Below are 72089 nucleotides of genomic sequence, written 5' to 3' on the forward strand. Positions count from 1 at the left end.
GGGGAAATTTTCAGATCTCAACAGAGAGCACTAAGGGCCTGAATTCATCCCATCCAGCTGTAGGCATTTTAATAGGCTGCCTAGACAGAGTCTCACTGCTCTGGGGTTTCTTTATAGCCTGTGAAGACAGGCAGACCCCTCCAGAAGGCGGTTCAGATTCTAGGTCTAGTGCAGCTTGTCCCTCTCTCCATTGGCTTCAGAGGGAACTTAGGCCAGCTGCACTTTAAAGTTAGGCACCTCAGTTATTTAGGTGAAGCTAGGCCAAAACCTTTAGTATATCACCAAAGTGAACACAGCAGGACGTGCTCCTACACACACATGCCTGTAACACGTTCAGGCTGATGTTTGCCAACACAGGCCTGCAGGAAACCCCTCTAGAGCCGACAAGCACGGAGTCTTTACAGCCAACTGGCTGCTGGGCCTCTCTGCTGAAATTAGTAGTGATAACCGAAAACTACTGCCGTGGAGGGGGTGAATTCTTGATTTTGAGAGCTCTCCACCAGCAGCTTGATTGAAAACACTCAGAGATGAGCAAGATGTGGATAGATGTTAGCTTGCAAGCCAACAAGTTGGCTCTGAACTTTCTTTGGGGAATGGAGCAGCCCCCTCCAAGTCAGTTAAGAACTGCATGTTCAGTAATGCAAATGTGTATTTATTTCCCTGCCTTTTTGCCCCACTAAAGGCACCAAAGACACAGTGCTCAGACAGCATTTCAGCTGTCCTCATCCTCACCACAGTCCCTTCAAAACCTGCCATGAATACAGGGCTATTCTCTCCCTCTTCAGCTTTTCAAAGGCATATATCCTTTGATGGTCTGTGTTCACCAAAGGTATTTGGCACCTAAGAGACACATAACAGGCATTTTCAGTGCTCAAAACCCACATCCCTAAAATTCACTCGGCTGCTGCTTACTCCTGGAGATACCTGACATTTGTAGGGACCATGCTAGCAAGGTGCCTCGCTGCTTATTTGTGGGCTCCCCCTGTCTCTGTAGCACTGGGTTTTCCTACTGTTTTGAGGCTGTTCTTTACGAGAAAATGTTTAAACACCAGATCTAAAAATAAACATGGTTCTTACTATGAAATAAGCTAAAGAATAGCATGAGCAGAGTGAGAGGCACACTAAAAGTGTCACTGTCCATAGCCACGCTCCTCACAAAAGCTTCAAAGCACATTTTGGTTCCAGGCATTTCTCACGCCACACACAGACAGAGACAGCGCTGTTCAACACTTGGGTTTTGCTCTGGAAATCTATCCCTCATTAGCGCCAAGCGCGGAGGTCTTGACAACTCGTGTCACGGAAGACACTGAACACCTGTCAAGTGGCTGCAGCTTGCAGCAGCTATTGATGGGGCCACGCACGGAGAGGCGACCTTGGGGTAAAAAATGCTGCCTGCTGCTCCACCGACCCGCAGCCATCTCGCACTCACATCTGATGAGCTGACTATGTGACTAACGGATGTGTAAGCATGACATTTTATGCCTAAAGAGCCTCTCCCACTCGTTTGCTGCAGAACCTCCTTCCCATTTGTTCGTCAGGGTACAGCAATGAGGACAGCTAAGCTTTCAAAACTGACAGATGCTCTGCGGCTTTTTGGCAGCAGTGCGTCCCTCCTGCCTCTGCAACACTGCTTCCTGACATGCCCAACCTCCAGCCGAAAGCAACACTCGGCCCCGGGCACCATCCAAGGTTCACAAAGTAACAGCCAGACAACTCACTGCCTCACCACCCCGCGTGCAGATGTACTGCTTTGCAAAATCTGGAAGCACGTCCCTTGACCCATCAGATAAGCCTGCTGTGGGAGCCAATTTCTCAGCAACACTCCTGGCCTGCAGCTGAAGCAATTCCTGCAGTAGCCCAGCCTGATAAAACTGCTGCTAGATTCCTCCCTTTTTGGCTGAAGATTTAATTTGAGATCTCTTATCCCACTGTGCACTCCCTCGGCCTTCCAACATGTTCTCCTCTGAACAGCCTTCCCATCTTGCACTGCCAGTCTTCGCACATCTGGAGTCCAGACTTCATTGTCACTGACCCAGGACTCACCATAGTTCTTCTCCAGCTCAGAATTAAACACACATAGTCATCCTGACTGGAGCATAACCCTTCAGCCAGGTGTTGTCAGCATCCCCCAAAGCCAGGTCCAACAGCTCATGCTCTCTTTTAAAACAAAAAAAACAGCTCAAGGCGCCCACGCAGAATTTGTCAGACCCTGAAAAACCTCCACTGAGCACCCTCAGGAATCACTACTGCCCCTGCCTCTCTCTCCACCCACAGCAGTCTGGGATGGAACAAGGGAAAATCTATTATCCTGTTCCTTGTTTCTCCCTAAGGTGGAAAAAAACCAAAAAGGGACTATGGAAATGGACTGTAACGATACCCCTGCAGAATCCCTGGCGGTCACGGGCTACCTCCCCACTGACGGGAAGCCTCTGGAGGCTAACATGCCTCTGCGCGTAATTTCTCTTCCCAGCCGCTTAAGCCCAGGCACCACCCGGAGTCACTGAGCGATGAGGATCAGGACATGCAGGCCAGCTGTCTCTAGCCCTGTAGGAAAGTGCAAGCATCACCCTTTTCTGCTTTATTCAGAAACTGAGAAAGAGGAACTTTATCTGGCTCCGCTCCTGGCTTATACAGGTTCTCTCCTGTCTGAACGACACCCTCCCCAGAGCCATCGCACGGACCTCTTGCACCGGTAGTCCCTTATGAGGGCACAGGATCCACAGAAAAATAAAAAGGATCCACATTGCACAGGCTCTTTGCTCTAACATGGAAACCTCCTCCCACTCCCTATTCTACTGCACAACTAGTTTGGAATTTATCTGCCGCTTCTGGTAGTTTTCCAAGTGTCATTGGAAAAATTAAAGACAGTGAAATTCTGTCAGATAAAGTGCTTTCTGTTGCCTCACCAAGATGAGGGTTTTTTTTTTTTTTTTTTCTGTAGAGCCTGTTCCCATCCAGACATATAGCTTGCTCAAGTTAAGAAACGCTCCAGTTGCAGTTTTTCCTAATTGAAGAGTACAGACTCCTCCATCTTGTGCTCTGAATGATCAGGGCATAAATTAGCAATAATATGTCCCACAAGGAGAGGTCTGGAGGAAATATGGACTGGACAGATATTTCCCTTTCAGAAGAGAACAAGTGATATGCAAGAGCAACTGGTGCTTTAAGAAAAATCAGGCTGCTATCTAGCAACCCTTGCAACAACTGGCTAGGACCAGCTGCTGTCAGCTCGGTGCTATTGAGGAAGGAAGAGCACAGAGAGATCTGAATCCCTCCTTCAAAAGTGCCTTCCTTCCTCTAGCATTTCCTAACCTGACTGTTGCTATATTAAAAAAAAAAACAAAAACAAAACCAAAAAAAGTAGCCATTTTTGCTCTAAGCTCAAATACAATGGTCACATCAATCCCTCTGGGCACTGTCACAAGTGACAGGACCATGTCCTGTCTGCGTGCTGCTCCTCTTCAGTGGGCTCACAGTGTGTTTCAGGGCATCAGATGTGGACAAGATGGGCTTTAAGTTTTAAAGAGTTTCTGGGTGCCAGAATGACAGCACTAAAGAATGACATCTTCTGTTGCTGGAATGGGCATTTGTTCAACACTGACTCAAGAGAGGAAAATGCCACTTACTGAACCTCCAATACTTGTTTCTCAACAACCCGGAGCTCTTGGAGGTCTCCCATCTAAATGCTAAACAGGCCTGTTCTTGTGAGGTCTCAAAAGCTACCAGCAATAGTCTCCATATAAGAAGGATGCCACAATATTCAGGGCAAAGTGGGAGACAGTCAATTTATAGAAAGACCCTCCCGGATTTTTAATAGGCTAATACTGAATGTTTTATTTGACCCCTCCTGCTTCATATTTCACTGAGCAGCTGGCCTCTTTCCTCTTGAGTACATCCAGGTTTTGGTTAAGTGCCTTCATTTTTGAGTGTGAAGCTGTGAGTGACAGAGTCTGTGACCTGCAGGGAAATGAAAGGGAGGACAAGGTGTCCAGTAAAAGAAAAAAGAAATTATTACCTTCATGCACATTTTAGGCCAGCAATTTTATGCTGGCATCACCTCCTAAGGTCTCTGTTTGCAAGCAGACTTTGGTGTACTTGTTCATGTAAATATCTATGGTCAGAACAAGCCTTTGGGATTTCATCTAGGGTGGTTTTGTTTTGGGGTTTTTTTTCCCTCCACAGAAACATTCACTCAAAATAAATTATGTCAAAGACAAATTCTCCCTAAGAATTGTGCAAGAATTAGCATCCTGCAGGGACTTCTTTAACCCACCCCCATCCTACTAAAGACCCACACAGAGCTCAGATTTTATGGGCCGGAGCCGCAGGCAGTCTGCTCATCAGCTGGGGAAATGAGAAACCGAGCCTTGATCCTGCCAGCTTCTGAGCAGCCTGGCCTGATCAAGCAAAGCATTTAAGTATGCGGCTTATGCTACAGCTTAACCGGCTTGCGATCTCCGGCTAACAGGCCCTAGAGAAGAGCAAAACAGCCTTTGGAGCACGGTGCGGGTGTGCGAGCACGCGTGTGTGTCTGGGTGTCACTGCCCTCTGCCGGGCAGGACGCTGCCGTCGTGGTCCCGCGCCTCCGACGCAGCCGCGCAGGTCTAGGGCATCCCGTCGTCGCGAGCTCTTGGCTGAGGATGGAGACAGCCGTCAAGTAGGGAAGGGCGCAAACCAGGCACTGTTTTCATGGAAATTTTCCTGCAGGAGCTTTAGACCCCATGCGGAAAAGACAAAATCCAAACCGGACCAGTAGAGGGGGATGCCACGATGCCAGTGCATCCACGGACAAGGGCAGGCACAGCTAATACAGAGGCTTGTGACACCTATGAATTATAAATGTACAGATTAGGGTAAATTAATATTAACTTGCCTTGAACCCCAGTTCATGCATACTAAATTAGAGCAACGAGCAACAGCATGCAAGTGTTTTGTAACACCGCGATGGCACAGCCAGACACAATTTTACATGATGTGAGCAAATGGGATCACCAAAAAGGCAAACAAAGACAGTGTAGCTGCACTTAGGAGGCATCCAGGTAACAAAAGTTGCCAGCCAGAGGACAAGATAAACACAAGAGGCTGCAAACAGGCAGGATATCCTCCTGAATACACATGAAGAACAACCAGCAAGACAAAGAAAACAAGATAAGCAGTATCAGGAGCAGAGGAGTCCCCCTTCCCTTCAGGGGTGGTGGTGGTAGAGCAATAGCATAATAACATCAGGCATAAATTAAGAAAATCAGAGAAGGAAGAGGATAAATCCGCTTCGGTTCCAAATTCTCTCCTCACAAGCTCTCCAGCCTGATCACCTTGACCTTGGTGACTAAGAGGCACCAAGGCCCACAGCAATCAGTGCGAACTACACAGCATCAGCTGATATCATGTCCTCATCAGTAATTTTGAAAATGATTACTAAAGGCTAAGAGCTTTGTGTGTGCAGTGATGATGATTAACATCGTGTAAGAATTGCCCATTAGGAAGAACTGTGCTGCTAATGAACAAATTTAGTAAAGCTTAGTTTTACAGTTTAAAAGTGGCCCGAGGTGCTGGTCTTCTAAACACTCCCATCACAACAATCTCTAATTCTGTGACTGCTAGATAGATTTACTGCTAGATTTACTTGCAGGCCAGGGCTCTGCTGGCTTGAGAACTAGAGGCTCAGTAGCGTTTAACTACATGCCAGCTTGGTGTTTAAGTATCTGGAGCCTCCCCCCCTCCCCAGGGCAAGGAGACCATCACAGGACCCCGGCAGGGCATGGCAGCTGTGGGTTTTACTCCTCACATCATTCATCTGTGTAGTCTGCACAGCTCTGTCCCCTTCCATGGTTTTATTTGTACCAGGGAGCGCAACTATTGATACAAAGCCAAAATAACACAGTGGACATCAGAAGTACTTGTCTCTTCCTCACCCCTCGGGGTGAGGAACCTTGAGCCCCATGAGGATGCCTTATTCTGCTCCTTGCAGTACTGTCTGGGAGGGTTTTGGACTTCCCCACCCCTTTCTTAGCCCAATTCAACAGGTTAGGAAGAGAACTGCCACCCCAGTGAAACTAGAAAACGCCCCATGAAATGCTGGTATCTGGCATGGGGCTAGAGGCCAGGTTTCTAACCCAACCCTCCCCAAGAGGGCCCATCTCTGCAGCAGTGCCTGTCTGTGCTCATCCAGAAGTGCCTCTCTGAGAACATCTCCCTTTATTCCCTTGACCACCCCATCGTAATCTTGCCTCCACAAATTTTCCACAGGAGAAAATTGGTAGGGAAGGTCTATACGCACCAGAACTGAAGCCTTGTTCTCCAGTGACATCCTCAGAGCCATGCTGCCCTCTTCCCCTCGGAGAGCTAGGACAAGTACTACATTTGTCAGGAGCATCCTGCTTACAACACTTCGTCTATCACCTACACACACTGCAAGTGGATAGCCACAGCAAAGGAAATACAGGAACATGTTGGATCAGACCCCTGTCTACTCCAGCATACAGCAATGGGAAGAAGACAAAGAGGAGGAAGATATGGGGGAATTATCTCCCATGAGGGTCTCCTCCTAATCTCTAAGCATTAGGAAATGTTTAAAGGCCTGAAAGCAGGAGGTTTCAGATCCATTCCAAAACCTGTTAGTGTAATCCCTTACAGGTCTGGACTAGTGTTATTATCCATATAAATATTCGACCTCCTTTTGAATGTGGTTTAGTGCCTGGCTTCAGCAATATCCCGCAGCAACAAGTTCCAAAGAACAACTGCACTTTTCCATGAGAAAACCATGTTCAGATGCCCACTGAATGAGGTATGCAACATAAAAAAAAAAATACAATACAATCACATAAAACAGTGGGAGATCCTTACTTTGGATAGTGCAACAACTGTTAGCTCATCTTGGAAAGGAAATCCTTGATGGTGAGGCCAGGTTCTCATCCTGGATTTTTCCTGAGCTCTGCAATTCTCTAAGCAGAGAACCAAGGAAACACTATCATTGATAAAGAAGAGAAACCCACAGTTTTGTAGCTTCTCAACCCTTTCATACGGAAGGCGGCTATTTCAGCTTCCAGATCCAGGATCTAAAGCTCAGAGTTGGGTGCCAATCAATGGAAAGTATATCTGAGAGTGTGAAGGGAAAGAAACATATTCACACAGGGAAATCTGGCATCAGTGGAAGCGGTAAATGAGACAGAAGAGAATGGTTTCCTCTCACTCAGGGGGAAATAAAAGCACCAGAGCTATCCCAGCAACTTTTATGGGACACAGTCTCTCAGCCAAACTTAGAATCTCCTGGCTGCTAGTAAGGACTTTATGAGGATCTCCCCAACATGCTCTCTAAAGTAGTCTGCTTCAAACACTTCCCTTGTCACTTTTGATTTATATCCCTTAAGCTTTGTCTGCTGGAAGAAAAATGGAGCCAACTGCAAGCGAGGCACTTCAAGGAGAGTGCGGCTGTGAGCAGGACTGCCTTTTTCATGTTCTTTTCAAAACGCTTTGAAAGACCGGCAGCACAAGCTATATAATCACAGCAGCGAGAGCACAGACGAGCAACCTATGGCTTCTGCTACGAAGCAAACGCAGCATGAGAGACAACGGAAGGCGAGCAGGCTCCTTCCATACCCTTCCAGCCCAACCTACTGATTAGGCCTGGTTAAGTTCATCAATGCCAACACAAGGTTGCTTGCTCACTGCTAGAAAGGAAGCTATGAAATCCACCAGGTCTCTCCTACCTACAAAGATTCCCTGTAGTAATTTCAAGCATAATCTTTTCAAGCAAAATGAAGACTGCCATGAATCATGCTCTGCATCCTTTAACTGAAGCTCTTCCAAAAGCAGTAGCTCATGTTGCCCTTTAAACTCGAGGCATAAGAAACACTGAACTAACTTTCCTTAGCACCAAAGACTCAGAAATTAATTAAACAGCTTAAGGCCAGAAAGGATATTAAACTATTATGCCTGACCTCCTGTATTTCACAGGCTGTTAAAGTTCTCCTGGGTATTCCACTGAGGTTTCATCATTCAACACACTCATAAGGTACCAAAAGGCACCCATCTCCGAAGCTTGCTCCATCGATGCTGAAATAGCTCCAGTAGCTTAAAACTGTCCTTCAGCTCTGCAAGACGTTCTGGTCTCCAGAACCGAACCAGCAAGCAGACCGCACGCACGTTCCTCACGTGATCTAGCACAGGCAATGCGTTAAGCTTGACTTGCCTGTCCTCCAGCAGCAGCTCAGCAAGCTGACTGTGCGCTGAAGCAGATGAGGAGCAATCACGCAATGCATCATCCCCCAAGGTCTGCTGGAGAAGCCATCATCTCAGGTGACAAACAGCTGCAGGACAGAGACTCTAAAACACCACAGCTGTTCTGACAGCAAACATCCAGCATTCCCAGAGTTCACAAGTGAAACCTGCACTGGTAGCTTAAAAAGCAAGTTTCCTCTCTATTTCACATGTTCCCTGTAACCCAAACTTGTTACTATATAAAATAGTTCAGTGGCGTCCATCCACTCCTTTGCAGAGACGTTTCCATGTTACAAAACCAAGGATTAATTGCCAGCCTTAACGGTAGGCTCAGAAAAGGTAACAGGCTAAATATTCCATATCTATAAAACATCTCCAGAGCTGGAAACTAAGATCTACTTTTGGGGGCTTTTTCCAGGAGTGACTACTGCTCTAACACTTGTTCTGTGTGCAGTGGATCTCACTGTGCAGAACAAGAAGGCTACCTCACTTCTTTGACACAAAAGTGACTCCTAAAGTTTGTTACCCCCCCCCCCAAAAAAAAAGTTTGATCTGCAAGCAGCAGAATTAAGCAACCCTCAATTCCCCAACCGTATTTCAGCCAGAGAGAGCCAGCCAAAAGAGAGGGGAAATGACTGAGACCTCCCTACCTTTTTTCCTCCCCTACCCAAGCACATATTTTCATGTTGCTTATGGACTTGTAGTACCTTTGACAACTTTCCCCATTTGTAAAGCATATTTGAGAATGGCCAGGGGTTTCAGGAGCTACTTGGGGAGTCAATGGGCAGAGGTCACACTGCATAGACTTTGTTCCTTCAAGAAACATACTGAAAAAGGAAAGGGGTGGGGGGGAAATGCAGAACCAAAAAATTCAGTCATTAAAAATAGCAATCACTTGTACAAGAACAAACTGAAAGATGCAGGCTAGACAGTTAAGGTAACACACTGAAAAGCTGCAGCATCCCCTCTTGACTGCCCACTATGAGTATGCCTGCCTGAAGGAAAATCAGTAAAAAGCAAACTGCTTTCATACTGAAGTTGGGCCACAACCTAACAGGCTCACGGAGGTTAGGCAAAACCAAAATTCTACCTGCTAAAAAAAAAAATCTATCAATACAAAATTTCCTCAAGTGCTCTTCGAAGGCATTCAGGGTCAGCTCATCATTCCCCCTTGTCCCCCTGGCTGCCTATGGGAACCAGCTGCAGTCACCTGCAAACCCTTGTGGGGTGATGTCCTTGTAGATGGGGGCACTGACACCTGGTTGCCTCCCTCTCTCGCTCTTTCCATGTAACATAACACCTGCATGTCCTCTCTTTCAAGAACAGCTGGTACTAGAAGGGATGCTTGCAGACTTCAGGAGATACCTCTGGCTGGGGGTTTCCGCTTCTATTAGCAGCAAGGCCAAGAGTCCCAACAGATGGCATGTTACACTTCCGACAGTGTTCCTATTTCTTCCTTTGATGCGGCCCATTAATGGGATAATGAACTGAGCAACCATTAATTCTTGTCTAAATAGCTACTGTAGCCACATGAGAGGAAGAAAAGTCAGAACCAAAATAAAACCATTCAAGGTGTATTTATTTCATTCCTGCATTTTGCAGCAGTATTCCTAGGATTGCTAGCTAAGAAACGTTATGTTCTTGGCTTACACTTTTCATGGCAGTGTTACACTGGGAAACAGCTTTGTCAAAGGATCGAAAGCCTTACAGGAATGTATTTTATTTGGAGCTCTGCACGTTGATGACTGCCAGCAGCTGGGTCAAACATCAGGATCTCTTCATGGGTATATCAGAAGGTTTCTATACTATCAGGTGTGATCATTTTATGGCAACTCTGTCTTTTGTGGACCACAAGAGAAACAACAGTAAAATGCTGGTCTTGGAAGCCCTGATTGAAAGGAGAGGGGTGGGAATCCAGACTGCAGAAGTGAACTTTTCACATGGAGTTAAATATCTGCATTAATCTGGAGACTTTATCCCTGTCTGGCTCACAGAGGCTCAGAAATCAACTTGGGGTAATAAAGGTGAGACCTCCGAACAATGTCAGTTGCAGCAATGGCCCAAAAGATGTCTTCAGCATAGCCATAACCCACCACAACCTTCACCAGCAGCAAGCAAACGAGTCCAGAACACAGGAGGAGAGAGACTCGACAGATACATGTGCTAGATCAAGGGACAGGCTAGTTCCCCACAATAACAATCACAAAAAGCTTGTGAGACTAGTGAAGGGCAAGCACATATGTCAAGAACAAACACGAGACAAGTGCTGTAAAGGTCCCTACTAATGGGAATAGGGGCAGACATATTCAAGCAAAGATGACATGCTCCAGTCACTGGACATGACAGGGTCCCACATGCAAGAGTATCGCAAAACAAAACCAGAAGTGGTATGCATGCAATCCCTTTATAGCCAGGGACTGGGCTGAGGGTCAGAGATGAGCTGCCAGGGAAAAATGTTGGTTTTCTAGTCCAGTGTTTTAACGAATTAAGTTTTTCTTCTCTTCTCCTCCCCCAAAATAAATGTGGAAGTAATACAGCAACCAGAAAACTTGGAGTGGGGGAAAAGCTTTGAAGAGAAAAGCAGAGGTACTTCAAACACAAGAATCACTCTTCAGGGACATCAGATGTGGCAGAAGTAGCTGCAATAGATATCGATGGGCGAGTTTACACCCTACTGTGGTGTCAACCAATGCTGCTCCCCACCTCATCTGTGTCACAGCTTTCACAGTATTAGCTCTTCCAGTTGCCATCACTGCTGCAAGCGCAAGGAGCAGCTGAAGCAAAATGCCATCTGAGAGGGCAATGAGCCATACAGCAAATTCCTCCTGAGCAGGCTACAGGCAGGATTTAGCGGGGAAATGTTTTACAATGTCAGGGTCCATTTCATCCCTTAGCTCCAGCTGGCTGCTCCAGGTTTCACACATTATTTTCACAGGAGGAGAGAGAAAATATAGGGAAGTGCGGAGAGCAGGTTTCCATCTGTCTGCAGCATAAATCCCAACTCCAGTTTTTGAGCCCCTCTATTTCTGTTGAGCTTGCACAGTACAGAACCTCACGTTGTCCCCAGATTTCCTCTCCTGAGCCAACATTCCAGCTCCCCCCCCAAGAACAGAGAGAGGTCCAAGGCTTGGTGCTCATGAGAATGCATCTCCAGCTACAGCCTCTACAAGCTAATAAGGCACTTCTTCCAGGATTGTAAATTTTAGAGCAGTCCCAGAGATGCTCTAATTTTGGCCAGAGTTCAACACGCAGCTCTTGAACCAAGGACTCGCAATTCCCTCCTCCCCCCACAACATGAAGTGTAGCTACAGGGGAGAACCCATTCCCGGTTTTATGGTTATGCTTCGCTTTTTCACAGCATGTTCTATGACTAGAGCTGAAAATGCTTTAGGAGGAACGCTGAATAACTGCAACCCTAGCATCAGTGTCTAATGTCACATGCTGAGCCAAAAGGGCAGAAAAAGAGGCTGGAAAGAACACTCCCTTCTTCCCTACAGCAACATCTAAATCCATCCCCTGCCCCACAGCTGAAACAGTCCTGACAGAAGCTTGCTCAGCTCAGTCTTACAGCTTTCCAATACTGAAAGATCTCGCAGCATCCCTGCACAATCTATGCTAGCGCTTCTCTAATCTCACATTAGAAAAATCTTGTGCTGAACCCAAACCTCCCAGGATGCTATTTGAGTCTGTTACTTCTTGTTCTTTCCCCAAGATGATGCAAAGGGAACAAGCGAATCACTAACGCTTTGCATGGTGTTCTCTAGACTACCTGGTCTGTGTTCATTCATGCATCCTGGCCAGCCATGTTTTTGGACATCTCAGCATTTTGCTGCCCTCCAACTCTCTCCAGTGGGTTAGAGAACACTGAGTCAGGCTGGACAGAGCCCCATGCATTAGTCCAACTCCCTGGGAAATCAGTGCAGGTAGTCCCCTCTACGTGCTCCTTTTGCCAAAAATGTGTTGGTGTCTTAGCTCCCTGAAGACCAAGTGCTTTAGGTCTAACTGTAACAACTCAGGGATTTAGCTGTAGAGATTTATAGTACCAAATCTGATACTATCAGTCAAGTTTACGAAAAGTAGAAGCAAAAGAAAAGTGCTCTAAGCTCAGACGGGTTAGGAATTTATTTGACTTGAATCCTCATGTCAGCACAAGCTCTAACAGCCTCTGCTCTGCTTGCAAGACCAATGGAGCAGATGCCACTTCAAGGCTGAGTGGCCTGGAAAGGATGCAGAGCAATCATACTACGCAAGCCATGGCACCATGACAAAGGGTGTCAGAATTCCGTAAATGAACTAATCAGTCTCCTCCTCCCATGAATCACCAGCAGAGTAACGACTAAGACACCTCAAACGTTCTTCAAGTCCAACTTTGCAAAGTTCACCTTCTCCTTTGAAATCGGAGAAAGGAAGGTTCCCTCGAGAGAAACCCCTTGCCTCTACCCTAATTGTGGGATGTTCCCCAGGCTTGGTCAGGCCAAGTACAGCACCCTGCAAGCAAAGGATATAGACGTAACCATCACAGCTCCTGAACACAAAAGTGCCTATGAACCTAGAGATGCCTCAAAGCCACTAAAAGACTTCAGAAAGAAAATTACAGGTGAGAGACATGACCATTATTCTGTAAAACCCCCAACTAGAAAAGCAGCATATACAGATGGGGAATGGGACCATGTAAATCATGACACTATTACTGTAGCAAAAGAGGGTTGCCAGTGGCAAGAATATATTTATTGCTAGACAGCTGTGGGAGTCTAGGCAGCCCTGCTCCAACTCCTTGGTGCCAACCACGCACTTCTATGAGGCCTTTGGGTAGATAGTGCTTTCATCAGCACTGCAAATACCCCAGAAATGTTTGCAAAGTAAAAGGAGTGAGACTCCCCCAGGTGACATAGGTTAAGGACTGTTTCTGAAAACAAGCAAGGCCACTGACCTAAAATTAAACAGAAGAAACATGTTTGCTGCAGCCTGGCAGTGATTCTTTGGGTGGAGGAAGAGGGGAAGGAAAGGAGGCAAGGTCAACAATAGACAAAATAGGTCATGGCAGTGCAAGGTCTCAGAACAACAAAGTCTTGGCTGTGCCTGCCCTCCACACACCAAGCTCTTTTCAGAGCTGGTTTAATAAGCCCAGGACAGATCTGAACACTAAGTGCATTTCTGAGAATCCCAAAAGCATGCTGACCCCAAACCCAGTGCTGGCATTTCACGTTTCCAAGCGTACAGCTGCTCCGCCTGATGCCAGCAGATGCTCTCCACATGGGGGGCTGCTCTGGTTACAGAAGACCGCATGGAAGCTGATAACAGGCTGTTCCAGACAAGTCCTCAGACACACCAAGTGGAGGGGGAATGCTTGGGGAGGGATGAGAGGGAGCAGGACAAGTCCAAAAGGGGCTCATGATGGGAGCTGCAAGTCTCCATTGCTTTACATTAGCAACAGCCAACTGGTTCTAGTCCTTAATGAGCATGGAAGAGCTACACAAGGAGTCTAGGAGACTCGGAAGATGCTTCCATGCGTTTGACCGAAGTAGCATCATACACTCACCAGAGAGATTCCCAGTGACAGCTGAAACTTTATCAAGCAGCCCCACTGATCACAGCTTTGGGAGGTGAAGCAGAAACACTTGTAGGCACACTTCATAGAGCCTATCCATCTCTCTCCTGCCTTCTACAGAACCACTATCCTCCTCAAACAACAGGCATCCATGGAAGAGAAGAGCAACCCACAATGTATGTGGCTCTCTCTAGAGCTAGAACTTGCTCCCCTCAACAAAATCTTTTACAACAAGGAGGAAGATTTCTAGACTGTAGTATACATCATGATATTCAAGCTTGGCAAGTCCTGCCTTTCCTCACACATGCTCCATTTTCCTTAAATTTGTGCTCTATGTTTCTGAGCACAAAAAGCTAGGATGGACAAATAAGAGGGAAAGTAATGGCATTTTTCCTCAACTTTGTGCAGCTCCTGTCTGTATGTTCAGCAGCCTGAAAAAAAAAAAATCTAGAGTCTCACTCTGCAGCCATGTAAAAAAAAGTTTGAGTGAATTAAGAAAGCAACCACCCAGCACACTGCACCTTTACTGCAGTGTTAATAAATCTCTAAGAAGCGAGAAGGTACACACACAAGAAGTCACTTAAGTCATTTGGTTTCAGCATGACACCTTCACTCCTGTGGCACGAAGCCTGCTACCATGTGTTGGAGTATTTTACTGCTCCGTAAAATTGGATCCTTGCAGACTTGATCCAAATCCTGTTGAAGTCAATGAGCCTTTGCTGAAGGCAAAAGATGAAGTCCTAAATGACCTTTGTAGCAACTTTACAGTAGAGAACTAGGCAACACTTATTTTAAGTCTTGTCTTTAACATCACTTAGTGCGAGTACCCACACAGGACAGGCATCCATGACTGGTCAGGACTGACTCACTGCTATAAACTCATGGGTTCACACTGTTCCCAGGACCCAGTCCTGATCTTCTCCCCATTCGCCTCCAGCATAATCAATCTGCTGCAATCAGTCATCTCACACACCTCAGAGAGGCATCAGCACTGGGATGAGCTGCAACATTAGCCTCCACCAAACTGCCTCTGGCTCATCAATTACCTGCTTCAGTGAGGAACAGACTTGAACATGATTTCTGGTGTCCTGGGTTAAAGCCACGGCTGCTCAGGATTTTTTGAGTATCACTGTTCTCTTGTGCTTTATGACTTCCTATGTAGATAAAACTCAGCTTTTCTCAGATCCAGAAGCAGATTCTTTCTGCTTACAAACGTCTGGGAATCATGAACAACAGTCTGTATGTCCACTGAGACTGCATCAGAAGGCATCAGCAAACCTGCATGTGTGCTCCCATAGTTGCCATAGATGAGTTTCTTCCACTTCCAGTGGAATGAAGATGCATTATAAAATCTGTGTGAAATGCCTTCTTCCACTTCACATGCTGGAAGGGAATAAAATACAGGGGACATTTCTTTGGATGACATAAAACCACAATGCTCCGTGAATCCCAGGAAAACAGATCTGCTGTGCATCCATGGTGCTGCCCCCAGCTGAAGCCAGAGCTTCAGCTTGGCAGTCAAAGGATGCAAGAAACCCTGCTATGCTGAGACCACCTTTGAGTGCATCTCTGCAGGGCTGCAGAAGCAGCCACTGAGTCAAGAGCCAGTTACACTGCATTCAAAGGAAAGCTCATTCCTGAACCCAGAGTGCTCTCCAATCTCACATGGGAGGGGAAGGGCCCCATGTTAGGCTGCACCTTGAGCATCTGCCTTCCAAGAAAGGCCCTGCAAGATTGCACAGAGGCAACTCTGTGCCACAGCATCTCTCCTGCTCTATGACTAAGTGCCTAACGCTAAGGTTCACAGAGCTGGGGAGAAACATGAGCTTACAGGTGGAAACAAGGGGAATCCTCACAAGTGCCATGAAGCACCACCAGATCTGGACAATCAAGATCATGAGTTTCCTCTCCAGAAGCTGCATGAAGCAAGACCAGGGCAGAAGGTGGCAGAGACCCTGACTCTTTCACCTCCAAAGTTCTGTGCCAGACCCTCAGAGATTTAAGGCTTCTGGTAAGGACAACGGTGGTTTTTGGCCTTAACGCTAACAGGGCTGTTGAAGCGGTCTGATGAGTCTCTGCCTTGGCATGCAAGTTCCACGCTGCTCCCCTTCCAGGTCCTAGGCTGGGCTGAGTGAACAGGAGAAATTCCCTTTGCCCACATGCACTTAAACAGTAAATCAGAGAGAAAAAACACAAACACTCCAAATCATTAAATGGTCTCTTCTGACTGTGCTCCCCGCAACCGGCAGCAGGGTAGGAAGAGGGACAAACCTAAACACTTCTACAGGGAGTGTAAAGACAGACATTTTTTCTCTGGATGCAGTACATCTAAGATTAGCACTGTATTCTGTGGAGGTGAAGGCCACCACCATTAAAGGCAAGTATGATGTTCTGCTCAGTCGACACATACTTGTGTCTGTGTTTGTACACTCACCGGGTGCAGACTGACTGGGAAGAGGGAAAGAATACAGCAGCTCTCCTCCTTCCATCCCATATAACACGCACAGTCCTGTCTCTTTGCTTGTGCATGCCACTGTGCATATACAAGCACTTTAAGAAGCACCCTCAGATTAGCACAAAAAAATTTTTAATAAAAGGTTTTCAGATTCTGCCAATACAACAGTGTAGCTTATGGCAAACTCCTTATTTAAGACTACTGGGAAGTCCTGACTGGAATCACAGTCCTATGTGCCTGGAGCTGTACAAACACACTCAGAGATGGTGCTCCTCTCCCCAGAAAAGCTAAACTTGGAGTGATCAGTAATAGCATTCAAATTGGTCTGGATGAAGTGTGAGTCTAACTGTGTATGAAAGCACCTGAAGCAGCAATGGAGAAAGGATTAAACAAGTGGCCTGTATCAACCAAGAACAAAACTGGCAGCAATAAAACACTAAGGAGTGTGTTGTTTGCATCAAGCCCAGAAAGTCTGTGCTCTAAAAAAAAAAAAAAACCAAAAAAACCCAGATGATGTGCCAGCAGAAGACCTGCACTCTGATAGCAGGAGAAATGCAACAATGTTACACCACACTGAATGTGCCATTCTGGTTGGGATAAGATGAAGTGGATGAGGGACTATAGCCCAAAAAATATCCAAAATGAAGCACCAAAGGGAAACGCTTAAGACTCATGAAGGATGAAGGAAGCAAGATTCTAAGGCAAAAGGACCACACCATAGTAACTGTTTGACTCCCACACGATACAAAAGACCTGTCCAAAAATCATTTTGTGGTTACCAGCCAAGAATTCAAGCAATACGATGAAGACTTGACAGTTAGCATCCTTTGCCCTTTGCATTTAAAACAGGCCATTCTGGACAGGCTGCTTGGACACATATATCTTGGTGCTTGTGAGTATGTTGAAGTGAGAGCAGGACTGAAATCAATTTTATATAAAATAATTATCACCTTCCCCTTTCGCAAAGTCTTACACTGGGTTTTCTTACATTAATTTCCTACATGTGCTACAGCACAGTAATAAATACACAGGTCAGAAAGGACAACTGAAGGGACAGGGCAGGTGGCAGGAACCCAAGTGTGGGGACACTCAACAGCTCTCGAGTAAAATCTTTTCCAATATAAACAAAGTAGAGGCATTAATAACTTCTACTGGCCCCCTGCCCCACTGTTACAGTCTGGCAGTTCATTAGCAGCCCTGAGCTCAGAACAGTCATTGCAGCATCTTTACATAGTAACTCAGGCAGCACGTTCTGGGGACAGGTCCAAGTGCCAACGTGGTTCCAGGGGACACAGAAAAGCAACAGACTGTGGTATCCCACGGGATCTACATGCAATCTTCTCCCTACTCTGTTCTCAGGGAGATGAGGGAAAACTATCTCCAGCAAATCCCATCTTCAACTGTTGTGCTTCCTAGAGATGGAAAAAGAAGAGTTAATCCCCCCACCTTTCCTTCTCTCTCCAGTGATTCCTCATCAGTTCCCCACTGCAGAGTACTGCAGCTCCAGTCTAAAGGCTACAGAAGCCTTCAGGTTGGAATAACGTACCTAGTCCACCCACCCCTGGCCAGATCTGCAAATCCAGCACCATTCCTGATAGACATGCTGTCTAACCTGTCCTCCACCCCTGGCAGGTCCATACCTTCCCTGTTTAACTCCAGCTCTTACCTAGGCCCAAAAGTGCTTATAGTGTCTAATCTAAACTACTACAAGCCTAAACCTACACTACTATAAAATTAGGTGCAGTAATTCCTGTTTTCAGCCTCAAAGGACAAAGAGGCATTTATTACCTCCCGCTCTTCAGGATGGTTGCGTATTTACAGACCATTGTCATGCTTTCCTTCAGCTCTCCTTACTCTATACTGAATAAACCCAATTTTTAACCTTTCTCTATAAGTAACGTTTGCTAACCTGCTCATCATTCTGCTCACCATCCTCCTGATTCTTTCTCTTGGATCCTCCTCATTCTGATCCACCAGGGCTGTGGTCCTGCTAAGCCTTCATGAACACCACATAGAGCATGAAGAGTATTTCAAGCCCTCTGTACAACACTCCAGCTGCTTTATTTTAATTTGTGATCCAGTAACACCCCCAAGTTTTTCCTCCCCAGTCTCATCATCCCTGCCTCATGATCATGCAGGTGATGCCCCACTTGCCATTCTTGAATGACATTCAGTTTAAAATCACTTCTGCACTTTAAGAGATTCTGAATTCTAAACTTGACCCGTTTCAGCTTGGCATTATCCACTCTTCTGAGAATCCTTATTCTGTTACTACTCCTTCTGTTACACTCCTTATTCTGTTACTAAATCATTGATACAAAACCCTGAATAGACAAAAGGCAGAGCCCTGTTCCATGAATCTTCCTGGTTCTCCGGCAAATAGGAAGAAAAAGTCAATAACTGATCTAAGCACACTTTTCCAAACCAGTTGTGCACCCACATTAGAGAAGTTTCATCTAAATCAGGTTTCCTTCAGCTGCTTAAGATAACGTCCCGTGAAACACTGGCAAAAGCCGTATTAAGGGCATAATCTTACTATCTCTGAAACCTCCAGGGCCTCCAACAGAAGAACACTAGTTTCTGTTCTTGACAGTTGCAAGTTGGCTGTTACTTGTCTCCAAGAACAAGACCCATGTCTGAAGTTCCAGCTCAAACACGTCAGTTTTACCTGGGTCACAACTTCCACAACACGCTGCCTCCAGACTCTGGATGCAGCTATAGACACCGCCCAGCCTAACAATAAGCCAACCCTTCTATTTGCTACGTGAGAAAATATCCTAAACCATCTTACCAGCAAGACTGCATTATTCCTCAAACAAAAGAGCTTGTCTAGGTCTCTGATATGACCTGGACTCTCTCACAGATTTCCACTAGAAATTCAATAAGCACCATATCTCCATCAAACCACATCTAAAATACACCTAGCATCACCAGTACCTTTGTTGACATGCCATAAGGAAGAATTTAATTGCCACAGGTGTCTACTTCCCATTTGAGATGCCTCAGGGTATCTGAATGGGCTAGCGGATACAGACATAAGGCATAGAGGGAAGACCTATGTCCTTAAGGAATAGCATTTGGGGAGAGGCAGGATAACCAGCATCTCCGGTGGGCACTAGATATTAATGTTTAGGACAAACTGTTCAAAGTCACACATATCCCCGGAAAAGAACAAGTCTGTGAAACAGTTTTAAAAGGCTATGATACAGCCATGCCCTCAGTCTCCACCTCATGTGCTCTGAGAACATGTGCCCCACAGACAACCATCACCCCCAAACACATACATTTAGAGAAGTGGACTCATCTCTGCTTGAGCTACTGAAATATCACATACAAAGCTGCTACAACACAGAAAGAAACCCCCATTACTGCATGTCCCGATTCTCACTTTATACCTCCTTTATCTAAACCCCGTAAGACCCATCTGCCACCTAGCCTATATTCTCAGCTCTTTTTTGGTTGCCTGATTTAGGCTGATTTGTCATAAGCAAGGGACAAGTGGGTATCAAGCAGGGCACCCAGGATCTTTAACAGTTTTCAGAAAACTCTGCCCCAGCCCAACTCTCAGACAGCTGATGAAGGCTGTGAGTCGGAGGAAGGGGGACACAGAAACATTATTAGAGACAAATTTCACTATTAATAAAAACATCTGGGAAATTTAAGTTGCTATGTGGAGTCAGTGCTATTGTACAAAAGGGGGAGGGAGTTTAATAATAGAGTTTTGAGAAGGCCTTAGCCATTTTTCCCAATTTGATAATAAAGTGTATTTTAAATCTAAGTTTGGTCCCTGGTGGATAACCTCAGAGTGGTTCACATGAGCTACATTCACTCATACGCAGATGAAGGAAACTGGATTTAAAAGCCAAGAAAATGTTATCAGATAAAAAATCACTTCGGCTCCTCTTGGAGCTTGCCAGGCCTAGGCATAGTGATAGTTACCAGCTGGGGTTGCATCCCTTTTAACACTTGACTGCTGAACAGTGGCTGGGCCAACAGCTAACTGTATTTGGCACTCAGCATAGAGAGAGTCGTTATTTTGAGCTCCAGTTGCATGTTGAGCAAGGAAAGCAGTTCATTCTTATGGCCTTCACTTCAGGCTTACCTTCTAGTGGCCAACACAGATGTACTGTGCTAGTGGGTTAAGGACTTTTTCTCACCTGGACCCTCAGAAATGTTGTTTTTCAGATCTAGGAAGAACTAGCCCGAAGCCTGTCCTCATCATAGGTTAGTAGCAATATTCGCACCGAAGCACTAGATGGGGCTACGCACCTGCTTCTCATTTGCTTTCTCTTCTGCAAACGCAGGAATTTCTTCACTCTGAAATGAGGCCCAGTTGCAAGAAAAGCACAATCTTCACTTATTGACTACATCAAGAGCTCGCCTTCGCACTGCTTTTACAGACCACGTCACTGGATTTGCCTTGACACAATGGCATAAAATTCAACAGACCCATCTGTGTTTATGAACTCTCCTGTCAGGGACAGACACATCTCCTTCGGTACGCGCGTATCTAAAATCAGCTGAAATTTCAAATCCAGCCCGAGTGTAAGCCATTACAGAAAAGTTCTCAGGACTCTGCTGCAGACAATTCCGGTGATATCCTATAGGCATTTCCATGCACAAAAGGGTCAAATTAACAACACACAGTTGCAAAGAGATTGCAATTTTGTAATCCATTTTTGAGCAGCAGCCAGATCCAGGGACAAGTCAGCATGGATTATGCTGGCTGGTAATATGAGACAAGGGACAGCTCACTTGGAGTGAAAAAAAGGCTTACAAATCAAACAGGATAAAACAAGACACTGTTTTTGAGATAAGCCACACCGTATCACAATCTTTCCTCCTTATACAGGCAGCTGAAGTTGCTTAAAAACAACCCGAGAACTCACTCAGCCACAAAGCCAGAATTAGTCACAGTAATCTTGATACTCACAGTAATCTTGATACTCAACCGTTAAGATAAACCAATCCTTATTACTTCTTGAACATTTTGTGCAACAAAACCATTACGCTTGATTTAATACTGTAACCCGCAACTTCTTCCCTGGACAGTGCAGCACAGAGGGGTCCTAGTCCTTCTCTAGACCCAGAAACTGTTCCTTCTAGTGTAGCAACGTCAACCACCAGCAGTTACACCAGCTGCTTTTCACAAGCATCCACTCTCCTCTTCCGTAAGGAAATGCCATCCAAAAATTTCTGCTGAGAGATTTCATGATCATTCATGTTGCAACAGCGTGAAAGACCCATGACACACTGTACTAGAAAATCCCAAGAGCTGTTGTCCTACTAAGAGACATTGCTAACATTGCATTTAGATGTTTAAACAAGATATTTATATTTCCTGCTTTAAGCTGGTAACTAAGAATGTCTTCTGCTCCCACCCTCTAAGCCAACCTTTAAAGTTTTAGTCTCCAGGCCTTCTGGAGTTCATTCCTGTTCATCTCCAACCTCCTCACAGTCATATTACCCCAGGCAGATGGGGGCAGTGGGAATATTTCCAGTTTGTACAAAATATTGCTTTGTGTTTGTCTAAGCTGAGATCAGGCAGAAAAAGACTGGAAAAAGGCACAGATCTGCAAGGAGACTAGTTACCGCTCCCCTCTCCCCACCAATTTCATAGGACGAGCTTATATATGCTGGGCCCAAGCCGGGTACGCAAGACTTCCTTGAGCTATAGAATAAATTCTTTAGCTACAGTGGGAGAGGAAATCAAAGACTGCTAATACTGCATGCAATGCTTATCACTGCAGTGCTTTCTAGCATTTCTAGCTTTAAGTCGTCAAAGTCAAAAAAATTCAGTTTGTCTTTCCGCAATTTGCCCATTATGCTCCTAAGCATCTTGTTCTTGTTGACCCTTGGCAGCCCCTTTCGATGAGCAGCTCAAGCTCCTCAGACTGCTTTCAAACCACACCTGCACACAAAGCTGGTGCACCTGAGAATGTCTCTTTTCAAACCCACAGTTCATTGCTGCTGGAGAAAGGAACCATAAGAAGGGTGTAGGAGTGGCTGCACTGAACAGAAATGCTTTGTTCTCACAAAAGGCATACGTTGGAGTTTGGAAACAAGTTGGTTTTGGCCTGAGCACAAGACAGGCAGGCAGCAAAAATGAAAGACTGGGCAGCTGACACTGGAGAAGGGTAAATGATGGATGTTTAACTTCTCCTTCCTTTCTAAGCTTGATTAGTTGTTCTAATTTCAAGTTGCAGGTTGGAAAAAACAACTGTCACAAGTATGAGAAATTTGATTAACATGCAATCACAGGTTTTTTTTGTTAAACTGTGAAGGGTTGAATCACAAGTGCTTTGACAGGGAGGTAATTGTAAATCAACTGGAACAGGCAGGTATCTTAAGAGATTAACAAAGTCTGGGGTGAAAACTCAGTCACAGCCTTGCATATCAGTGTAAGCCACAGAAGTTGAAAAGGTCAAGGAGGGAATGAAGCATCAGATCTGTCACTGATAGTGGGGTGATCTTGAGAGAGCCAGTTACATGCAACACAAGTTTGAACTCCAGCTTGATGTATAATACATACAGTGTTCTCACCAAAAGATCCACTGTCTTGCTTGAAGGCATCCTACGGTAATTTTTTAATTAAAAAAAAGTTTTGGTGCTTTTTATCGCATTGGTGCAATATGCTTTATACAGGAAAGCGCAAGAAATAATGCTAGAGTTTAAGTGAATTCCCACACTGTAGTGTATAGGACCCTTACGATACATGGACCAGCAGAGAGCTGTGAGCTGTCACTGATTCTTCCCAGAAATGGGGAGGGGAGGAGGAGATGTATGTAATTTGGGAAATTTTGGTCAGGCAGTAAGAGCGCTTCCCTTGCGACACATCTGCCCTCCTGCTGCAGACATGCTGAAATGAAGACAAGCATTCCAACCTAAGTTTGTGATCCATGGCACTGGGGGGGCTCATGCAGGTGAGTGCTTCAGTCTCTGCTTGTTGGATTCTTTTAGGGAAAATAAAGACAGAAGCCAGGCAGCCAAAGAACGGAGGATTCCCTGCTGATAGCCGAGGGCAGTTAGGCCTAACACCCCTAACAAAAGCACTTTGTCTGCCACTGAATTTTCATGAATAAGACATACAGGTTGTTTTAGATGTGGTCTGATCAAGCACCTCAGAGACTCAAGGGGAGATGAGCCTAGTTTCCAGTAACCGATGAGACAAGGGGCAAGGCTGATGCCAGACTGCTCAAACCTGTTGCAACTGAGACGTTACTACCCTTGTCTACAAACATTACTCCTCGATGCCTCGGGAACTTTCAGCTCAAGACCTCTGATGCTTCAGAAACTCACACACATCCAGAGTTACGAGCCTGCCGAGCAAAAAGGGGGGCTTAGACGTCCCTCTTCACACACCTCTGTCCTTTAATTCGTATTTGGATCTGGCCATATATTATTTCAGGCAATGGCCTCTTTCACTTCAACAGTGCCTAGCTTTCTGTCATTTGCCTTTTTTAAATAGCACCATATTCTCCAGTTTTGCTGGACTTGATAACTATCTCAACTCCAACAGCCAGGATTTTGCTGGGCTTTTCATTTTAAACAAGGACAGGTTGTTCCTTCCCAGGAAATGCAGAGCTTTCATTTTAAATCACAGCAATAAATGTTAGTTCTGTCAGTGTGTATATCCCGGATTTATTTAATAATAAAAGAGCTATGTGACACATCATTTTAAGTGCATTTGAAATGAGGAAAGGCAAGAGCCTTCCCAGGCAGCAGAAAACAAAGGGTTTCAGAGGCCAACATCCAGGTGGATTATTGGTAAAACTCAAATATTTGCATAAATCCTCGCTGCTGGCAGGCTGCAGGAAGTCAGTCACAGCACCACATCCATGTCAAAGCCTTAAAAGAGGCAACGAGTGAGCTCTTCCTTCATGTGCCCTTGGCAACAGGCACAAGAAAGCACGCTCATACTATGCAATTGCGTTCTGTTTCCCTCCCATCTCCTTGTGGAGTCCTAACTGCAGCACTAGAGCTGACACTAACAGCAAGCACCCACTGAAGAGGCCCCCGAAGTGCTGCTGCTCAGTTTCTTATCAGACTCGCAGGTGGCAATACGCGCTCAGTCTCTAGTTTTGATGTCAACTGGACATCGACCAGATGCCGCCATCGTGCTTTGTGGTATATTCCCACTCTGCAGTGAAGCTACTCGAGATGCCTGTTTGTGAAACTTTGGCACACGTTCGTGGTATCGTAACAAATGATTTGTACATTAGCTTACCATGGTACTCTTCCAAGGCAACATCCGTTTGTCTCCAGCTGAAGATAAACTGGCTGGGTGCAGGACTCCCAGGTACATCTTGCAAGACAGCACCATAAATTCACGCTTGGCAATTCAAAGTTCCCAATATTTGTTTGAACAAACGGGACCTAGCCAAAGTAAGCAAGCTGTTCATCTCTTTTGCCATTCTCTAAATAATCCTCCAAATCTGAAGGAATTAAAAGGAAAAAGCTTCACATACTATATAAATCGTAAAAAAACAAAACAAAACAAAACAAAACAAAAAAACCACAAACACACACACATCCACACAGGATTGTTCAGTCCTAACAGAGGATTTCATTTATATCACTTGAAAGACTGAAGTATGGCAAATAATGCAAGTAGTTACAATCATTTTAAATTAAAGGAAGAGGAGAGAGTTAAAGATATGCCAAAAAAACCAAAAAACAAAAAACACACCCAAAACTGAAATCCATGAGGAAAAATGCATTTCAACCATGAAAGGAAAAAAAAAGAAAAAAAAATCAGCATCAGTACAAGTCAGACAATCACGTACCTGCGATGCCTCCTATGCAGAGAGGAATCCTAATGTACAGTGTAATTGCTTTATCGCAACAAATTCTTTGTGGAAGGCTGTAAACAAACACCATCAGGGCATATCTGTGAGGGATGATGAAGGTTGTTTGCAAAGCACAGAATCTGGGACATTGCAGCGCCCACACACACGCCCACACACAGAGCTGTTTTTGTTCACTCACCTGCAGCAAGACTGAAGCATGGACCAGAAGCTGGGGTCTTCTCCACCTCCTTAAGGAGACCCACCACTGAACTTAACAGCCAGTGCTATAACCCAGTCTGAAATATTTTCATCCACATTAGCCTCAGGAACCTGGAAACCTACTGTATGGTCAGTGTTGAGATGGATTCTCCCTTCCAGGCACCAGGGAGATTCAAATCTAGCTCCACTGAAAGGTATTCAACAGGCATAAATGAAAGGAGCAAGAGCCATCCATCAGCCCTTAACCTCTCTCTTCTTGACTGCCTGGGATTTCATCGAAACTGTTCAACTGGACCAATGAAACATACAACTTCCTTAGTAAAGAAGGCAGAACAAATGCAAACTGCGAGACAAATATGTAAGTACAAAGTGGTTTCATCAGTTTATTGCTTTTTGCAACCTGAACGTTGATGCCATTTCACAGATGGTCGAGTCTGTGCAGGACTATTCTAAGCAGTATATACTACCATGGAGAACAACGTTTTATCACAAGCCATAAAACTGGCAGGAAAACAATCTAACCCCACATCAACATAACTTGAGAATTTGACAATAAATACAACACCTCCAAAAAGCTATTGGCATTTACATCAATCAAATATTTTTTAGTTAGAGTAAACTAAGAAGTTCTGGTGAGGGATCAGATGCTCTGATACACATACTTTGGGTGCACTCAGGATTTCCTCCCAACACACCCCTTCTGAACTCTTCCAACCCTTCTGAAATATCACTAATGCCAAATGAAATTAAGGTACTTTGCTTCCAGTTTATATACCAGGAGAAAATAATTTGCATGTTTTAATATATTAAACTAAAAGGCTATCTGTATAAAACTCTTCACACATGAAATATTTTTAAATTAAATATAATTACTATACTTATACAAAAACATGGACTAGAAATTTATTGCTAGTACAAAAATTAATGTGTTTCAAGGAGGAGAACTTAGATTAATATTATTGCTATAAACACAAACAGTGCCAGAGACAAAAATCTGATTTTCAAATTTGCTTATCATTCATAACTGGCTTTCAAGGATGTGTGGGTACACAGGACTTATAAAAGATGAGGTCCACAGCTTTCTTCAGAATTATGCTTTATGATCTAATGTCATTTTATTGTCTTTCAGTATAACGGCCAGAACCATTCCGCTGCTCCTGTATTCTTATGTTATCACTCATTAGGTCTTCTCTCCATGGAAACAAAAACAAAAAACCCCATAATCTTGCCTTCCCACATAATTTTTTTTGAGAATTTAACTCTATACTGTGCATATCTTAGCCAACAATAAAAAAGTGGGAAGGCTCACCACCTGGTGAGTCCATGACTATGAACAGTATGTTTCTATGCCAACTTTTGATCAATTTGCAAATAAGCTTTCATTCCCCAAAAAAGCATTTTTCACATACTATAACTTGAGCAACAGCACTACTCAGTGTAAACACTCACATCTACTACTCTACTTATAACAGAATGAAAACAGACATCTAAACCTGGTCACAGGTCTGCACAGTCCAGTTTCTTTGCAATGCACTGATTTCCAGTCACAAGAACATGTATTTATACAGGATTAAAAAAAAAAAAAAAAAAGAAGAAGTATGCTGCTTTCAACAGTCATCTAGCTTACTACCGTATCATAATACTTTCTAAAAGTGATTTTCTTCTTAATTTATATGTGCTTACCCAGTTGCTGAGTTATAAGCTGCTCCAGGAAAACAAATAATTCTGCCTCTAACTCCAATTGAACAGTCAACACTAGAGTTCATAAGGGTTATCATCAATGTAAACTAAGGTTACAATATCTGTAACTAATTACTAAAGAATAATAAACTAATGGAAATTTTGTCTTAGAGATTCTATTATTGCTGTATGGAAGATTTTTATATAAAACAGTGTTTTGTGGAACTAGTGAAAGAACAGATAGGTCCCTAAAACTAATTCTCAAGTCACTGTAAAAAAAAAAAAAAAAAAAAAAAAAAGCCAGATTTCACATTAATGCCATTTCTTTAGTAGAGGTGGTTGAACTCTGCTGCAAACCAACTAGTTAGAAACACATATCTGTGTCTGAAGGAATGGAAATGTCAAGAGATCTGGTTCAGGTAAAAGCCTCCTACTAGCTAAATCCTCTTATAACACACCTTGGGGCCCAAACATGCCTCATGATAAAGCAGGATTCTAAACCCAATGCATTAACACATCAAGGATTTTAATGTCAAGCATGAACGCTGGAGTACTTACTACTCAATTGTTGCCACAATAGTTTCTTTTCCTTCACCTCTACTGCCATATTCCTCTTCCGCCCCCCACCCCCACAAATATTAGCACAGTAACAGAAGAATATAAATACTTGAGGGGAAAACAAAACAGTCAAGTTGCAACAGATGAAAGACTTGAGAAGCATATGCCTTTCTTTTCATGTCATGCATGAAAAGGAGTCATACACCAAAAACTGGATCCACAAAGGCAGTAGTTCAATGGAAAAAAAATTCTCTTATGCTATTAGACAACTCAGGCTAGCATTGTGCGCATCAAATACATCTGAAAACGAAAACTCTGCTTCTTTCCAGACAACTTAAAAGATTACATATTTAAATGGATCTCTTTCAACTCAAAGTTGTATTTACATAGTTTTCCACAAAAAATGTGCAAAGTAAAATGCGACATCTAAGTAAGTTTAAAAGTTCAACAAATTAAACCTGACTTTAAAAAAAAAAAAAAAAAAAAAAAAGGCAGCAGAGATTCCAAGTCCATTTTACACACACTTTAACAAACCACTGAAGACAGTAAAAGGGTTGTTCCAACTGAACCTCTGGAAAGTTAATAAATCCAAAGCATGCTGCACTTCGATCACTAGCTGTCTTTGATGCAGAATTCACAATGTATCCCACCAGTGAGGTCTTTGACAACTTTTTCTTTAATCAGTTTTTGCAGGAATTTTGTTTCGCTTGTCACATTGTGCATAGTTTGTCCGTTCATGGCAGCCATGCAGAGGTTGTTGTAATAGTGCAAAGGTGTGCTGGGCTGATCGAGGTCGTATCCAAATCCTGCTAAGCTCACTTCATCACACAAATGTGTGGCCAGGACAACTGCTGTGACCCCAATAGTGGGCACATTCTAAAAGGGGGGAAAAAAAGCCTGCTGAATTCAAATACATTTGCCTTTGCCGGTTTTCTAACATTTTACAATATTTAATGGATTTGTTTATTCCCTCTCCTCACTGTAGCACAGAATAAAAGTTAAAGCACGTCCTGTCAAGGCAAGGAGACTGCTACTGCAGGCAGCAATGCATTTAAAACAATCACTTAAAACCAAACAATTAAAATTTCAGGGCCAAGCATTAGTACAACTTGAATATTTGCCTTTAACAAGAACTTTGGCTTTCAGCTCTATTCTTCCCTGTGAACTGAAGGCAACATCTCCCATTTCTAAATAATAATTTAACTGTACGTAAACCCTCACTCCAACACTCCAATAACTGCTTACATGCTGTTAGAATTGACATTTCTTAATCTACGCTTACTTCAGTCTTGTGCAACAGGCTCTCTAACGATATCCTTCAGAATACTACTTTTCAGTGAAAAACCCTTGAAGGTAAGTATGCTAAGATACAACGAAAACATACATAGCTGCATATATTACATTTTTAATAAATAAATATTGCAAGGTGAGAAGAACCTTCAAAACATCTGTGCAATAACACTACCATGAAATGCTCTTACACAAAAAAGGTGAAGAAGCAACGGTTATTCATATTTCTCACAGTTCCAGACAACTACTGGCACCCAATTTCTCAGATGCACTGCAGGAAAAAGTGTTTTTGTTAAATTTTTAGTTATGTATAATTAAACTGGGCGACTCATCACTTTATACTACTGCTGAAGCTAAGGATGCAAAGGGAGGACATACCCATGCTGGTTGCTATTAAGCACACTGGTATGCATGGCAATTCCAGTAGTTGGAAGGACCTGCTAGAGGAAAGGTTGCTGTACACTTGCCCGGTTTCCATACTCCCTCTGTGCTCACTACAGTTGCAGAGATACCTGTCAGCAGATTATCTCTGGTTTGACTTAACATGGCTGCTCTCAAGTAGCAAATGCACTAGTGACTCAAATTGTATTTTGAGTATTTAACACCAGTCACAATGACATGTGAGCGAACACACTGATCTATGCCTTAGGGCATCTGAATGCTTTGTAAAACAGAACACGTCATGTCGGCTGAACTCATACTTTGATTTTAAATAAATAAATTAAGAAAATACAACAGTCTTTCGAGAGAGAGAGCTTCCATATTACTTCATACCAGCTCAGAAATTGCACAGGGGAATTGTATTGAAAGAAGGGGCCAAAACATTTTTAGTTCCTTATTTTACTTTCTATTTTCATACAACCTCTTTCTCCCAGAAGGGAATGTCTTACCTTATCCCAACCCCAAAATTTTGATCGAGGTTCAGGGAACTGTAAAATGTCCAAAGCTGTCTCTTTAATGATGATTGGATTCAGAATCCGAAACTGTTTTGATGTAAAAGGAATTTTCTCAGCAACTTGCTTCCAAAAGAAGAGCCGCACCCACAGAGGCTAAGAGAAAGAAAAATTAGTTCCATTTCCCTTTCCAAAGGGAAACTTTGACACTGCAAAGTGTACAGGGGACATGCCATCCAAGTTATCAGAATTTGTCTACGATTATGAGAAAAAACAGGAAACAGTTTACAGCTAAGATGGCTCAGGAATATCAGCATACAACTCAAGTGATTGACTCAAAAGAGGAAAAAATCTCAAACTATTTGGAATTGCACAGAGAGTGGGGATGGGAAGGAGAAGTTTGTTTACTCTGAATATTTTGAATGCACTCTGTTTTTAATCAGCCAACCTATCCACCTGCTCCTCCAGATTCTCCAGATTTTCCCCAACACAACTGAGCAAGCAACAGTACCTAACAAAATGGGAACTGGAACCTCAGTTTTCCACTAACGCTAACCACAGCGCTCTGAAACAAGTGCTGAATTTAAAACAATTTTGCTCAGGCTTTGAAGGGGACAGTTGCTTTTTGACGGTCCCCACTAGTGATAAACACAACACTTCAGATGAAGGATTTACACAAGACTCAGCAAGCTAGATTCCCACCTCATGCCACTTTCAGTCAATTAGATACACACTAATGGAAAAACTAATACTAGACCAGGCTCATTTTATACATCTTTCCCTATAATGTTTAATACTAAGCAAACGATAAAACTGAGATAGCTGCAATATAGAGTTATAATTTTTAAGCAGGCCTAAGGTGCAACTCTGCAGCAGCTTATACTGATCAAATCCAGGCTGCTGAGGTCCCTTCTTCCCACCCACTCCCTTGAAACAGTTTACTGAAGTACCAATGCTTGCACAGGAAGGTGAACCATCTGAAAACCTAATATTTCAAAGTTTGTTTTCAGCTCAATCAGTTCCCAAAACTGACTTTCCACAAAGGCAAAAACACCAGAGCAAGCGAGAAGGTGTGAATGGACAGGTGCTGGTGGGAACAGGACAGAGGCATGGCAGCCTGGTCTTGAATTGATACAAGCAGCTGCAGAATCACATATCCTTATGCTTCTTTTCAGCACAAATACAAGCATTTTGTTTAATCATCTACAGTACATGTACAAGAAGAGAGAAAGAGCTTGGGGAAATAACTGAGAGTGCTGAGTCAATGACAGCACTAACTGGGCAGGGCAAGAAGACCAGGACCAGAAGCCAAAAGACTGGATTTTGGGATAGACTGAGAGAGGAGATATAATTGCAATTCTGTTTTCTTCTCTCTGATTCCATATTTATGGAATATTTATACACATTACTCTAGCTCTGCTCTTAAGACCAACAAAACAAGCAAAAGTACTTTTTTCATGAAGTACATACTTCAGGCTTATAACTAACTGAGAGAGGATGCAGATGCCAAAAGTAATCATTTTTTCAATCCTCAAAAAACAAATTTTTATATAAAAAGCTGTGCTTCTGCTAGTCATTCTTTAAAAAAAAAAGTTTTAGAACATGAAATAACTAGAGAGCTTGTAAAACAAGTCAGTCAGGGATTCAACCCAAGTCAGAAAGTTGCTGGTAAATGAATTACCATATTCCTGCAGGTAAGGTCATGGACCAACATTGCCTTGTCCTTGGTAAAGATTAGCCAGTGATCAGTTCTTCAATTTGCACTTTTACACATTCAGGAAAGTCTCCTCTCTCCAAAACATACTCGGATTATTCAAAACAAGACAATCTCCTAGCACACTCTCTGAACTACAGCAAGAGGTGGTCATGGTCAATATTAAACAGATCTTCTATATGCTTTAACATCATAAAAATCAGAGAATTAAGAGGGGGATCTGAAGTACCTAAAATATAATGTATTAAATTGTTAAGGAACCTTACAGGCTTCCTCATAAATCTATCTCAAATGAAAGTTTACAGCAGGTTTTTTTTTCAATCTGTGGTTAGAAAAGCCTAGCTAGTGGTTTTCAACTTGGTGAAATTAAGTGCCAGCAAACTGAAAGAGGTCATAGCCTATTAATTTAAAGGGATTTTGGAAACAGGAAATCCTTCTATCAATTCCCCAAGAATCTCTGCATGGGGGAATGCACTTTAGTTATTTAAAATTAAGAAGTTATTCCTTTTTCATTAGAGCTATAGACAATGTGAATAACAATTGTGATGCTTCAATTATACATTAATTGCATGTATGCCATTGTAGCAGCACAGACCATAGCAGTAAAAAAGAAAAAAAAAGAAAAAAGAAAAAAAGGATTGGCCTCCGGAAATCTCATTTCTATTTCTGGCTCTGCAGACTTGAACAAGTCACTTAAGCTTAACGTGAAATGAATTCCACTTTATTAAGCATTCAATATGTAATGTAGCTTAGTGCCTATAAACCACCAAGATCTGCATAAAAAATTATTATCAGCATGTGGCTTCAACTTGAATGCCAGTACTAACTGTAACTAGGAGACAAAAAAAATTTACTTAAAAGATACTCAGTACAAACCAGGAAGGAATGGTCAATCAATTTCTTAGGCATTAGAAAACAGAAACCAAATAAAAACCACATATACTGCCCCTTTACATACCAAGGTTTCATTTTTTACCATTGCTTGAAGCCAGTTGAAATCAACACTCTTAAACAAAACAGCCACAAACAAGCTAGAAGGATGATACTCGTGTTCAGAAAGTGGAGCTCCTTCTGGATAAGTCATCCTTATAGTAGTTTTATTACCAACATGATCTGTGTATCCTTGAACTGGTGCATCATTTAACCTAAAAAAAAAAGTTTAAAGACAAACTGTAAATTGCACAGGGATGCAATTTAATTAAAATGTCAAGACACTAAGCAAAGAACTTCTACTTGGCCCACAGCTTTTTATCAGAGTGGAGTAGTGTTTTCTCAGTATCTCCATGTTCCTTGCCTCACACACTCATCTACCCCTTATCTTTGAGAGACAGCCAATTCTATTTCTGGATTAAGTGTCACAAGTGCAAAACTGTGAAAGGAAGAGCTTGAATAGAAGAGTGCTTAAAACAGCATTGCAGAGTTTCGCCTTGCCTTGTGCCAGCTCAGAGAGGCTTAAAAGGGGAAGAAAAAGAAAACACATAGAAAGTTTCCTGCATGTTTTTTTTACACATATATGTGAGTTTACACATAAGAAAGGTATTCAAATTATCCCTTTACTAACACACAGAGCAATGTAATGCCTCCTGTGATCTTGTACCAGTCCAGCTCACCAGAACTTCAGATGCTGGCACACAGCTGACAAGAACAGCATCAACCAGCTCATCAGTTCTGCAGAACTAACAGTGAAAGCCCTACGATCATTTTTATTTCAACAAAAACAGTCACCTTCATGCTCTCTGCCACCCACAATTTCAGCAGTTAGTGCAAGTTCTCTGCCTCTTGCTTTTGAAGAGGAACCAGTTTTGGTTTACAAAACTGTGTGTCAAAATACCTGTATTAAATTTATCTGTTAGTTTACACGATTCAAAATACAAAGAACAAGAGTCCTAACTGTTGTATTCAGAAGGCAGGAATGCAGGTCTGTATTTGTCTAATACAAACAGACAATGCGGATAATCACAGACCCCATGCGTAATTCCTGTAAATATAAGCAAACATCAGCATGCTATAAAAGTGTGCAAGAAAACTGCATGCTGAAACTATCATTCATTTTTATTGTGCTTGAAATAACTTTTATCTCAAATAACCAAGGGGAAGAGGGCAGAAATGAGTCCTAAAGCCTACCTCAGAAAGCTTAAGCATATGATTGGATAAAAAAAGAATGTACTTTTATCAATGATTTCATTGGACTCTAAATCATTTCTGCCCACATTTTCTGATAACTGATACCTGAAGCCCACAAGCAAATTACACCGAATGCTTGCCTTCTGAATTTGACAATTTGTTATTTTGCTCCTCAGACTTTGAATCCTATCAAGTCACAAGGAAATTTCACACGAGAACTTACAAAAAAAGTCTTGTAAGTTGCATAAGAAGTTGGAGATGTTTTCCTCTTACAAAACAAGTCTGCTCATAAAGCAAAACCGAAGTACTTTGATTCCTTAAATAAAAGGGAAAATATGTACCTTATAACAATATCAAACTGATTCAATAAGTGACCTAGCTCTGAGCCATGAAGGATTCCACCACTGCCAATAACAACACAGCGTTTACAGTGTTTTGACTTCAAATCTTCTGGCAAATCATGCTCAGGTAAGAGTTCAAGGAGGTTTTGAAGCTTATCAAAGAACTTGTGAAATCCAAAGGGAGGTTCATATTTAAATAAAGCTTCATCTTCATTTACATTTTTTCTTACAAAAGGAGATATGTCCATGCTGTATTTCTCTGCAAATAACTTTTGCATTTCCTTCTTTGCATAAGAAGGCCGGCACTGGCCCTGCAACACAGCGCTGGCATACTGTTGTGCTCTCTAAAACAAAACATACAAGATTTCAGTCAGGAAAGCTAGTTTCAGTAACAGAAATAGCCCTCCCAAAGCAACCCAGCAGGTGATTATCACTTTAGCAAACCCAGGCTTTTAAAAAGAAAGCTTAAACCCAGAAACACAGGACATTTTAAAGCAGTCACTTATAACAAGACACTAGCCAGCGCAGCGTGAAAACCCGTAACTGAATGCCTCTCCGTCTAGTCATTTAAATCTGAGTAGGAGCTTTTCTAAAGAATAAATTTAGTGAAATAGAAATTTAAATTTAAATTTCTAAGAATTAATATTAATGAGAGGTAAGTGAATATGGTAACCTTTTTATAGGAAAGATCTGCCTCATGAGCAGTTTGAGAAACTTTGTACTGCTACTTGTAAAAACCACTGTAAAACCTGAATTACAGTTACCCATCTAATTTAGCAGCAAGACAGCAAGAGGAATTCTACATCGCTGCTCAAATGTGTGACCTGAATTCTGCCTGCAGTAGGTTTTTACCAGACACGTCAGCTGGAAAAAAGGTTGTATAAAATGGCACGCTGGACTTGTTTACAAATCAACATGAAGCTACACTTTTTCTAAAAGTACTGCTGAAGTGGGATTTTTTAGTGACTAAACACAATGGTAAGAGGAATGCAAGGGGGGGGATCTCAGGTCCTCTTTCAAAGAGGAGTCACCAAAATAAGAGACTACAGTACCGTATCATCTTACAGCTGAATCTATCTATGCAAATTACACACTGATCTATCTCATTAGAAAAAGCTACTCGTGCATTTTTTTTAGAAATCTGTAGTGGCAAGCTGGTAGCTGAAATAAGGAAGAAGAGAAATACCACAGTACTACTATTATCCCTACAAAAAATCCGTTTGCATGTTCTCTTTCCCCCCAGTATGACTCTGCTCATCTCTCCTCCACTATAAATCAAGAAACATTAGAGAACAAAAGGCTGAGAGAGTAAAAACTCTAATCTTGTGCTTACTCAGTTCCCCTTCTGTACTGTTATGAAAAGGGGTGTGTATACCCAGGTGTGTGAAATGTGCCTTTGCAGGGATATTGCAGTGTGGTTTTTTGTTTTGTTTTTTAAAGATGATTTCTACAGAACTGCCTCTGCCACTATGACAAAGGCCTCAGGAAGTCTGGGTGTAGGAATACCACACGTTTTGCCTGGGCTAAGCATGACCGAACCACCTCATGACGCATTTTGACAGCGAGACTTGGTGCATCTTCAGAAGAACCTCACTGTCAAGGCTAACAGTTGTGCAGCTCATCGGGGAAAACCAGTGCCCACTTGTGTCACTAGAAAAGAGGGAACAAGTGTACAACTGCACATCTCTTAAGTCCACTCTCATCACACGGTAAGCTCTTCACAGGCTAGCACCATTGTAAAACTGCTTTCCAAAGATTGGTGTCGCATTGTGCCAGGCACCAGACAACTGCCCAAACCGTTTACAATCTGCTGCTACCCAGCTAGACAGAGAGCCATGCCACTCCCCCATCCTGCATCTAACACAAACAAAATGAACCACAGGACAGCAGCAAACACAGCCCATGCCGCCTTTTGGTTTGCTTGGTTGAGGCAGCTGCTGTCTGCAAGCAAGAACATGTTACTTACAAAAAAAGTCAGTCAAAGGAAAGGGAAAGGGAGGCAAAGAGGCTGAGAGGACTGAAGGAGAAGGATGGGGAGAGGATGCACATGCAGTGAAGCCGAGATGAGACTGTCATAAATCAAGGCTTCCTCTCAGAAGTTGTGTCTTGGCGTTGAGACTTTCAAGGACAGGAATGTAACAACTCAAATCCAAGGCAAGTACAGCATGCGAAAGAGCAAACAGATAAGCAGGAAAAGACAGAGAAATGTCAGCAAGAATTACAAGCTTAAAAGCCACATGCAAAGCTATAGTTGAAGCAAATATCTGCTATTAAAAATAATAATAGTAATAACCTCTCCCCCCCCCAAAAAAAGCAAAAGCAAAAAAACTCCACAGAGCTGCACCTTCCTGTACAGTATCTGCCCAGCTCTTCCAAACATCTGAGCAACTGCAAGGCAAAGCAGACTGGGGAAGTGGTTTGGGGTAAAATAAAGTTTTGGTCTGGGCATGGGTTGGCCCCCCGCCATGCGTTTCCTTTCCTTTGCATTGTTTTCCTGATAACAACATCTGCACTGACACAATGGGAAGACAAGGAGGCAGGAGTATGCAAGATCACTCCTTAAAATGCAGTGCCAGCTAAAAGCACGGGTGAAGCTGGGCTTGGTGACCACAGCTTCAGTTTGTCTCCTCCTTGGAGCATTTGCATGGTGGCCGCCACGTAAAACCTCCACTCACACTGGCATACCATGCCAGGAAAGTCCTGTGCTGAGGGAACAGCGGCCCTGGCTGGACTTTGTAAGTCTGTAGCATTGTCTCTCACATTAAAAATGCCATGAGGACATGTCCATTTCAAATGTTACTCTTAACGGTCATGTCGCTTTCTCGTTTCATCCCTAAAAATCCAGTTTCTCTGTGCACCTCTCACCATCACCTTTCCATAAGAACACCACACAGGGGTGCTACCGGACAAAATGAAACAAAAAATATTTGCCTTTGTAGGATGATTTCATCATTCAACTCCTTCATTACAGATCCTTCTAACTCTTGTACTGTACGTTAATAAAAAAATGTTAATCAAGTAAAAAACACCAAACCTTTACACGATTGAGGTCCACATATGGCACTTTTGTTCTGTCACATTCTTCAGGGCCAAAATGTAGTTTGAGTATATAAAGGAAGCACCCTCCAAACACAAACAGTCCAAAAAGTCTAAAAACAAACAGGTGTGTGTAAGGAATGGGAGAGAGGAAAAAATTATATATATTTTTTTATTATTTTTTATATATATACACATACATACATATATATATATAAATCAGTTTTTCCAGCACTTAACCTAATGCTAAATGAGTTATTTTTAAACAAATTTAAGACAATTTAAGAACTTCAAAGTCATATGTGCATTCAATTCAAACCAATAAAGCCTACAGCATTGCGTGCTGCAAACTATTCAAAATTCTTCAGAGATATCTGCAGGAATCTGCCAACCTAGAGAGATGCTTTGATATGGAAACTGTTGCAAACTGACACTTTGGTTTTATACAATTCTATACTTGCATCATACACTTTAAATATGGCTCTTATGTGTCAACAGCTCTCTTTACAAAGAAACCAAAAAATGACTGTTTTTTTCCGTTTCAAAGTGCAATTCTATTTTGAAATACAGATTTTCCTGCAAGTAAAAACAACAACAAAAAATACAGAATCTCAACTTGCAAGATTTTGGGCCAGTGGTCACCACTCACAAGCAAAATTTCTATCTCATCGGGAGGCCAGAATGCAGATTTAGATGCTCAAGTTTATACTGAGAAGCCTAATTTATTTATTTATATTCTCAAAACACTTAGAAGAAAAAATAATCCTTTAAAATTGAGTAACATAAGTTATCCACACTTCTGATCTGCCTATTTCTCACTGCAAAGGAATCTCACTGTTCATCTCCAAATATTCAGCTGGCTCGTTTCATGTCCAAACAGCTCTGCAAAAATTACATCACTATGTGGTTAGAGTTGTGATTGCACTCAGCAGATGTAGTTTGAGCTTTATTATTGCTTTTCATAGTGGATTTTTAAGTATTTCCTATGATTTCCTAAGGACTGGATATGTATTTCAATGTCTTAAAAATATGCAAGCTACCAGGCGTTTGCTGCTTCTTGAAACTCACTCAGGTGAACTTGATACAGGTTTCAGATATTAAAAAATGCCCTTGTTGCCAATCTTGACCATATTCTTCAACTTCTGCAATGCATGACACACACTAAACCACATTTCCATACAGATAATCTCTAAGTTTCAGTTCTTCACAGTAACAGGATATGTAGCATATGGGCTAATACATACGATTCTGGCAATCATCTGTAATTCGCAGCACGTGCTGTAAACAGTACGATAACAGTGAAAAATGCTGTCCAACACTAACAAGGTGGCCACCGGAAAAGTAGTACTAGTCTCACCTTTGATTTAACTAATTTCAGTTTTACATTGATAGGAATCTAAAACTTAGCATGTTAGGCTGCATCTCCTGAAAAATCAGCTGACCTGGCAGAAATAGGGTATACATAGACAGATGAATGAGGCTGCTTTTCCTCTACAAAGGTTTAACGAATTATTTCTAGACGAAGCTGAGATTGCATCATTCAGGTGCTCAAAACACCAGTAGATCTACCAGCTTGGTTTTAAGGTTTTTTTGTTTGTTTGTTTGTTTTTAAGCTTTAAAATGTAAAAATTCGAGTCGCAGAGAAGTTCACAGTAGTGAGATTTTGGTTTTAAATGTGATTTTGGATATATACTTGCATACACTTACTAATTCCAAGGTAACCCTAAACTACATGCAACAGAGTAACGAACATTTGGTGACATTTTGGAAGAAAGTCTTCACAAACGAATGAACTGTGAGGGGATGCACTTTCCTTCCTCCCCCCACAAATAAACAATAAACTTCCATTGCCCTTAATTTTCATCAATTATCAGACCATTGACGCCTTGGCATTTCTATTGATCTGGAGTACTTATGAGCCAAGTACTGGCATCTCGAATTAGCTGAGGAAAACTGGTGATACTAAAAGAGAGATCGGGCTCCTCAAAACGTTTTAGCTGCCCCAAAGAAAACTGGGTGCCTAACCCTCCATTCAATTGCTGCAGAAATCCCACCTCGTTTTCTCCATCCTTTCCTTTTTTTATTGTCCAGACTAGGGGGAGAGCAACCAACCATCCTTTGAATTACCATGACCACGACACTTACTTGGGAGTACCTTTTAAAAACCAGCTTGGTCTTTTCATCTTCGTGTGCAACTGTCTTATACCATTGCACAGGAGGTGAACAATCACTTTTTAACTCCACACAGTTATTGTCGCTCAGCATTGCTGTAGAAAGAAAATAAAAAGCTTTATCACAACTTTTTCCGAACAGAAATCATTCAGAAGGCATCCAATGACTATTAACATCCTCTGTTCCCCAGAGATTTTACTTCTTGGTTATCCTGTCAAAAACACTGAATCACTCCTGACTTCCTCATGATTAAGAACATCCTCATTTCAAGTGCACTGCTAGGAGATCATTCTAAAAATATGCAAATGTTTCCCAGTGGATAAAAGAATCCACCCACAGTATCCTTAGCACATGTAAGGTCTCTGAATCAAGAAGTCCAAGCACTATGGTACCTTGCAGTCTTCAAGCATGCTCCCAGCATGCATAACCTGCAAGCACCACTCTGAAAACTGGAGCCCACATCACCAATCAAGGAGATCGACTCCTTAAATTCCCTGATGTTAAAGACACCTGCTGCTCATCATGGGTCTGAATCTATTGCTGACCTCCTCAGGAGCCCCAGAACACAGTGAGCAACTTTCACGGCAGGGACCAAAAACAGCATAAAGGCAAATTGCCCTTCCTGTGCACGGCAGAAGCTCTCTGCCCATGGATGTTGAGCCCAGAGGGAGCGCAGAGCCCTGCTTTGCACACAGGCCAGTTCCTGATCATCATCCACTGAGCAACAGTCTCACCGCTTTGCCAGGAGACTGCTTCTCAGCTCCCATGAGTTTCTATCACCATGCTTCACTTCTGACTTTGGGAAGAAATATGCAGCCTGGCACACCAACTTTCAGGGGCTGCTGCCTAATTATAAGATGTGAACAAACAAGGAAACGCTACGAAAAGCCTACTTATATGAGCTTTCTTTGCACTGAAAGGAGAAAGAATACAGGCAAGGATACTTCCTGCCTTACCTACCTCCTGAAACAGAGCACCCTTAGATAAGACAACCGTGAAACGGTACAGATAGTCTGATCCTCCGTAATGGAGGATTTCAGCCCTTCTCATTCTCGTTGATCTTTTTTTTTTTCCCCCCACTCAAATAACCCTCTTCTCTCTCCACTGCACAGACACATTCCTATTCTTCCACTCTTGCTGAGAGCTCTGTCTCAAAGACTTTTACAGAAACCGGGCTAAGAGAAGGTTTTTAGCTAATGACTATTTTCCCCATTCTCTCTCTCTTACCCCATCTCCTTTCATTCAATATAGGGATATTGCCCATTTGAACTAACCTGAATTGGCACTTTATAGTACTGTCTATTTGAGGTAACGACCAACTGATGTTCTTAACCACACGGATGTCAAGCTGATGAGGCAGAAGGGTCCCTTCCGGTCATCAAATCCAATCCATTGAAATTTTAGGAATACCTAAATTCAGAAGATGACACCAAGTCTGACTCTCTTCACACTGCCACACATCACTTCTCAGCAACAAATCTGAGAGGCATAAAAGGTCAAACACCAAAAACTGTCATGATACAGGGCACAACAAGGAGAGATCAAGACTAACACCAGCATCTAAAGTCCCCTGAAGCGCAGACAACAGTTAAGTGATGCTTTCTGGAATCATCTGCAAGCACTCATATCCCACAAAACAGAGCAAGGCTAATGGTTTCTGCCAGCAGAGAGCTCTACCATTTACCTCCAACACAGTAACACCACAATAACTAAGTTACATAAGAAAACATCCAACTGTGTGTGTTAACCGCACAGATCCCCTGAGCTGTCACATCCTTTTGTGAGCCTCTGCCACAAGGCAATGATACCTTACTGTTAAATGGTGCCTTTTAGCAGTAGCTCTGAAAGTGCTCTACAGAGGTTGATACCACTAAGCTTGTCTTAGGACAGGGTAAACGACACTCCAAGGTCCCCCAGAACGCTAGTGGTTAAGCTGGAAACCAAATCCAGCTCCAATTTCCTATACAATCTGCCAGGATACAAGACAGCAAATAACAGTCAGACAGGACACAGCGACCCTATCCAGCACAACATCAAGCCTTTCAAGCTCATCATCTTCTCAGAGCAGCACGTCTTTACTGGCTGCTTCTACACCACTGAATAAAAACAGCACCAAGTAGTAAAACTGGGCATTCACCCCTCATTCATCTGCACTCCATACCCATTTTGCTCCCAACTAAGAACTGCAGCAAACCAATTGAGTCCACACAGGAAGAAGCCTAGTGCGCATCAGGAAAATCTGCTGCAAGGACCATATCTGATAGCCAGAACAGAGCACCAGACTGAACTGCTCCACCTTGGGACCTCCGGCACTATGCCAGCAGGACTTGCACGATCACATCATACTCCAGGATAGGGGACACATTCCTCCCACCACACTTTGCAGACAACATCACCAGGCACCGCTCATCATTACTGAGGACCCACTGCCTTTAAACAAACATGTATTGGGTATCACACAGGGATCAGGAGTGGCCAACAGAGGTTGCCAGCATGCACATGAAGCAGCCCCAATTATGGGGCCCACCCTGCGCGGCGGTTCACATGCTATGCATGCAAGCGCTGATTACGGCATGCTAGAGAGCTGTGGAGGGGAGCAGGCACAGAGTCCTACAGAATATGTACAAAGTCCAGGGTTGCTCCAAACACTGCCAAGAACAGACACAGCTGGATCACCATGGAGAGACTAGCTCACGCCAGCAGAAACAAAGCACTCAGCACTATTTGACAAAAGGAACGAATGCCCAGCTTCGCTACTTGGTGCTGTTTTTATTCAGGGGATCACTCCCCGATATGGATGGCTTTACTGCCTAAACATAATCACCAGATGTCGCATATGCCTAAGACGCGGCATACAACAAAACAATTGTATTTACCAGCATCTCTGCATACAGGGCTGGGAAGAAGCAGAAGTATAAATGGGATCTTTTCTTAAAAAAGACTGAACCAAAAAAAAACCCAGAAAGCAAAAACAAGTTTCAGCAGTTTTCACTACAGAATAACACAGGTAATAATTATTTCTTGGGTAAACAGAAAAGAGACATAACTTGATCATAGTCTGTAGAAACACAGATCAGAAAGAATTCTGCATGAAGAATCAGCATCAGACTAGGTATCAAAGGATGCATCTCAAGACTGAAGGACAGATTCAGACCAAAGAAAAAGGTATTCAGCAGATGTAATATGGTCCAAGTGAGAGGAAACCCATGATATCACTTAGTAAACTGCTGTGAAGAAACCACTGCAACCACATACCAAGCGACATGGTGAGTTCTGGCCCTTGCAGTGGTAAAATTCATGAAGGGATATGCTCCAGATTAAGCAGACGTTATCCAGAAGTTTGACTCAAATCCTAATATTTTATGGCTTGAATTAAAAGGGTAAGATTAAACCTTTAACTCCTTTGCTTTGCTAAAAGCAAGTTTTTACTTCTTTGCAAAGTAGTGTTTTCTCTTCTAGGACCTAGGTTCTCTTGTAACTTGAGAGAAACACTTAGTTATGAATGGCGGTATGTAAATCCTGGCACTGCCCAATGGGACTAAGGTGCTCTGGGAATCATTCTGCAGCATAGAAAAGCAAATCCCATCTGCTCTGTGCAGTTTAAATAGTCAAAGAACAGCAGTCTGCAAATAGCAGCCTTTTAAAAATTTCCGCAGATGATGATTTCCCTATTACAGAATTGTACACAGAGATTCTATGACATGTGCTTTTTATGAAACCTTCCAAAATAAAGAAAAGGGAAGAGTGCAGAGATCTGAAAGATAGAGAAGGAACTGAATGATGAAGACAAAAGGGGATTAATGAGGAAAGCAAGACTATGATAAACGGGTACTACCAATAAGTCTTCCCAGCCTCTGAGCAAAATAAATTCCAGATTCAACCCCAAAAGACTGAACCACTCATCTGGGATGCGCAAAGAGAAAGTTGGCATGTTATTAAGAAAGGAAACACAGAGCGTTTAATTAAGCATCTCATCACATCCTTTCCAAGTCAAATTCTTATTATTCATTATGCTCAATGTCATCGTTTAATTTGTTTATATGACTGAAATAACATCAGTTTTCCTTTCATTTGCAACAATCGACTTCAGGTTGACTTTTGTCAGTTCTCACTTTTCCACTTCAGATGATCCTTTGCTGACCAAGCTGAAAAAAAATTCTGTCCGGCAGAGCAATTTTTTACAGTTACTCAGGGTTTGATCCTGCCTTCTCATCTAAGTCAACAAACAAGTCCCACTGGCTGGAACGGCATGAGAAAGAGTGCTCAAAAGAGCAAGGCAGGGAGCTGCAAGCACCTGATAGTGCGCCTTTCCAACACTTATCCTGAGCATAAAAAAAAAAAAACTTGAGTTTTATGGAGAGAACCATGATGGTAAAGAAACCAACCACTGAAGATGAGTTACACACATAGCACAATACATGTATTCAAATTTTGTTGTTTGTATACAAACACCACTGCCAAACAGTACTGTGCCCTTTCAGAAAGGGCCAGTGCTACCGTGGTTTCGGAAGCCATAAACGCAAATGTCTCAATTTGTGAACAAATGATGTTTCAATAGTAATACTGAATTACAATCACATTTTGCATTGACATTTCCATAGCTACTCATTGTGGTGTAATTACTGAGGACTCAAGAGACTTAAATTTGCTTTTCATCTACCGAACTTCAGTGATTTGCATAAAGCTTCTGTGAAAGCTAAGTCATCAGTAGGGATGCACTTCAAAGCCTTTTTGTGGTGTTACTCTTTCCACCATAATTTACTTTTGTCTCATCGTTACTCTTAAGTGAACAAGATTTCCACACTTAGAATATTTCAGAATCAATTAATTTAGGACTTCGGGATGACTTTTTACGTGGGAATGCTAAAAAAATAAAAAGCTGCCTATGTCAAATAGGATATGACCACTGGCACATCCTGAAAAGTTGTGTTTGCTTACGTAGAGTGCTTGGATTTACCCAAAGACAAAATATTATGAGATGAGGGACTCCCAGCCCCTTTTGTCTGGGTGCTACCCATAGTGTTATGAGCCACCAAAGGTCTGGGCCAGCCTGTGACAAGAAGTGCAGAACGAGGCACATCTGCATCCCTCTCCATCTACTCCTTAAGCCCCAGAGCTGTAGCTGCAGCCCCCCCAACAGAGTGGCACCCCAGCTTTATGTTTCCACTTACCTCCCTCACCCTACCAGTCCAAGGATGCTCCCATCTCCAAAGGTCCCATTAACAGCCACCACAGGCTGTTAATGCAGGCAAGGCCCAGACCCAAAGAGCAAGCGCTGGCACAGGCAGTTATTGTGAGTTGGTAATTCTCTCTCTGCTGGAGCTTATTCACCCAACCTAAGCAAATACCTGCACAGGGGCAGTTATCAGCACCCTGTAACTGCACAGGCTCCTACCCGAGTCATGGGGGACACTGCCCCATGCAAGCCATTGCTGAAAGCCCAGTAAGACAAGAAGAATCTTTTGTCCTACAGTTGCATACCATCTAGCACAACGCAATCTCAGACTACACCTGAAGCTCCTAGGACTTGGAAATACAAATCAACTTTCTCTGTCCTAGTGCTGCCAGAAGTAGTAGAAACAGCCAGTTTTCACAGCCCATCAGCAAGACAGTCCACCTAAAGGTGTTGCTGCACAATACAGCCTTTGAAGCTCCTGTGAGAGGATCAGCAAGTCGTAGTATGAAGTCCGCCTAAGTGAAAACTGAAAGCTGTATCTATATAAAGAAATTACAAGTCAAGAGCAATAGGCCTTGAACAGGCAGTGAAACAGATGGTGAAACTAATGACTGAAACATCTAAACCGTCCTGCTTATCTCATGCCCTCTTCCTCTAAATCAGATATGCATAAATTACTTAAGAAATGTACCTTCCATAGTGGTAGATGATAGAATGAAAGCTACTCAGTTTTGAGCAACATTTATGCTTCAAAAAAAAAGAAAGGCAAAAGTCACAGAAGGTGTTTTTGTACAGAAGCAACTTCAGCAAGAGAAAGTTCTTAATCTAGATGTTATGCACATTATCAGTGATGAATTCTGCATGAATCTCCTGTTTTTGTTTGTTTGTTTACCCACACAAAACTTTCTGCAAGGACTCTTACATTTATAGAAAAATTCAACTGATCACAGATTGTTTGCTGGGACACATTTCAGAAAAAAAAGATGATAAAAACTATGCAACTGCTACAACACTAACCTCTGATTACTAGCAAGAACTATGCCTATGAATAAAGATTATACATTTCATCTATCCTCGGTAGTGATTAAAGAGAAGAGGTATTATATCAATCTCAAAAGCCTTAATGAAGAGCAAGATTCAAACAGAAGGTTGTTAAATTAAGCCACAACATGAGTAATAGTTTGTTTAGGATTAATTTTGTTTGCTTTTGCACTACAGAAACCCATAGAGATTAAAGATGATGTTGACTAACACTTCAAAAAAACAACCAGGGAAAACAGTTAACTAGGGTTACACTAACACTAGGGTTGTTTGGGTTTTTTGGTTTTTGTTTTAAACATTTCTTTTTTTTAACCTCTCCTCTGTTTAAGAGCCATCTGTTAAGCAGAGCTTCTCAGCTGAAAAAGACACCTAAAAAATACAAACTTTATCTCCTCTTCTTTTTTAAAGCTAAGAGAGTCATAAAAAACACTGATTCAGAAAGCATAATTGATATTGAAAGGAAATGAGGTACACTCATAATGGATGAAAGTGGTCATTAGGAACACAAGAGGTATTTTGTGAAAAAGTAAATGACCACTTTAAGCTAGTGGTTCAAAGCTTTAGAAGGATTCAAAAGCACTTCATTACTTTTTCCAGTGAAAACCAAGTCAGGGAAAAAAAATGCTATTCACCTAAGCAAACATGTACTACTTTTTATAAAATTTCTTTGCACCTGTAACACAAGCTCTGAAATTATTCAAAAATATCTAGAAGTAGCAGAATCAAAGACATACGGAGTAAGTAAAGTGCAAAGGTAAGGAATATAATACTTATTATTTTATATGCTTTACAGGTAATAGCCAGTAATAAAGGTATGTCTTCAAGCTGTAGCTTTCCAGTAGAATTGTACTGTGTGTATTGTGTGCGCCACACTTTTCAGGAGGTATTAATAGGCTCTTTTAAAGGTTATTCTATCACAGAAAAATTTGCATAATTAAATACGCTACTATTATTCTTAAAATTGGAAAAAGCCAAACTCATGCAATTTTTACTAGATCCACAATACTATCAAACTATATCGAGATTTTATAAAAAGTACAAGTTAGGCTATTGCAATTAATGCCTTTATCTTATTTAAAAAAAAAAAAGCTTTGATTAAGGATAGCTAGACCTTGAACACTTGTAGAGCATCTGCCGAGAATTATCCACCCACCAAAAGCACTCCCTCTCCTCACTAGGCTGAAAGCTCTCTTTGCATGTTAAAATGAAATTTCCTGTTTAAAGTTCTGCCTCACTCAGCTCCTGACTCCTGTGTCCTTAAATGGATAATGGTGCTTTCCACTACTGCAAAAGCTCCTTGCTAAACAGAAACATGATGTCTAATTACAAGGAGGACATTAAGAAGCTGGCAGGTATGTTCAACATAAGTTTGAAAACTAAAGGATATTATCTAACCTGAAAGGAATCACAAATTTCAGTGAAACACCCAAAATTTAGCTGTGACATTATGCATGTCTAACTTGAGTTTCTTGCTCAATTTTCACCTGAAAAATGCCAGATCTTCAGAAAACATATGGATGTAAAATACAATTTGAAAATCCAGGCTGTAAAATCGTTACACTTGGAAAAAGCTATCAGGTACTAAAGTGCATTATTACCCTACCAGAAGATACCTCAGCACGCAAAGGGTTATTTACTTGGCTACTGGAGGCAGCAGGAGCCAGCTTTGAGTGGCCCAGGGCTCTTCATGGCCTCCTCCCTACATGGGTCACCCCGGCAGACCCCTGCTACCTAAACCCTGCTGTTTATTCCCAATACTATCTCCCTCCCGCATCTCCTAAATCATTTCACGATGCCTTCAGATCCTTTCCGTACTTTCTAACTTCATCATCTCTTGTATGGAAGAAAAGCTATCATGAAAGAAATGATGCAAATCATCTCTGTCACATTAAAAAAATATTCCCTGAAATCAACAAATATAAACAAATATTTCTTGTAACCAACAGAGGATTGATCTCCCTCCCAAAATTCAGGGACAATAAAGATAATATCAAAAAAGTTCAAGCTAAGAATAGGTAGTTGTGCAATCCATTATACAGGGAGGACTCAGAATTTGCAAGCGTTGTACCGTCAAACTGCTACCATACAACTGCAGTAGAGTAGAGGTATTTTTATTCATCCAAAACACACAGTCTTTGTTAAATACAGAAAGAATTCAGAAATATAATCTCTCCTGACTTACAAGCATTTGTTATTAAAAATCCAATCGCCCTGGAAAAACACATGAGCATTCTCAGCAAGAGATACTGAAGAAACTGCAACACAGTTCGCAGAACACGACGTTTGCAGAAGTGAATCCAGATTTTTAAGCCAAATTTTAAACATAAGTTTTACAGGCCAGGACAGCCAGCTGAAAAGCTAGCCAGATGTTGAAATTAGATTTTAAATCTATACAATGAAAGTAAAAAGCCTTTTCCTTGAGCTGTCTCATTTGCCCATAGTAATAAAATACTCAAGAGAAAGTGGGAAAAGAAACAGGCAAGCTAACCAAAGGAACTGTTTCTGATCTGGAAACCTCTTTCTATAACGCAACTCTTCTTCAACGGCACATCTCAATGTGATCTTTTAAAATCAGAAATATAAGAAATATCCCAAAGATATTAATATTAAAATTTTAGGCAGATTTATCAAGGACATGCCAAGGCATTATAGACTGTTGGATTACAGTCTGTAGCAATGTATTAACTGTTGGATATTTACCTTCAAATAATTCATGGATCATCATCCTACAGCTTCCTATCAGAAATGGTCACAAGAAACGAAAAGTTAGTCTCTAATCTGCAACAGCTCCTAGACTACTGACAGCTTCTCACTGGAGGAAAAAAATCCGGAACCGAAGTTAAAAATTACAGACTTCTATCAATTATTTCTTTTACTGCAACTCTAAAAACCCAGCAGTAAAGTTGCTGCTTTTGTGTTTAGACATTTGATAAACATTCCTTGAACATTATCTGCTTGGTACCTACTAGTAATGAATGAAAAAGGGAAGTATTAGCATTTGACAGACACGCCTGCTCTGATGAACAAGAGAGTCAATTGTTTGAGCTAACTTAATAAAGTCAATAGAAATAATACATCCTTGATGGCAGAAAGAACGTTAGCCTGTAACATGGTTAGAAGCACCTAAAACAGGAAACTCATTACATTACAGAATAATACATCTTACCAAATGAACTTTTACTGGCAAGACTTTTTAATCAGACAATAAAAGGTAAAAACCAATGTAGTCTGAACAATCTGCAATTCATTTGATCAAGCCCTACCTCCTCCAAAAACAGGAATGTAAATACTGATTCCTTACATGTGCAGACAGAATTGGAAAAACTGGAATGAGTAGTAAATGAAAAGTTTAGAGGAGTTAGCAGATGGCACTGACAGGCTCACAGGTGAAAGCTTTCTTGCCTGAAATCATGAATACCAGCCAAAAGCAGTAATAGCTTAGAGGCATGATAATTTTCTTTCACTGTCTTACGATGTACTGTTTGAACTTTCTTCTAATTGTCTAATGCTCGATTCCTACATTCTTATTCCAACATCAGCCCGCAACCAGCTCTTGAAATCATTAATAACCTTAAATTAGTGTGTCCGCCCAATTTTTTTCTCTAGGAAGGATATACACAGCTAGGTGATAGCTTACTTTTAGCCTCAGGACATCCAGATCCAACACACACACAAATTTGTTCCAGCTCAGATCCGGTTGAATCATCAACATCAGAGATACTCAGAGTGTAGTGCCATCACTTCCATTCAGCAGCATTCCCAGGAAGTTTCTTAGGTTTTAATAGCTCTTTCTAAAAATAATGTTAGTTTGGTGTTTAAAACTGGGATCACCCTCCTGATTTCACTCTAATCAAGCTTTTTAATGCTGTGAAACCTCTTTCAGGTACTCTCACATGAGGAACAACAAACCATAATGAATAAATACAAGAAAAGTCAACAAGATGCCCTTCGACATTTAACAGGGCAACTGATCGTTTATGACAGAAGAAAACTATCTGTATTTGGAATTTTTCTGACTCCCAAATGAGCCACAAAATGTCAACGTTGTAGCGATGTAGGAACAGGCAAGTCAAAGCATTTCTGCTGTGAGCAGTATGGTATTAAAAGACAGATTTCCTTCTTGCTGAGGAAGCTTTTCTGGCACAGTTTTACAGCAAATTCCAGTTTTTCCTCATATATGTTACTTGTAAAAGAAACAGTGGCCTGTCCACTCAGGATGTTCAGAGTCTGAGGTCAGCCACTTGTCTGATTATCTGCCGAAGCAGGCAAACGTTAACGAAGAACGAACCGGAGTGTAACAGTAGGCAGCGCTCGGAAATCCCTCCTGCTCTCATCTCACATGCTCCTTTCTCCAGCACATCGCCCTGCCAGCATCCACAGACCCCCCACGAGTGGGAGCCCTGCTCTGCTCCAGTATTTTGATGAAGAGGAGGTGTAGCCACACAAGCCAGGAGGGGAAGGAGAGCACAACACATCATCCACCACTAACTGGATAAGCTCATCTACACAAGTGGATGCACAAGGGAAGATGTCTCTGAGCCGCTGCAAAAGAAGCCAGAACAAATTTGGTCCTTCCCCTTACACGGGCAGTTTGAAGAATAAATCACCCCTTAAAGGAAGGGCCAGAAACGACAGGGCACAGCATTAATCTTTAGTGCGCTAAGGAAACAAGCCAGTAGACTTACACAGCCAAGATGTTTCATATTACATCTGAATTATGCAGCAGAATAGCACCGAACAACTGGTAATTATGGAACAATGTTAATTGTACAGCAGCATCTTTACCACAGTATCACCTAACGCTCCAAGAGATTATGGCAAAAATCACACTTGAGCCTACGCAACCAATAGATGCAACGCCAAAATTCTCCCACAAGGAAAAGGCTTAAAAGGAACTTGTAATACAGGGAAAAACATTGCTGGAACCAATTTTAGCACTTAACTTCTGAAGTCAAGAAAGACTTCAAGATTTAACAGGCTGCAGAGAGAGCTAGCAGGATGGGTGCACGGAGAGCTGCTCTCAAGAAGGCTAGAGCGCTCGACTTGTTTAGCTTGGCAAAACAGGTTGGGAGATTGTTTTTAGACCCACCAAGCATGAAAACACCAAAGAGGAAAGCAAACAATCAAACTAAAGGACAATGCTGGCACACAGAAAAACTGGCCATAAATGCATACTGACTATGAGCAAATGATTCCTAAGAAGCAAAGGAACAGCCTTCCCATAGGAGTAATGGAAAATAACAGCCTACATAAGTTTTAAGAAAGTTCTTAATAATTTATGAATGATCTTATGAGAGAGAGTTGCCTGCAACAACAACAGAGACTGCTCTATGATCCAAAAGTCCCGTCTGAATTACCGTTCTGCGGTTTTGTAGTGTTAGATGCATCCACTGCAGATGCTTTAATTTGATGCATTTTAATAAATTTCATTCAGATTTGCTTGTAACTGGAAACTTGAAACTCCATGGCAAATTTGAAGTATTAGCTGAGTTTTGTTCCGTAACTTGGCCTTCATCAAAACTGAAGACCTACATAAGTTTTCTAGCATCTTTTAAGCACACTAACCTTTCCTCCAAATACCCCAACTCTGCAGTAATCTCGGCACATAATAACCCTTTCCTTATCTGTCTTCTATATAGGTGCATGTAAAACACACAAAAGTAAGTGACTTTTAGCCTGTTTTCCTCACCAAAAGGAAGTCTCTGGTATCATACTGTACATCCTCCTACTTCCCACCCCTAAATGCCTTTCAACGTTTTGACAAATTCGATCTACTTCTACAGGAGAGAGGACGTCAAATTACAAGAAGTTTCAGGAAATCACCAGCCGCATAAAGCAAGAAGAGGAAGAGCTCATTCTCCCTCAGCTGCGCTCGGACCACTCAGCAGCCCAGAGAAAGCAGCCACCTCAGCAAACAGCTCGCACGCGCTAACTCTTCAGGCGCGTTCTGCTCTTTGAGTGAAACCTCTGCACAAGCGGCCTTGTGCCCAGCTCGTGGACTGGAGACATCTACGCAGACAGCTCCAGGTTTTCTGGTGATAGAGGGTAAAAGGGAGCTAGTGATCTTGCTGCAGCAAAACATGGATAAAACAACATGCAGTCTGCAGGAAAGCCAGACCCCACATCCGAACTAGACACCGCATGTAAACAGTTCCAGCGGAGGACAGGTTTTAAAATATATACGTACTTCAGAAGCATAAAAGTGCTTTTCTTTACAAGTTTTCTATAAAATAACATGCGATGCATATTTTTATTTATCCTTAGTCTCAGAATTGAAAGAAAACCACCCATTTACCACAGGAAAGTGGTTTACCTCCAGTGATTTCATGAGTAGTTCCCATACAGTCCCATCACTAAAGAGAGTTGTAAAATAAACATATCCTCTCTACCCCCCTTATATTTTGATCTTATCTACTAAAGCAGAAAGAAAAAAAAACAACTCAGCACAGACACTCTTGTTCCTAAGTAGCACTGAAGACGATAAAAATTTCTTTAGCAGTGATGGCAGAAGTCACTTCTGTTTTTCATCCATATCGCTCCAGAGCAGGAAAAACAGCATCGTCCAGCAAAGAAAAAAAGAAACCGTCGCAAGCCACGGGCAAGCACAAGCCGACGAGTTTTGCTTCTGGAGAACCGCTGGGAACAGCACCAGCTACCTTCCTGCCGCCCCGGAGAGGCCCGAGGCGAGCTCACCCCACCGAAACCCGCAAGCAGCCTCTCGCCCACCGCAGAGGCTTCCTCCCCCACCAAAACCAGCAAGCAGGGGCTCCTCGCCGCGCACCTTCACCCCCGGCTCGAGCTCCAAACCCCGAGCGCTGCCGCAGCAGCCCGCGCGGCCGCGCCACGGCGGCACCTCAGCGCCGGCGCTCCCCGGAGCCCGGCGGCGCCTCACGGGGCCTCCCCGCACCTGCGCTGCGCCATCGCCGGAGCAAGACCCTCCCCGCAGCGGCGGCTCCCTCGGCGGCCCCCGCGGCCGAGACCGGCCACCCCGCGGGCCAGCGGCTCCTGGGGCCGCCGGGCAGAGCCGCCCCCCCACCCCGGGCGGCGCCGCAGCCGTTTCGCCTCCGGGCAGCGCGACACCGCACCCCCCCCCGCGCACAGAAAACCCCCTTTTCCTCCGAAAATAAGGGCCGCCCCCCCGCGCCGCCTACCTGCGCTGGGCTGGGGCTGGGGCTGGGGCTGGGCCCGGTCGCGGCGCCTCCGCATCGGGGCGGGCAGCGCGGCGGGCGGCGCGGCCCCGCCGCAGGTAACGGCTCCGCGGGAGCCGGCGCGGGGCGGCGGCGGCGGCGCGGCACGTGGCGGGGCGCAGCCAATGGCGACGCGCGCGCGACCCCGCTCCGCTCCCCTCCGCGGCGGGAGGGAGTAGAGGGGGGCGCGGGGCGAGGTGACCGCGCTGCGCGGCCTGCGCGCTGAGGAGAGGCCGCCGCGCCACCGGCTGCAGGCCCGCGGAGGGTAGGGCGGGCGCCGCGGCCGCGCCGAGGCCTGGGGAGGCGGGCGAAGCCCCCTTCCGGCCGCGAAACGCTGAGGCGGCTGCGGCGCCACGGCCCTGAGGGCAGCCGCGACGCGCGGCGCCTCGCCTCGGGCAACGGCTGTAACGGCCGCAACGGCTATAACGGCCGCGGCGGCCCCGCGCCTCAGGGGCCGCGGCGCCCGCCTCAGACCAGACTCACCCGCTTGTTTTCTTTACCCCTCCAATAAACATTTTCAGACTTTTTTTTCCCTGCAAGAACGCGTTTCTTCTTTTTTTTTCCCCCTCACAGCTTCTTTTTCTATCAAGTTTCTCTCGAAGCCGGCGTTTCCCGCGGGGGGAAGGCTCCCTTTCCAGCGCCGGTCCCCTCTGTGCCCGGCCCCGGTCCCGCTGGCCAGCAGAGGACAGTCAGACACAGGCCTGGGTTACCCCGCGGGCTCCGCTCTCGGTTCCTCGCTTCCCACGCATTATTTTGGGTCACATCTTTGGAAAAAATGTTGACTCACACCCAAAAGGGATTATGAGCTCTGTCTCAAAATCATGAAATTTTAATTGCTTGCGTTTTGCTTTATCTGGCGTAATATGAAGATTTTCAGATCTCAAGCTATGAGTTAGGATTTTTTTTAAATGAGAGCTGCGCACTGCTACCACAACACCAGCAAAGCACCTCTCCTCTGATTTGGTGGACTGCTCAAAATGACCGCAGAGAACAAAAACTTGACCTCGTGGCCCAATCTAAATTCCAACGAATGACTCGAACCGTAAAAAGAATGAACTGAAACAAAAACATGGTAGCAGAGGTAGAAAGCCCGCGTGCCAGCTGCAGGAGAAAGCTGATTAAGCAAGAAAATGTTAAGCCGTTACAGACTGTGCTAGCTAAGCTTTTTTTTGATGCATTGCCTATCTCCATGGTATCTAAAATTATACCCTAGCCTAGCCGATTGCTCTAAAACAGGAGCAATAATCCTGACATCGGCAGCCACTAATATATGCGCATTGCTACTAGAAAGCGGAATACATTGCAGGAACCGCGTCAGAAGAGCTGAGGAGAACATGCTTGCCCTTGGACAAAGTGAAAACGTGGGTCTATTCGAAGCTATAGATGAGACCTAACCTTTTCAACGTACTCTGCGAAAGGCTCTTAGAGCAATGCCAACACTGAATCTTGCACACAAAGCAGATCTGCGTGTTTCTAACCTGGTGAAAGCCAGGGGGTAACTCACATTCTTGCTTCCTTGCTCTTAGGAAAATATCCAAGAAGAAGCAGCATCAGTGAGGCTGGGTGGAGACCAGCAACAGCCTGGGAGTGGGGGAAATGTTGTCATCTGATGTTTCAGTGAGTGCATGAAAAAACTGGTGGTGCCGTGTCACGCAAAACTGAAAGGGGTTTGGTAGGAATCTGCATGGTTTTGCTACGAGAGTAACTGCGTCATGAGAAAGTCTGAAAATGCCCACAGTTTTGTGACACATACATGTGTGCCTTTACTCCAAGTTATTGATCAGCTCATGTCCTGAAGCAGGACAATTTAGATTACTTTCAATTTTGAACTTAATGTAAACGCAGATGTACTTTTTATCCATATGTTGGTCTTTTCGTTACAGTTCTTGCTAGACTCTGTCCCTTAGTCTCTGCAACAGATGATGTATCCCATCTGTGTCCTGTTGGCTGTTTAATGTTTTCATTTATAGTCAGGGCTTCCTAGATCCTTGACCTTTTCACTTTCTGCACCGTTCAAAGGAAAATGTATAAATGTCAGAAAGAATATTTCCTTCTCCATTTTTCAGTTGTTGACTTAATGTAACTGGAACAGAGGACAGAAGGACCATTTAGGACTAGCTTTTAATTCTGGCCCTCCATAATTGCAAGCAACCATTCATTGCTTTGTGCTTACAGATGCAAGCTAGAAGATGCAAATGAAGACCCTGACTTTACAACCATGCCCGCACCATTATGTCCCAGGGTTTGCTACATCAGGCTGCGGCAGCAAAACAACCGCGCTTTGAAAGCAACTGAAAAAGCAACTAAAACAAAGAACCATTATAGTCTTCATTTCTCATGAAAATGCAAGGGTGTTGCAAAGAAACAGTTTCTCAGCAGATCAGAAATAAAACCTTAATAAATCTGAGAAGAAAACATCATTTTGAGAGAAAAAGGCATCTCTGGGGGAAAAAAAAAGAAGAAGAAGAGAACACTAGCAGAAAGCATATCAGAACATGTTGTTCACTTCCACTGGAGTAAAAACGTGCTATGAATAGACTCCAGGCAGTTTTCAGCTACTCCCACATTTGCTGCTGAACATATGTCACAACCGCAGCTTTGACAATGGTGGTGTAACATATCATGGCAGCAAATATATTTGAATTTGGGAGCAGACTGAGGTGTGGATTCAAACCGCTAGGCAATGGCTTGAAGAATAGATGGAGAGAGAGATGGACAGAGTCTCGTTACACGTTATAATAGGATAGTTCCTATCATCTCTGAGATTTGTGGTTATAGACTTAGTGATTCTCAGAGACATTTAGATGCCCAAACATATAGTTAGGCATAAAAAGGGATTTGAAATGCACCTGGGCACTTATCCTACACTGAATTAATGGGAGTTAGCCCCCACCACCAGCGCTCCTGGTGCAGTCCCATAACCCCGTAGTCCCACTGGCTGCTGATGCCGAGACCTGCGATCCCTTGGTGCTGCCCCACAGACATGGGGGCCACCATCACCAGCGGTCTGACTCCGGTCACTGGCCCCAGATCTGCTTGCTCGTGTCTCTCCAGTTGCTGGCACCTAGACTTGACAGTGCTCACACACGGGACAGAGTGGGAGGTTACATGGCAAGATAGTTAAGAAAGGATTTAATATGAAGATAGAGTGCAGTGATTAGGCGCAGGGCTTGGTCAGACAAGCGTACTGACCGGCACTGCTTACATGCGACCAGCCCTTTTTATACCCCTCCTCTCTCTTCCCCTCTTTGTTCCTTGGAAAGTTTCGCATAGTCCCGCAGGCCCCTCCCTGTGTAAAAAATCATCATGTTCCTCTTGGTTCCTCCTTCTTACCGGTTACAAAGTCCAGGCTCCTCATGCCTGCCAAAGCGACTGAAGGATTAGCTCCTTGTCATTGTCTTCCTTATCGCTTGTCTGCCAGGGTTTGCATCTCTGGATGCTGTGTTTGTTGCTTTCCCCTTTGCTTTTTGTCCCTTTGCACTGAAAAGGTGCTTGTACTGATAACCTTAACAATGCAGATGCTCTTGCATTCCACAAATCCTTACCTATACATAGACCCCCTTGTCATAAACAGCATGTAAAACCATGGCCAGTCTGTCTTCCTGCAACCTGAGACAGGAGCTCAAGACGTTATTAATCTCAGTGGGAAGATCTCATTAGCCTTGGCATTTAAAAGCTAATAGGAAAAGTGAACAATCAAGTTTGTTATCTGTTATATTGTTGAGATGTAGTACCAGGTACAAAATACAAAGACAGAACGAGCTGTGCCAGTGGACGAGTGGTGCCATATGTTAAGCTTAGAATATCTTTCAATTACCGGTTACCTGTGTCAACAAGTAAGATAGAGTCTCAGGGGATTGAATTTCCAGAAATAAATAGAAAAAATACAGTACTAGGACTGCACTACCAGTCAGCTAGAACAAGGGTAGTAGCAGTTCCAGTGGGAGGAAGATCAGAGAGTGTGCAGGGCAGGAAGCATAGTAATGGGAGACTCCAACAATTCCAATGTGGACCAAAAGAGGAAAAGCAATTCTTGACTTGGTCCTGAGCAGGGTCATCATATTATTGACAGAGAACCACTCTGTAACAGCAACCATAATATCCTTGGATTCAACATCCTTGTAGAACCGCCAAGAAAAAATCAGCACGGAGGAGTAATGTAAAACAAGACAAATGTTTCATTAAAAGGGGGCTAAAAGGAACGTCTGAAAGAGTTAATTCTTCATAGGTGGCATGAAGACTGTTTAAAGACACTGTTCTGGAGGCAGAGCAAATGCATGCTGCCTATCAATAAAGACCTGAGAATTTCTAAAAGGAAGGCTGTGTGCATAAAAAGCATCGTAAGAAAGATTTGTAGATGAAGAAGGCATCCTTTGACAAATTAGAAAAATAGGAAAGGACTGTAAACTCTGATGGGTTAAATACTCCCATAATATAAAGCATAATAAGGCAGCTGGAAAAGGAGGTTAAGGAACAATTTGTAAAAGATGTAAAAACTAACAGTAAATCCTGTGAACACATCAGGAGCAGGAAGCCTCTCAGAGAGTTTGAACTGGTCTGTCAGGCAAATAGGTTGTTAAGATGCAGAAGGAACATTTGGAGAAAATACAGCCATGGAAGAAAAACTAAATAAATTTTTGCATTTGTGAATGGCATGGAAGAGCTGGGTAAATTCCAGCAGTGGAAGACTTCTCTAAGGGGAATGATGGGGAAGACTTGTCTCAAGTTAAAGTGCAAGAAGGAAAGATGAGAGAACATGTTAACAAAATGAACAGTAGCAACCTGCCAAGACCAGATGGTGTTCAACCAAGAGTTTTCAAGCAGCTCAAGGATGAAGTAGCTCAAGTGCACTAACTACTGTCTGTAGCTTCTCACTTAAAACTATCTCAGCACAAGAGGACTGGAAGGTTGCTCATGCGACACCGTTTTTTTTAAAAGGATTTCAGAGATGGTTTGGAACTGTAGAGCAGGAAACCAACATCCTTACTAGACAAATAAGTAGAAACAATGTAAAGAACGGAAGAGAATTAGTGGTCATATGGAGAAAATGATACATTACGGCAAGTCAGTATGGCTTTTGTAAAGAAAAGTAGTGTCTCACAAATCTATCAGCCTTCCCTCAAGAAGTCAGCAAGCATGTGGACAGGGCAAATTCAGTTATTACCGATTCCGAAAGCCTTCAACAAGACTGCTCACCGAAAGAACTAATGAAAATAGGCTGCTATGGGTTATGAAAAAGGGTCTTACACGGACAAATAACTGATTAAAAGGAGAAAGAGTAGGGATAAATCATTAGTTTTAACAGTGGAGTCCCGCAAGGATCTGTGATCTTGTCCATGCTGTTCAATATTGTCATAGAAAAGGAGGTGAATAGTGCAGTAACAAAACATGCTGATGATACTAAACTTCAGGGCAGGGCAATTTGTGAAGAACTGTGAAAGACTTTATTTTGACTCAGTGACAAAATGGGAGGTGAAAAATTAGATACATATAAAATGATAGCATATGAGAAAAAACAATCATAACTTTCCATATATAGTGATGAACTTTGAATTGACTTTTACCACTAAGGAGAAAGATCTTGGACTTGCAAGAGAAGGTTCTGTGAAAACATCAGTTCAGGGTGCAGCAGTGATCAAAATGCAAATTGAGAACTAGTAGGATTATTGTTAGAAATTACTAGCAGAGAAATAGAGACAAAAACAGAAAGCATAATTATGCCACTGTATCAATCTGTGATGTACAGAGATCTTGAATTCTCTGTGCAGTTCTAGTATCCCCATCTCAGAAATAACATAGTAGAACTGGAAAAGGTTCAAAAAATTTATATACTGATGAGAGACAGCGGAAGGCCTCCAGATGGGGCATGGCTAACTAGATTGGGCCTCTTCAGCCTATAAAAGAGATAATTGAGGGGGAAATATGATGGCAGTCTATAAAATCTTCAGTGGTCCAAATAAGGTACTGGGATTCAAGATTGTTCACTGATTTACAGGATACAAGGACTGAGATAAATCAAATGAAAGTAGAACACGGAAGGATCAAAACACACTAAAGGAGATAATTCTTCCTGCAAGCTATAGTTAAGCTATAAAAGTCTTTGCTTCAGGGTATTGTGGATACCAAAACTTTCCATGGGTTCAAAAAGCAACTGAAAAAAATCATCAAAGACTCTTGCTCTAGCTCAGCAAGTTCCTGACTTGCAAGTTGCCGGAGCTGGGAAGGTATTCTGGGGAGAACGTGCTTGCTGTGTTCTTATACTCCTCCTACTCATATACTATTGGCCGCTGTGAGAAATGGATGGAGCTTTGATCTGACCTGTTAGTGTTTTTTACATTCTTACAATTATTTTAGCATAGTCAACCTGAATAGATAATATTACTTCCCAACCCCAGATCACCCAGCTGTTTTAATCTCCACGAACCCTTTTAGCTCATTAAATGATTGTATAGGATTTCAGCACCTCCCTTCTGTCTTTGTCTTGATTCCTCCACCATTTCTGGTACCTTAGTATCATTGTTAGACATGCATGCATTTCTGGCACTGTCCACTGTTTTGAAAAAAAAATCTTCCCAGAAGCATTAAAAACAAACTAATGCCTGTAGATGTACTGCCTTCTTCACTTTCAGGGGAATTCGCGTGGTCAGTACAATTCTGAATAAGGCCTGTATGGAAAGGGTAGTGTTTCATGTAGTGTGCTGTTCTAAAGGGAAAAAACGTTGTGTTGCTGGGAAGTCAGTGGTCAAAATGGGTGGGTACAGAGCAGTCTGCCGTTCTTCAAGCACCTATTTTGGCATTGTGCTTTGAAGGGAAACAGTTACAACAGAAATATTCATACTTCCCATCTCAACTCATACAGACAGTCTTAGGACAAATGGAGTAAAGAAGGATTAATACAAATATGTCATTCAAAATGGTGATAGACCAGATACAGTCTATTTATATCCTTTTATATTTCTCTGTTTCCTAGAAGAAAATATTTTCATGCAGTTCATATCATTTTAAAGCAGTCCAATTGTACAAAACCTGAACAGCAGAGAGAGTAATATATATATTAATAATGCATTTACAGAAAAAAATATATTAATGCATTCCTAAATGCTCAATTAAGCAAATGTGTAATGCCACAAAGAGTTAGTAATCGAGAGCAAGTATAACCTTAGATCATTTTATGAGATTATAGATGTCTAAGAAAGGTTTTGAAGAGTACATGGAGGAAAGCTGTCTAGGAGGAGAAAAACATCCAGCCTGGCCGCCTGGTAGCAGCCAGCTGCCACAGACAGCTGGTTGGAAATTTTGCAGCCAGCTTTTTCTCTGTGCCTCGGCTAGCCAGAGGGCATACCTTGGCCACGCAGCCATCTGTGGACTACCACTCTAGGGAATATTAAATTATATCACAACATCTTGAGCCAGAAGAAAGACTTTTCTGGCTTCTTTCTTCCCCTTTTTTCTCCCCTGCCTCAGGCTTTCATAGAAATTTCCAACAGGATGGCACATTAAAATGTAAACTAAAACCAAAACAGCAAGCAAAAGGAGCTAGTCTGTAATTTCTATAGTAAACTTTCTTTTGAACATATGTAAACATTACCTTTTCTTTTTGACTCTATAACATTAGTAATCCCTGTGCATCTCCTTTAATAATTATGTTTAAAACATTATAAAAATCACTGATACTATTGTTCCTTTTTCCTGAATTTTGTTTACACAGATTAATAGATTTCTTCATAGTGAAACGTAAGCACATGTCTCCTGTTGGCTTAAATTCTATCCCTGTGTTTTTGATAAGCATGTTTACTTATCATATCTGCTCTAACCTTTAGCAATTTTCTGAGGAGGAGCTGTATGGAGAGTTGTTTCCCAGGAAGCACAACACACTGCGGTCCACACTACTTCTACCTCATTTTTTATAGGTTAAGCAAACTTTCAGATCACCTTGTTTACTATTTTATAGATAAGCTGCCCTGTGCATATAGTTAAATGAGATATATTAGGATCCTAGGAAAGTCGGACTGGAAGAGACCTCAGGAGGTCTCTAGTCCAATCTCTGCTCAAAGCAGGGTCAGCTATGAGGTCCGACCAGGCTGCTCAGAGTTTGATTCAGCTGTAGCTTGAAAACCTCTAAGGATGGAGTCTGCATTACCTCCCTGGCCAACCCACTCCACTGCTTGGCTGCCATCATGGTGAAAAAGTTTTTCCTTATATCCAGCCTGAATCTCTCTTATTTCAACTGATGCCTGGTATCTCTTGTCCTCCCACCATGCACCATTGTGAAGAGCCTGGCTCTGTCTTCTTGGTGACATCCCCATAGGTACTGGGAGCTGCTATCAGATCCTCCCCAAAGCTGTCCCATGTCCGGGCGGAACAGGCCCAGTTCCCTCAGCCTCTCCTCATGGGGCGTGTGCTGCAGCCCCAACCATCTCGGTAGCCCTCTGCTGAAGTCTAAGTGCTGAGTAGAGAGAGGGGCATGATCCTGGTAACACAGGCCAGGGTGCTTTCTGACCTTCATTGCTGCCAGGGCATGCTGCTGGCTCATGCGCAGCTTGCTGTCCACCAAGACCCCAGATCCTTTTCAGCACAACTGCTTCCCAGCCAGTCAGGGGTTCTTCCAGCCCTGGTGCAGGACTTTACAGTTGTGCTTGTTGCATTTCTTAAGGTTTCTGTCAACCTTTTCCTTCAGCCTGTGTAGATCCTTCTGAAAGCAGCTTAGCCCTCAGGTATGACTGGTCCTCCCAGTTTGGTGTCCTCTGCAAATTGGATGAGAGTGCACTCTGTCACCTCTTTCAGATCATGGATAAACAGGGCAGATCCCAAGACAGGCCCCTGCAGTATTCACCTTTCTGCCAGCCTCCAAGTAGAGTGCAACCCATTAAACACTACCCTCTGAGTGCAATCATCCAACCAGTTTTTTACTCGTCTGGTTGTCCAGTTGTCCAGACCATGACATCCTGATTTGGATAGAGAATACTGTGGGAGATAGTGCTGAAAGCCTCACTGAAGTCAAGGTAAATGGCATCCACTGCTCTCTCCTCATCTGCAAATCCACTCGTTTTATCATAGAAGGGAATCAGGTTGGTCAAGCATGATTTACCCTTGATAAATCCACACTGACTGTTCCCAGTCACCTGCTCCTTCCTGTGCTCTGAAAAGAGTTCCAGGAGGACAGGCTCCACGATCTTCCCAGGAACTAAAGTGAGGGTGTCTAGCCTGTTTTTCCCCAGGTTCATCTTTTTCCCTTTTCTGAGAATGAGCATTTGCCTTTGTCCAGTTCTCACGGTCCTCCACTGATCTCCATCACCTTTCAAAGATGACAGACAGTGACCTCGTTGGGTCCCATGGACTTGTGTGGGTCAAGTTCCGTCACTTAACCCTCATCCACTGATGGGTAAGTTACCTTTCACATGTATTTAAATGAGATATGTTAGTATTTTACAGCTAAGTCACGGCAAGTCTGATGTTCTTTCATACACATGCCGATATGCACACAACACTGCCAATTCTGGGTGCCAACTTATCAAAGCAGAACTAAAGTCTACACTAGTTTAGCCTACTGTGAACTGATAAAAAAAGCACCATGTTGTTGAGAAAACCACGGCAACAGAATGTTGTAATCTTCACAGCAGCTTTGCCTGAGGTAAATAAGATGTGCAAAGAATAAAATACAGTGAAAAGGCAGGGGCAAGCAAGGCTGTGACTGGAAGAACTCTCCTGTCTCTCCTCCTCTTCAGCCTCCAAGAGCATCAAGAAATTTCCTTCTGCGTTACCTAGGCTTAAATTCAGGAGAAATTAGAGAGCTATGGGTAAAAAACACTTAGGGTGAGCAGCAGAATGACAACCCATTATAGGTAAGGCTCAGCTGCAGCAGAGAGAGTAAGTGGATAAAATAGAAAACTGTAATAAGAGTAGAGCTACTAGGCAGAAATTGCAAGTTAGGCTGATGTAAAGGTAGAAGATGTAAAGATTTTGTATAAGGGTAAACTGCTTATTAGCTCATGCTCTGCTCTGTTCTGGTCCTGAAAGGGATTCTCTTCGGGCAGTGGTATAATCTGGGAAACGGAGCAGACACCTAAGCTGCTCATCGCTTTGTTGTGTGCATTCCCAGCAGTGGTTTTACCTAAGGTGAAGTTGTGGGTTAGCTCTGTCGTCCTAACAGGGCAGCAAGGCTGCAGCTGCTGAGCTGCATTCCCGTCTGTAGGGCCCAGCTCAGCTGCATTGAGGCTGAAGTGAAAAACTTTGCCCTGCAAAGGAAGGAAATGTTAGTTTATGGGAAACACTGAATGGTCATCCTTGACTCTGAGTAACCAACCAAACATGGCCACACATTCCTGTTTTTATTGCAGTGTGTTCTGTTTTCTACAGTTTTTTTGAATCCAGAGGAGCAATGAGGAGGAGGAAAGAGGTGATTTAGAGTTGCCTGCAAAACCCAAGAGCATCAAGGCTTTTCACAGCTGAAGAAAGCATGAAGAGCATATTTTGACAGCGTGCCATAGCCAGACAGTGGCCTGCTTTGTGTTACTTTGTGAATAAATAGTGCACGGCCGTGTCATGAGTTTATACAGATTTTTCAGAATCTGCTGAGGATCTATCATTTAAGAGTTTCGTTTTACTTCTCTGAACTGTATAGCAAATTAAAAAAGCAGGCTGTCTGTAATACACAGTTTTATTGTGCCATAATAGGAAACAGAGTGAGACAAAACAATTAAAATCCCTGAAAAGGAACAGGCAAGATGGAGACTGTGCAAGGGACAGGCCAGGGCTGAAGCAGTCAAACAGTCCCTTTTTCATGCTGTGGAGCTATGATACTGCTTGCTGGCGCCAGAAGGGGGAAAGATGCAAACTCTTGGAGGAACGGATTATCCACATTGCATTATGCAGTTCTGACAGGTCTCACATCCTGGGTATGAAAATCCCATAGCTGATCTCCCCTCCCCTAAAATGAGATTTTGTTCTCATAAATTTGCCCCAGCTGTCCCTGAATGAAGTCCAGCAGGACAAACTGATCCTTGGCAGTCTCCGTGTCTCTGACTGCCGGCATGTGGTCAGACATACCCAACACCGGACCCCCTTCACCACAGCACCTTCTGAACAGGTCCAAAGCATCTCTCTCTTTCTTTCTTTTCCCTTTTTCCCTTTTGTCAGGATCAGGTATTCTTTCAAAACAGGCCAAAGTCACTGCTAAATCACATAAGTGGATTCAAGAGCTCATGAAAAAACGTGCTTCCTACGACTATTTCACTGTAGATCTGTGTAAATATTACAACAAGGGCCAGTAAAGGATAGTGTGTGCTGTAAAAACACAGAGTAAAGATACAGGAGTACGAATTCAGACCAGAGCGGTCCCCTGCTTTGGTTGTTAGTCTTACCTGCGAGCCTCTTCACTGCAGTAAGACCACCAAAACTTCCTGCATAACGCTGTGGAAAATGTCTTACCTTGATAGGAGAAATAAAGCTGCTCTTCCTACAAATGTACAGATGTTGAATCACACTTGCTTGATAATATCACTGAAGTTGTGCCAGAGAACAAAAGAGAAGTCTGGGCCAAGATAAATCAACTCTGAAAACAGAGAAGGGCATTATTTGCCAGCTAGGCTTGTGAGCCAACGCATGCCATTTCTGCTCTTCCAACTGACGCCAAGTGACTTGCTTAAGATGTGACATTTCAGGTTGAGAAACAGAAAGAAAGTGATTTTGGTGTTGTAATAGACTTACAGAATTCTTCCTGCAAAAGTATGTAACCTGAAAACCTAGTTGCAGGATTGCTTGGAGGCATCTTTGGGCCTTCTCCACACTTTGGATGCTCAGCGTATTGTGACATGTCTTTATTTTGACTTAATTTGCATTGTCTATCCTTTCTGGGTTTGTTTTCCCTTTTGCAAAAAAAAAAAAAAAAAAAAAAAAAAAAAGCTTTGGAAAGCATGTTGCTTTCTGAAAACTCTCTTTCTTCTTATTTTAATCTGCTTCTGCCAGAGCATGGTCTTGAAAGTAAACACTGCAGGAAGAACTCCTTTGCTCATCATATTCAGCCTCTATTTTGAAGGGAGGGAAGGAGGGAGGGAGGGAAGGATTACAACAGTCATAAGGAAAACGAGTACAAAAGTCATGCACAATGGATGCTCTTAGTTCCACTTTCCAGAGTTCATTTCTCTTCCTTAATCTCTACATTTAGACACATTCAGCTTGACTGGGTCCAGAAGATTCTGCATATTTCATCTCTCCTCAGCAAACCCTTACTCCCTGTGCAGTTGTAAATAATCTAACAAGCTTATTCTCCGAGCTACAAGTCATTTTCCACATCCTGCTGGCAGGGGCTAGAGAAGATCTTTCTGTAGTGGTATGCAGCATTATCAGATCTTCAGCTGGCCCTCCCCAACTCTTGAAAATGCCTATGGCACAGTAAGTAATGGATGCTCCAGGAGTACATCAGTCCATCCTGAGTATTCACCCATGTTCCTGTAGAACTAATGTCCCATAAGTTATTGGTTCATGGATGTCACACATGTTACTATGCAAGGTTTAAAAATCAGAATAGTATTTGAGCAAGGAGAATGATAACTTGTTTGTCAACAAATATTGCAAAAATAAGAAAATATATTTCTAGTTGTGATCTAGAACGTAGCATCCTTCCCAGAAATTCTTTCAAGGGTTTCTCATTCCGCACGGCTCTTGAAGGTGAATGCCAGAATTGCAACATTTCATCCTGTCCTGGTTATAGAGCTGTATCTATACTTCTAGCTCACTAAGGCAGACTCTGAACACCCAGGAGCCCTCAGGCTTTCGCCACCATCTCTCAGGGATGAGCAGCAAAATGAACAAACTCCCCCAAACTTTCCGTAGAGCAGATCTCTGTGTGGGAGAACATGCATATGAGCTTCCATCCTCAAGAACACCTTACGTATAAATGAACCGCTGACAGCAGCAGACTCTTTGGAGTGTGAATTCAGTATGTCTGGTTCTTTCTCGCATTCTGGTTTCACCTAACGCTGCAAGCAAATACAGAAGGCCTCCCTTCCTCTTGCTACTGCCACCCCCTCTTCCCCTTCAGGATCTGCTGAGACTTGGCACTTTTGTTGTGGTCACTATTTCTTATCTAGAAAAAAGAAACAAAAAAAAAAAACAGGCAAGATTTCATCTGCCAATTGCTTTGTTTTATACATTGTATAACCCCAAGCTCAACAATTACACCTGCATCTTGGGTAAAACTGCAGAAAACAGCAGGCCAAACATGAATCACAGGTGCGTATATCATGTACATGATGGATATGGAAATGGGGTTTCTGCAGCGAGTAATGTCTCCTGTCCTCCTCACCCCACAAACATTGGGTTAGTTTTTGGAGGCTCTATCACACGGACTTTCGCATATCTTGTGTAAGTGGTGAAGGCAGAGGTGACTAAGGGGGTGAGCATGTGGTGGTGGAAAACCAATTTAAAAACAGCCATCATGCTGAGGCTGTGTCAAACACCTGGCAGCAGGGCTGCTCTGTACGGGCTGCTGGGTGGAAAGTACGTCTGGCCCAGGAAAGGCCTGAGCAAGTACTGAAAGCTACTGTCGTGGGGTCATCTGCTGCAGCCTACACGTGGCTTGGGCCTTTCCCAAAGCAGACTGCTGTTTCCCTGTCATACCCTGTATGTTCCCCTTAGCCGTTCTGTCGGATAGCATTCTCCATTCCTCTGGGAGTTCCACATCTGGGGCCACATTGCTCTTTCCCTTGCAAGCTGAGCAGAGCCCAGACTTCTTTCCTTCTCCAGGAAGCAGCCTGAGGTTAACCCGAGCCTTTTTATTTTTAGCTGAAGCTTTAACTGGACGTGCATCTGGGCACTAAGGGCACTAGCAGGACAGGAGGCCTTTCCAAAACCCATGGGAAAGCTTAAGGTGGAAGGGAGGCCTTTACCTTACCATTTACAGACCCTTCTCTCTCTACTCTGCTTGTAGAGCAATTAACCCCAGCTAAAGTTAGGTTTTATAAATACCTCCCCCTCTTAGGCCTGGAGCAGTGGAAAACTCAACCAGAGCAACCACTGGTGTAGAGATGAGGTGCTGCCGTCTTGTAGCTGCAGGAGCAGTTGCACTGACAAAGGCATGACCACAGCATGACACAAGCATGGTAACAGCAGAGTAACGCTGAGTTTCTTCCTGTGAAAGCAGTTTCAATTCATTCCCCAGAAGTAAAGGGTATTTTTTGCAAAGCTGAAAGCAAGGCAACAGTTGGTAAGCTCTGTCAGTAAGACTTTGGGGTTGTCAGCCTGGCCTGGGTTGTTATAATCCTTAATAAACAGTATAACTGCTTTAATTAAGGGTGTGAACTTTTCTGTTTGTTTTCTCACAGAGGCATCCTACCAGGAAAAGCCACAGATATTTTAGCATAAACGTGAATATCATTACAGTTTCTTTCCCTTCTCAAACAGAAATGCACTTACTTCTTTATATCTACTTACTGCTTTAAAACTGATTAGTTGAACAACATTAGAGATAAAGCAGTGCTCTAGGACAAGCTCTAAGGCAAAATATTCAGAGGATGTGCAGCGTTTGCATATTGTCAGAAGTTTCTGTTAGATAGCAAACAAAAAGCAATAGAGAAATTCACTGCTGTGGCTGTAGGGGCCAGGTGCACACTTAAGCTTTGCCAGTTAAAGGTGTTTTTTATTCTACTTTTCTGTATTGGCTGAAGTAATAGTAGGACAACTCTCCCAGTGCGTTTGCTAGAGTATCTTCTACCAGTGGTAACTACTTTTAGCGCAGTTATGACAAATGTTTCTACCACAGCCTATAATGAAAAGCCCTCGTAGGTTCATTAGGAATGTCCCCATTGGCGGCACGAGCTGTTTGACGGCATCACGGATGATTGTAGGGCTCCTTCTCATGGCCAGCATGGGGTTCTCCGCACTCTGCTGTAGATATCACTGTATAAAAAGGGCAAGTCCTACCTTAAATATGCCTGTTTCTCTCCACTGACACAAAAGGAAGCCCAGAGCATCTGGCTCAAATATCAGCATCTCTGTGGTAGGCCTCGAGGTTGGGTCAGGTGAATCTCAATGGAAACCAGGCTCAAGTTTCAGATAAACCGTGTCAGGCAAGCAGATACAGCAGACCTTGCCTTAAGTAAGGTTGAACAGTATTAAAAGACTAGAGAGGAAAAGAAAACTAATAGCTCATTTAATTAGGCATTACAGCCCCTGATGGATAGTAATAGGGATTTGCAGAACTGGAGACAAACCTGCGGTGTCTCAGCTGGCTCAGACATGAACACATAAGTGAGTCACCTAGTCGCAGCTTTTCTTAAGCAGCAGCAGCAGCAAGCAGAAGTATTAAAATTAATCTAATTCAGTAGGGAGTATCTTGTTTGCAGACCACATGTAAGAGCCATACAATGTGGTTATTTAAATCAGATTTGATAGAGGTTATAAACTTTGCTAGTAATGCAATTGTTTTCTCTAGTAATTGTATTCATATTTATATTCTCTTGATTATTTACATTGTGTTGGGGAGCGTAAGTGTTTTATTGCTTCTGATGAAAGTTATGAAGAGTAAGGTGGATAATTATCCTGGAAAATGATGTCTTTGGCTTTCCCTTAACTGCATATTACTATTATTTCATTAGTGGTTAGAAGAAAGAACTTGATTTACTTACCCCAGACTTCTTTACTTATCGCTAGTGAGAAAATGGGGAGAAAATACAGCAGGACGACTTATGAAAAGTTCATGGAAAATGCAATCTAATTACAACACAAGTAGCCTTTGTCCTTGCTATGTTTGGAAACGACATGATTTGACATTTCTCGTGTGTGGAGACAGAGGTGGAATGAAGAGATTTTGGCCCAGAAGTTTCGTGTTTGTTTAGAGACAATGGAAAGAAGAACCAACTCATGCATGACAGCATTTCTGTGTCTTTCTGCAATTGCTTCTATAAACAACCTTTCCCCTGTCTGCTTTTGCTGGAGTAATGCAGCTGATGTGGGTCCAAAAGCAAACCATAAGTGCAATGCCTGGCCCAGTATCAGTGCCAGCACCCATACTGTCTTGGTCTTGCTCTGTTTTGAGGTGCTGTCTGTCCAATTTACTGATGTCCAGTGTCTGCACAGTCAGGCTTGTGGTTTCTCTTCTTGCTCTGGACTGCTCTAGCAGGTCATTTTTTTAGTAGTTCTCAGCTTCATAAACCACCTATGTACAGTGGGAGGGACTGTATGAAGACTGCTGTTGTCAATACATGTCCTGTTTTAGCACTTTAAGAGCAACAACTTCATTTTAATCACAAATGACTGATTTATTCTGTAGCAAGTCTGCCACAGCTTCTCAGCAGACAAAGGTCACCTAAAAAAACCCTGTCCATTTTAAGCACATTTACAATCTGTAATGCACTAAAAATGGTGTTTTTGCATGCCTTTTTCGGTTACATTTTTCAGCCATTCTCTAGCAGACTGTGGTAAAACTTGTGGCTTGCTTCTCTGGCTGTCTCATTCAAAACCATTTGGCAAAAAACATCTGCAAAAAACATCTGCAACATCTGACCCACGGCTGTGGGGACATCTTGACAGGAGCTCCTCCTCCCCTTCTCCCTTTGGACTTTGCCATACAATGCACATGATCACTGCATTGCCTTATGGTTGTTCTTCTCTGATGCTCTGTGTATAGCCTGTCAGATCCACCTCTATTGCAGATTTTGAGGGCAAAGCATTCTTCTCCTACCATAATGGTTATTATCCCTTTTCACTCCCCTCCCATGTTCACAAAGGCAAAAATGCTCTGGAGCAGCTGAGACCTCGGTGTAGAGGTGCATTAGTGTGAAAGTGAGACCTTACATCCCCAGGAATTGTGGGCCTCCTTGTGAAACACAGTTCGCTCTTTTCGTCTCTCCATGATTCTCTTTGCTGCTATGAAAATAACACTTCAGCTTTGGCCCTTGGACTTGCTTTCCCTCAAAACTTTTCTTCCAAAAGTTATCCCTATCTTTCTTATTAATAAGAAAAGAGTTCACTTTGTTCAGACCTGCCAAGTAAGGCACATTGATTCTCTGATGTTTAATTTTTTGCTTACGTAAGGCCACTTTTTTAGCCTCCAGCAGCAATGGAAGAAGGCACAGAGAGATTTCAGTATACCACTGAGACAAGAAATCTCACCTTCCTGCTGTTATCTACTCCCTCATCATGGTTTGGCAGTATCCCCCTGGTTTTGCTGCCATGTTTGTGTCTGCTGCGTTAATCATTCTGCTTCCCAGCCTGCTCAGTGCAACCGATTCCTGGTACTTACAGACCACCATGCAAGCTTGGCCCGTGCTTCAGTAGCTTTCTGGATGTGCGTTCTGTCAGCCTTCATCCTGCTTTATTTGTCCTGCCATATAATAGACGCCAAACGTAGGTCATACAGAAAGTGTTTACTTTCTCCTTCCGTGCTTTGGCTGTGCAGCCGGTGCACTGCACAGCTGTTCTTGTAGAGGCACACCATCCCTGCTCCTGTAAATAGGCCTTCCCCAAGCTGTCTTATTGTGACTAACACGGCAATAGGGAGTGCTTCTCTCTCATCTCTGTGTTCACCAGAGTTTATTTTGTTCTCAAACAATCAAGAATGCTTTACCAGAACCTGTTTTCTCTGTATCAAGACACTGTTCTGATGTGGGAGCGGGCTGGTGGCACCTGTATCTCTCCAGTGGTGCCACAAGTTGCAGAAGGAGCTGCTGACAGCAGCCATCCCACCTTTCTTTTTCCCTCCCTTAATACCCTCTTTCCCAAACCTTCTTTCAGTCTAGTTTCTGTCCCATTTGCATGAATGAACTTACCCTCTGTGCCTGGCTAGTTGGCTCCGCACTTGGCCTGTTTCTCACAGCAGCTTGCTGGATCTCGATGCTGTGCCTGATGTACCACTGGTTCATCATCATGGACATTTTCTGCAGGTTTGCGTTTGCTGCATTTAGCTGTCCAGGTGCTTTTTTACTGACACAAGCAACAGAAACATTTTTATTGATAAGGTTCCTCATTATGATCTGTTTCACCCAATTTGGAGCCTCAAGTCTCAGTTAAGGCTCAGGTGCACTGCTGAGCACAGGTTAGTTTTGAATGCTCCAGTGACAGCTTCTGTCTCCTCCTCACCTACAGCCTGCTTCTTTTTCATGGCAGGGATCCCCCAGAGCTTTATCTCTGTGTACTCGGACTCCTAACAAATCCTTGCTGGTTGCTTTTCTCGGAGCTTCACCACTTCTCATTCTCTGTTTGGTTTATATTTCTCTTCCTGCTCTCTGGAAGAGAGAGACAATACTTAGCTGGAGGAAGGACTGGAAGGAACTGGGAGTAGTGCCTGTGCGGGCTAGTTAGAGGAGAATTCAGCTTGTAAAAAGGAAGCAGGAGAAAATGACTGATGGAGGCTGCCATTTTTGGGGGGGGTCGAGTGACACAACGAGAATTTCACAGAATCATGAAATGGTTGAGGTTGGAAGGAACCTCTGGAGCTCATCTCGTCCAAGCCCTTCTGCTCAAGCAGGGTCACCTAGAGCATGCTACCCAGGACCGTGTCCAGATGGCTTTTGAATATCTCCAAGGATGGAGACTCCACAACCTCTCTGGGCATTCCCACCATGCTTTCACCTCTTCTTCAGCTTGATCTTTCAAAATTAAGAGCCATCTCTCAGAAAATGTACTCAACCCCCTAATTAGCAAAGGCTTAACAGTTTGGAGAGCACTCATTTATCCAGCCCACTCACTACCATACATAGCTAATTTTGTCTTCCCCTGTTATCTTTAACAATGACAATCATTAGTCAGGGATGGTAACATTGCTTATAATGGTGAAAAGACACATGCCTTCACAGGGAGAAAAAACAAGCAAAACCCTTATTCAAGTGCTCTTCAGTACAGGCAGGAAAGACACTGGAAGAGCCAGTAACTAAGCTGAAGCCAGACTAATTCCGATGGGAAGTTCAGCAGACATTTGCAGCTATAACCATTGGCGCGCACTGCAAGTGAACCCCTGTATTCCCCATTCTTCTGTGGGCTTCCGCTCAAGAGAGAGACTCTCTGAAAGGAGTGTTTTAGCAAAAAGAAACTCCTGCTTTTCTCCAAAAGTGAACAATCCACAGTCCAGATATGGCCCACCGAAAGACCTCATCTGGCCTGTGGCTTGCTGCTGCCGTCTTTCCCCAGGGCTCCATGGCTTCTTCCCCACCACATGACTGGTCACACGTCTATCATAAGCCACCACAGCCTCACACTGGGGCATTCACATTGGATCACTTGACTGGAGGCCACGTGTATGTCCACATGGGACGGGAACCGATGAAATCACAAGCTTTGGGGAAAGTGATGGTAGAAAACCCTTGAGTTCCTATGGAAGAGGAGTTCAGCATGACCAGCTTGCTTGAACATAAAGTAGTGGGTGCAGCATAGCTGGAACAAAATGAGACATCATGGTTTGTGAAAGCCTGGCCGTCATTGCCTCTTCTGGCCTTAATAGCTTGAATTTATGAATCTATTAAACAGGTATTAAAGGGTGACATTGGCTGTGGTCTGGCTACGTTAAAATGTGCACTAGATAGAGTTTAATTAGTCTGAAGTGATGCACACCTGCACTACAAGGGTACCTAAACTGTGTTAACTCTTTCTTAAATTGATTTGGCTTCTGCCTATAAATTACTCAATTTAGTGTAATTGGTTTAAGCAAGGGTTAAAAT

General features: G+C 43.1%; 1 protein-coding gene across 5 annotated transcripts; it reads right to left on the reverse strand.

The window, feature by feature from the left end:
* Nucleotides 1–25587: 25587 nt before the first annotated feature.
* Nucleotides 25588–53150, reverse strand: ST3GAL5 (ST3 beta-galactoside alpha-2,3-sialyltransferase 5). 5 transcript variants are annotated; one of them, XM_064511584.1, is made up of 7 exons: nucleotides 52924–53150; nucleotides 39020–39131; nucleotides 36863–36977; nucleotides 33829–34172; nucleotides 32322–32508; nucleotides 29647–29805; nucleotides 25588–28342 (listed from the first exon to the last, which is right to left on the reverse strand). In XM_064511584.1, exons 2-7 carry the CDS (start codon nucleotides 39127–39129, stop codon nucleotides 28079–28081), a joined length of 1179 nt encoding a protein of 392 aa, XP_064367654.1. In that variant the 5' UTR covers nucleotides 39130–39131; nucleotides 52924–53150; the 3' UTR covers nucleotides 25588–28078. The 5 variants fall into 5 exon arrangements, with proteins under 5 accessions (XP_064367654.1, XP_064367657.1, XP_064367653.1 ...); XM_064511587.1 differs by having other exon boundaries at nucleotides 39010–39131; nucleotides 52924–53146; XM_064511583.1 differs by lacking the exon at nucleotides 52924–53150 and adding an exon at nucleotides 52405–52745.
* Between the last annotated feature and the right edge of the window lie 18939 nt (nucleotides 53151–72089).

This window comes from Dromaius novaehollandiae, chromosome 4, assembly GCF_036370855.1.
Source record: "Dromaius novaehollandiae isolate bDroNov1 chromosome 4, bDroNov1.hap1, whole genome shotgun sequence".
NCBI classification, from domain to species: domain Eukaryota; kingdom Metazoa; phylum Chordata; class Aves; order Casuariiformes; family Dromaiidae; genus Dromaius; species Dromaius novaehollandiae.

Excerpts from the sequence above, each read along its gene's own strand:
- ST3GAL5 (XM_064511583.1), bottom strand. The coding sequence starts at position 52,459 with ATGCGGAGGCGCCGCGACCGGGCCCAGCCCCAGCCCCAGCCCCAGCCC. Across the intron at positions 39,132-52,404 it reads CCAGCCCCAGCCCAGCGCAG|CAATGCTGAGCGACAATAAC; the intron begins GTAGGCGGCGCG and ends TTCTTTCTACAG. Across the intron at positions 28,343-29,646 it reads AATTTTGGGGTTGGGATAAG|AATGTGCCCACTATTGGGGT; the intron begins GTAAGACATTCC and ends CCCCCCTTTTAG.